We start from the raw sequence: 72,089 nt of genomic DNA, 5'->3' as shown, positions 1-72,089 counted from the left end.
TTCTGATTCTGATAAGTTCACTAGCCTCCACAGTCACCTGATCTCAGACCGATAGAGCGCCTTTGGGATGTGGTGGAACAGCAAATTTACACCACTGTGTGATTTAAAGCATTTACTGTGTAATCCTGTCATGTCAACATGGACCAACATCTCTGAGGATTGTTTCCAGCACCTTGTTGAATCTGTGCCATTAAGACTTAAAGCAGCTCTGAAGGCAAAAAAAAGGGGTCCAACCCAGTAATAGCAGGGTGTACCTAACAAAATGGCAGCTCATAACAACCCCGCAATCATGCTGATGTTGCTCCCACCCCACCCAAACTCTACTGCACAACCCTCCATCCACCACCTTCTTTTAACTCACCTTGTTTTTAGACACTTTAAACAAACAACGCTCTCTGGTTGGTTTTCAACCTTTACAGAGTGATACTAGATGTTTTACCTCTTAATGCTAATGCTAAGTTAAGCATCTCCTGGCTGTAGCTACGAATAAAGAGAGATATTAAGCTTCTCATCATCATATTTCCCAGAATGCTAACTAATCCTAAGAAAGTGACACGGATCCTAACAGGCTTAGGCATGATTAATATGGCAGAGATTCCTAATAGTGCCATTAAAGCACAAGAGTGTTTCTGTTTGTTTTATTTTTAATGGTACACAACATTTAGTCCAATCACACAATATCACTACATGGGCATAGAGCATAATGGATACTGCATACTGCAAGGATTAAAGATTGACAATGTGAGATAGAGGCACACTGCTACACCACAATGAAAGGTGGATGTGCCAAAACTGCATGTGCGTGCGTGTATCTGGTTCCAGCTCAATTTAAGTCGAGGGACTCCCCTAGGTAATCAACAGTTTATAAAAATCTCCTCCTGTCCCCTCTGGACCCTCACCTATACACTAATTCCAATACAGAGATGGATCCCTGTTCTCCCAAAATGAACCTTTCTGGACACAATGGCATGAAGGCACAATAAACACACAACTCCTTCACGCATAGACTCACACACACACACATATCTCTGCGCTCCGACATGCTCGCACTCTGTCAGCAGCGGGCAAGTGTCCAGCTGTGAGGCTCCCTGCAAATTGCCAGTGATTACAGCGGTTTTGCAAAAATTCAGTGGAGGGAAAAGCGGGAGAGGAGGGAAAAGAAAAGGGGCAGACGGGTGAAAAAAAGGAAGGCAATCAATAAATTCTGAGCAGCGCGTCAAAGACTTTGACTTTCTAATCCATTTCTCTTCATCCGTCTGTGGTTTGTGTTTTGATGAGGCAGGGCTCTGTTGTGCATGGGCAGAATCAAAGGTGTTTGTTGATGGATGAAATTTCTGAGCTGTCTTTTCATGTCTTTGGGGCCTGTGAATATTCTAGATGGGAGAGAATATAGGAGAATCCGATCGATAATCATTTAAACCTCAGATTTTATTTCTCACAGAAGAATGGCTTGTCAAGGTTGTGTGCTGCGGTTACACGGGGAAATGTTATGTCGATTAGCATAAAAATGGTGAACGTAATGGTTATACTTTCACTTTTCCTGACAAGAAATTTTGATTGTAACCTGCAGAATGGTGGACAGATGGTGCTTTTCATTAGCTTTGCTAGCTTGTTTACTTCCCCTATACAAGGAGCAGCATCTGGAGCTAAAAAATGGAGCCAATACAGAAGTTGTGAAAACTGCAGTTCCTCTAGCTGCCACTTGAGGCAGGCTCAGGAGGGAGTCGATCCCTGTGGTCAATTTCATGTTAAAATCTCAAACTTTACAGCATTAACACTAAAACTGACCTGTCCTGTAGCAATGAAGTCATTTTAATAAGATGAGATTGTTAGGATGAACTGAACATACTAATAAACAGAATCAATAAAGTTATTTGTTGGACTCTGAGGGCCCATCACGGATTCCCATCGGTGACAGGTATTAGACAGAACCCCCTGGAGTCTAGAGGGTGGTGGTGATGCAGATGAAGGCTTAGCTGGAACTATGAGTAACATGAGCGAGGCGGAGATGGGAAGAGGAGTCTGCATGGGAGAATGACAGGTAAGCAGTCAGAGCTGAAGAACCTGGAATCGAGGCTGATTGGTCGGAAGATTGCGGGCAGACAGATGATTGGACCACACCAGTGATGTCAGCAATGAGCTTGATAGTGTTGGAAAGTTGAAGATATAGACTAGCCACCAAACACCCGGGAGTAGATAGATGTGTGATTACATATGTTGCTTACTGAACTTATGTATAAGCTTCATTTCGGGGATCAATAAAGTATACATCATCATTATTATTATTATTATTATTATCCTAAGTTTTTATCTTTTATCAATTTTTTCCTTATAAGTAAAATTTGACCAAATTAGTATTTTAGATTAAGGTTTTGAGGTTTATTAGCGTTACAAATGACTTTATTTCTTTAAACATCATAAAGTGAAATGATATATTCGACGTTGCTAAAAAACAAACACTATACGTCTGTAATTTGTCATTTAAATACCGTAAAATAAGTTAAAAATTTAAAAAGTTGAAAAAGTTAAAAATGAATTTTAGATGGTGCCATTTAAAAGAGTTACAAGAGTTGGCTCTGCTTTATGTTATTGCAACCTTCACATCAAATTTTTGTAAATAATTGCGTCACCAAGCAACCCGACCTGCCCGGGTTTTTGTTTTACATGAATTTCCATTGGGTCAAAACAATGTCCTGGACGGTTACAGGTGTAAGTGCAGCGGATTTTCTTTTTTTTTTTATGCCAAACACCCCAGAGTTTAATATTTGATGAAGATGGTAAGTTAGTGGCAGGCAGGATGTGGGCCCAAATGGAGATACCCAAGTCCAAATTAATAGGAGGATGGAAGGTGCAAGGAAGTCCAAATACTAGGACTCTTAGGGGAAAACCTAGAAACAAGAGGGATAACATGACAAAAGACAAAAGGAGACACATCGGGTAATGAGGGGAGGACTAACAGGTGGGAAGACAGCTAATCTGGTAAACAAGACAAATGATGTAAAACCCAACACATGTCAGAGAAAAAAAATCCCCAAAATTAAACAAGACACAAGTGATAGGGAACAAAAGGACAAACACTAAGACAAGACTCAGGGAACAGTAAGGGACCTATCAAACTCGTCATCTGAATCTAAACTGGGAACTACAGGCACAGATAACAAGAAACTCACGAGCATGTGGAATAATAACGAGGTAATATCGAAGTTTTTTTGTGCAGACCATGCACCTCTGTGTGATTAGCTTCATAATTTTAAATGCTGGCTTACTCCAGCAACCACTCTCCAACCAGCCAGAGAACAATAGGTGGTCTTCAGGGAGTTGGTAACTAGTCTCTAAGCCCATGTGACTGGGGCCTTAGTTACCAGTGGAGCCTAGCTGTGTCCCATTTTCCAATCTCAAGGCTTTTACACACGGAGCCCATTGCAAAAATATTGAAAAAAAATTCCAGGATTGTGAACTTGTCATGTACCGTATATACACATCGAAAGCATTACGATTTTGCAAATGATTCATCCTCAAAAATGCACTTCGATAAAACGGAGTCGACTTCAAGTGATGATGAGCTGGTCCTGATGTTTCAAAGAAGAAAAGGAAGAAAAAGGATTCATCCATTTCTCAGGAGAAGGTAGCAACAGGGAGAATTTAATGGTTTGATCCAGGAGTTGAAGCTGTAAAACGGCTGCTTTCGTACAGATTTCAGGTGAACTCTTGCTGGTAGAGTTGGGACTGTATCTGAAGAGGCTGAGAAATCATTCCAGAGAGCCAACTGATCACCATCTAGCTGGGTCTCCACTACCTTCATGCCATTGTGTATGCAACAGAGGTGCACGTCTTGAGTTAAAAGCACAATTGTTGCCAAATGCAGTGATCTGATTGGTCAGATGTGTTTATTCTAATCTGAAAAAAGGAAGCTTCATCCTGAAGCTACTTAAGAAGAAGGCTGAGTCCAAAAATATTTTTAATTCACAAAATAATCACACGAATTTTACACCTCTGATGTGTAAAGACCTTTAGTAGTTTACACAGTCGCTAAACAAGTTAAAGATCTTTACGAGAGACCAAACCTGTGCAGCTGCCCGCTCTGACGGCTCCTCGTGAAGAAGGAACCAGGCGAAAATTGGTCATACTGAGCTAATCAGCAACCGGCTCCAGCTGTACAGTTCCTGGGAGTAAAGTCATAATGGTGTTAATCTGCATCGATTAACAAAAAAACCCTCTTTTCACTAAAAAGTCTAAATACAAAAAGAAATACGAGGCTTCATAAAAGTTTTCTGTGGGAAACGACGAGGCTGAGCAGGCAAAGGTGGAAGATGTGGGGATATAAAAGTTTTTAATCAAAGTCAGATCCCATTTTCATTTCAATTTACACCTTTCCGAGGCAAGTGGAGCACAGCGGACGCCTGAAGGAACCTCCTCTCTCCTTATTCCTCTTGTCTCTTGATCTCACATAACTCCACTCCTTCAGTCACTCATAAAAGAGCCTCATAGAAACGCAGAATCAGAGAATACAAAAAACGCTTTGAATATAGGAAGACTCCTACAGCTCACCTCCACATGCTCTCACATCCATTTGGCAACTCACAGCTGGCCTTTTTGCGGCACGTTGCCATTTACGCTAAAGCGGGAGAAAAGACAGTTAAAACAAAACTCAAAGGCCATCAATTTACTTTTTTTCTTTTTCTGCTACAGTAGGTCCTTATTTATGCCACAGTCTGCATTTCTCTTGTATTTATGCCCGCTTTCCCTCCGTCTCTTCGTCCTTGTCACATTCCTTATCTGTCATTTCTAATCTCCCGCTCACTGCCCACACCCACCCCGCTGTGCACACGAATCGCATGATTTAACCAGTTTCTCCTGAGCCGTACTGTCCTCTGCCTCCCCACCTCTCTGTCCTCGCTTTATTTCTGTTTTGCGCCAGAAGCGAAGATAGACTCGGTGGTTAAAAGCTCCAGCTCTGTCAGACCTTTTGCTTCTTTCTTTTCCCTGTATGCGTGTGCTCCCCGGAGCCCAGACCTGAGGCAGGGTGGGGCTGAGCTGTCTGTATCTGGGTATTGATCTCACACAGACACACACACATGAAAAACACATACTATGAGCAATGCTTTGCTGATGGGAGGCTGGCTGACCCGAGATCAGATCAGACACTGATTCAGCCTCCTTCGGAGATGAACACACCTTTGATTTTCTGCGTGTGTCTCTGATTGTGTGTGCGTTTGTTTGCTGTGATGTACGCATGGGTCAGAGGAATCGAGGCGGATAATGATGGCTGCTGGCTTCGTGTCACAAAAAAAAGTGAGCTCAAACACGCAGGGCGCCAGTCGTGGACGAATATCAATCCACCGACTATAGCAGCCTATAGTAACAGCGGACATAGCAGGCAAGTCTAGACGCGCCACATGGTCAATAAATTGCCTCGTGCAGTCTCTGTTTATTGAAAGTGTTTCAAGCGGGTGTAAAGCTTAATAACAGTTTTTCCATTCAAGGTGACATTTGGTAATTTATGATTTGGTTCAATAGCGCTCTCACATCTGCGTGGCGCGCAGCTGGAGCCCAGTTTAACGTGAACACCCGGCCATGCTCTGTCAAAGCAAAAAAGAAAAATACACCTTTCTCTGCAAAGCTCTCTAATTATTGTGTTGTTCCCCATTTAATTTGTACACAAACAGAAATGCGAGAGCGGTCTCATGAAAATTAATCTTCATTTTCTACCCTTGGTCCCCATTTTCTCGGCATTAGCCGTTTAATGATTTCTTTTGTGTAAATTAGCTCTGTGTAACAGCATTCATTGTAGGCGAAAGCCAGTGCAGTTTCTGTGCTGGAATCAAATTACCTACATATTAAGGAGCGGTTCACAGTAAATCGTGTAGTGTGTAATTCACGGCTCTTTTTTTTTTGGTCTGTAATTCGCTCTTAATGGCATCAAGCTGAGAACACGCTGCAGCTGAGGGGACGTGGCACTTCATATGATGTAAGCCGGGCAATGATAAGCCCCAAAAACATTTAACATTGATCATCCGACCTAAAATAAAAGTGTACATGTAAAGACTCGCCGGCTGCCGCCCGCAAGGCAGAGGTCAGAACTCTGCCTGCCGCTATCCTAGGCCCAAGTGTGCGTCAGGTATCTCGCTCGATACTTCTCTTCCCGTCTCCCAGCTGTGAATCTCCAGCACGCTGCAGAATATTCCTTAATCCCCGTTGCCTCTCTGCAGCCCACTTGCCAGGGCCTCCAAGCCTGTTGCTGCTGCCAGTTGAGCTCCGCTCGAGAACGTCCTCCCACCTCTCTGTCGCCGCCGCTGCGGTCTCTGTCCTGCCAGGCCCCCTTATTGGCCTCTGTGACCTCCCAGGTGTGTGCAATTAGTGATCAGGAGGGGGTGGAGTCTCTCCGGGATAAGTTAATATATAGAGATCGACAGACCACGTGACTTTCGCGCATTGCATTGTGGGTACGAGTGGCAGCAAAATCAAAACACTGCATCAAGCACTAGCATTTTCAGGACCGGTAATCATTAATTCTGCGGTTTTAATCCCTACTTGCATTTTATTTGCAAAATGTATGTATATGTACAAATCGACGGAAAACACGGCAGGTCCGTACAAAGACAGACATGACGAAAAGGCAAAAAAAAAAAAAGGTACGAGGAAAAAAAATCAAAGGAGTGAAAGGGTCAGACCCACACGAGCATATAGGGTGGAGTAAGGACGTTAGCGCGCTGCCCAACTTTCATCATGGACATATTTATTATTATATGGTCCTAAGTGTTAGTGCATACACTCACAAAATGTTTAGTAACTTCAGATCCCTGCAACAAGCCCAGGTCCAGTTTACGTTGGTGTATCTATTTTCTGATTTGGACTATTTCATTTTACAGCTGTCGTTAAAATTGTTTCTTTATCTCCAACACAATCTATTTGTCGTTTCAGGTTGTAGTATTACACAACATTTTCAGATCCAATAGAAATAAAATAAGTGTTTCATAATTCATTCAATTTATTGTTTTTATTCATAACTGGCATTGTTTCATTTTATTATAGAATCTTACAAGAAAGAGGCAAAATTGTATTTCATTATGTTTTAGTAGCTGCTTTGGTGAAAAACAAATCAACACTGACAACCCCCCCCCCCCCCAAAAAAAAAAAAAAAACATTGCAAAACAACATACTGGAAAACAGTTATTCATCACTTGATTGCTTCAATACAACACTTGAGCACATATACGCAGGACTTTTCGTGGCTGTTTTGATATCGCTCTCTCTCTTAACTGATCAAATCTCGCTGTGGTAGCAGCTTTGAACTCGGTATGACCCAGGTTGATAGAGGGTGCCCAGTGTGGATCGCATTCCAGCATTTTGTAGGCTGGTTTTCCTACAAAACACAACAAACATTAGCCCGCAAAGCCACAGTGAACAAAGCAGCATAGCGCAACAAATTCAGTTCAAATCAATATAAGATTTATTTGATAAATTACGTTTTAACTACAACAAAAGACTTACCTTTGTGGAAATGCTTGGAGCAGACTAACAGCTGGAGTGTTCTGGAACGTTATATTTGGTATTTGAATAGCTGCAATCCAGGCCATCCGTCGCCTCTTCGTGAGTTCGGAAACATGACTTGAACAATTTTTCTTCCATGAAGGAATCCGATAAAAACCGATCTCTTTACCCATCGGCTTCCCATGGCTGTCATGCGATCGGCTGTGGCAGTTAATAATACAACAGCTTCTTGCCATTCTTTGTGTCTCTGTTTATCTCTGTGCAACTGTTGTCCTGTAATAGCCCGTGCGCGCTAGTACCACTTGCCACTTGTACATACAATCCTTTGCGGTTTTACCCCAGAAATGACGTCACATTTTCAATTGCTATACAATAAAACATGCAGTAAAACCATAAGAATAAAACACTGTACATTATTAAAAGATGAAACTAATAAAACACAGCAACACATGCAAATAAAAACTTGTCCACCCCGAGACATAAACACTCATTGGCCTTTCAGGTACAAAAAGTTTGTGACGTGGCCACTCCCGGCCATTGAAGGCAGAATAGATCCATACTTTCATGGAAGAATATCACAGGAGAAATCAGACCACCAGGTCACGTTTCTCCAATCTTTTATTCTCCAGTGTCGTTGAGCTTGTGCAAAACTGTAGCCTCAGTTTCCTGTTGTTAGCTGACAGAAACAGAACAGAATAGAACAGCCCTTTACTGACATTGTACATTTACAAAGGAATTATGGAAAGCATTGGCACTCAGTGTGGTTTGCTGCTGTTGTAGGTTCTGCTTCAAGGTTCAATGTACATTCAGAGATGCTCTTCTACATATGTTGGTTGTAAGCGCAGACTGCTGCACGTTGGTACTGTAGAAGGTCGTTATCTAAATCCTGCCCAGTTTTATTCTAATGTTTGCCTCTTATGAAGATCAGAATTTATAAAATGGGGTTGTTGGGGTTGCAGGAGGTAGAGCGGGGTCGTCTGCTATCTGGCAGGTTTTTGATCCGTGACTTCTCTGGTCTGTATGCCATAGTACCCTTGGGTAAGATACTGAACCCTGAGTTTGTTTATCGGAGTGTGAATGTTAGATGGAAAGCATTTTGTGACATGTATGCTTAGGTAGAGTAGAAAAGAATAGAAAAAAAAAACACCATATAAAACCAGAACCACTAAAGTGGACGCCATGTTGTAATCAGTGAAGCTTGCAACTAGTGATTGAAGCCATTAGCTAATCAGGAAGTACATAGAAAAAGGGGGCCAAGGAATGTTAAATGTGACTACTTTTCAAATTGGAGGATTTTGTTCCCTGCTGGTCATGGAAAAGAATTCCGGTTTTAGGTACTTCTTCCTCCATTTCATTTTTCCCATCTTGAAGTCACGGCCATGTCTGTAGAGGCATCTTGCAGATGATGTTAGCTAGCGTTAGCTGATAACTTAGCAGCCTCTTGTAAAAATATTATCTCTTCTAACTCCAATAAATGAAAAATAAAACAAACAAACAAAACACTGATGAGCAGAAACTAAAGCCTTTAAATCTAAAGTTCACAGATTGGTGGGTGACATAATGGCTACATCCAGTTGTCCAACGTCCAACTCGTCAGCTAGGTAGCAGAGTCGAACATCGTGCTATTGCTATGCTAATGGTAGGATGAGGAAATGAACGTTACTAGTTGATTCTGGCCACACTGTAAAAGCATCCGTCTGATTTCTGGTGATAGAACATAAAACACAAGTCATAATCTAAACTTTTTGGTGCCATATATTTTTCATATGTGGTTGGGAACCTTGGCTGTGTTTGGGCTGCAATTTTGCAACACTGTGCTAACATTAGCGTCTTATGGAAGACCAGTGAGGATTGTAGCCACAAGTTTTGTTTCCCTGTGAGCACAAAATAATTATCTTGATCTCAACATAAGCCTTGAAAAAATAACATTTGTTTGATTATAAAAAAAAATTATATGTATATATATTTGTGCTAAATATGTACTCTCTAGTTCATCATGTTTACATCATGAAATAAGCTGAGTGTTTGTCCATGATTATAAAGTAATCTCTCTGGGATTTCAAGAAGACAAGCTTTTTATGCCCATGTTGTGAGCATTTCCCCACTCCTTGCAGGATTTCTTTCTTCCATCTGAAGACAGTTTTATCATCTAATTATGTTCTCTTCACCATCTGCGAATGCTAATCTGCACTGGTTGCTTTGGGTCTTCCCTGCTTCTTTTCCTTCCCTTCTTGGCCTGTCTTAACCTCGGACCATGCTCTCCGCCACACATTTTCCCGCTCCACTTGCAAAGCCATCATAAACAACCCTCAACTGCTAATTATGCGCTGACAACAGTGCGCTATAAAGCAGCGGCTGGCTAATGAATTCCAGCAGATTCAGAACGTGTGTGTGAGTTTGGAGGAGAGAGTAGGGTGGTATGAATGGAAATAGCACTCTTGTTTTTGCTTAAGTCTCCAAGAATTTTTTGTATTTTCATTCATTGTGCTGCCCCCCATATGGAGAATGGCAGGAGGACTGAACGATCATTGCACACACTGTGTGCAGGCATTAGTGTCTGCAAATATGAGAATGAGCAAACGGCATGGATACAGCAGTCAATGAAATAGAGATTCTTACCCAGAGAGTCCATTTTAAAAGGTGATCATTTAACATCAATGTCCATTTACCCAGACTACAGAAATGTTTCACACCTGTATAAAACTAGCAGCTCAGGTTGTGAAGCTGTACAGTACAGTGCTGCACTATCAAACCCGCTGATGATGCTATGATGTGATCAAATGTAAATAAAAGTGCTGTGTTGCGATTTGGTGAGACCTGCAGTGATGTATGGTTTGGAAACAGTGGCTCTGACAGAAAGACAGCAGGCAGAGCTGGAGATGCTCAGATTTTCATTGACAGTGACCAAAAAGACATGAGTACATCAGAGGGATGGCTCAGGCAGAGTGGTTTGGAGAATAAGTTAGAGAGACAAGGCTGGGATGGTTTGGACATGTGAAGATGAGAGAAAGAGGACATATTGGACAAAGGATGTTGAAGATGGAGCTGCCAAGGAGGAGGAGGAGAGGAAGATCTCAGAGGAGGTTTGTCAGTGTAGTGAAGGAGGACATGAGGGGAAGGAGAGTTGGTGTGACAGAGAAGGATGGTGGAGATGAAGGTAGATGAGCCACTGTAGCAGACCATAAAGGGGTAGTCAAAAGAAGAAGAAGAAGAGAGAAGTCTGACATAAGCTGGCGTCTCTCTTTAGAGGATGGTACAGAAGAAGAAGAAGAAGAACAGAGGACATAAATATAACACCAACATTAATTTAGGAAATTACAGGCGAGCTTAAAGTCTAAATATTCTCCCTGTTAGTGCTTTTATTAACCTAATTACTTCGAGTGAATGATTGTGGGGGATGCAGTGATCTGTGGTCTAAAAATAGCTCGGGACAGGGCACCACTCTTTCCAGTGCCCTTGATTAGCATCTTAGCGTAGCATGGGAACATGCTCACAGTCGCTAATCAGCTTTAAACACATTTGTCATTAGCTGTGCACATCTGTAGCCCTAAACAGAAGTATTGAACACACAGAAGTGTTTACTGGATGATGACAGTGGAAGAAACCTTAAGATCACCTTCCTCTTATTATTAATCATCCTAAAACTAATAATAATGCTGGTCCACTGCTCCTCCAGAGCAAAACATCCCCAACCTCATCCAGAATCACCCTGAGGGGCGTGAAGGGATGAAAAGTCATTCGATCAGCCCGTATAAGCAGCATTCATGATCTGGGGACAGTGAGTGATTGCACAGAAAATAATGACGATGCACTTAGAGTTATGCCAATTTTCTTTAAGTTAATTTAGTGAGAATAGTAAGAAACTCCTTCACATGCCTCCTCAGCGTTTTTGGCTCCATCTAATCCACTGTGGTGACATCCGTGATGCTTTCCAGCAGACCACCGCTTTGGCCTGATGCGTATTGTATCGTGCAAAAAGAGGGTGGATGGGTATTGTGTGTCTATGCTAATGGCAGGGAGGCCATAAAAATAGCAGCTAAAGTGCAAAGCCTGTCTCATACAATGATTTATTCGCATTAGATTCAACTGCATATGCAGGAGCCATATGGGCGCTCGCTCCGTGTTTACGCCAGGCGCTTTTACACAGCTACTGTATTAATGTGTTTTCCCCAGGCAGCACGGGAGCGCTTTAGGACGGTATTCATCAAAAGTGCACTGGAGCCCCGTTGTGAGTCAAACTGCCCGTTGTTGTGTTTTGGCAGCTGAATGATTTTCACAAAGGGCACTCTTTCCTTTCAATTGTCTGGACGTGTCCACGACAATCGAATTGCTTCCAGGTTGCACATCTTTTTTTTCCCCTCTCCCTGTGAACGAGCTACAGTCCGCTGACATTTCAGCAAATGTCACTGATTAGATGTAGCGATGTTTTGTCAGTGCAACACCAATATTTTTAAAGCGCTGCCTTTTCAAATACCGCTGATTTACATCTTAAAAGCTGAGAACAGTCCTTAAGAAGTGCAACTGTTTAAACCCTGAAGCTTTGCCTTTGCTCTCTTTGTCTCCGTCTCCCTTTTCTACTTTTTTTTTGTCTGTGTGTTTTGGATTTTACTTCGAAACTGTCTCCCTCTTGCGCTGTTACTCTTTTGTCTTCATTAACTGATCCTTCTTTCTTTAATTTGCTCAACTTTTTCCCCCCTCAACTCTCTGACCAACCATTGCCTCCATCTCTCTCCCTCTCGTTCTCTCGCTTTTCTTTCCTCCCTGTCTCTCCAGCTCCTGACATGAGTGAAGAGGCCCGCTGAGATAAAACACAATGTCAGAGCATGCCTCAGCTCTCTTCGCTGAGTGGGAAAATTGACTGGGATTGTCTGTGGCAGTCCCCACTCGCAGCAGTCTGTGGCCCGTGATCCTTAAAGTGCTGCGCTAATTAGTTTTCTCTGTCCCTGCCTTCGTCCTAACACACACACATATATTCCCTCTCTGCACACACACACACACACACACACACACACACACACACACCAAAATAATCTTTTCTTTTGTGCTGCGTTGATTCTTTGCCTATCTATTATGTAACATTGTACGGAAAGCACAGACTTATCTGCTCAGGGGTTTTTGTTGTGTGACGCACGAGCGGCACATGAACGTAGCGGTAGGGGAAGAGGCTAGCACGGCTGAACGGCTAAAGTCAAGATTCGGTGGATACAGTATTCCTTAAATGACTCTTTAGAAGAGGCAAACATTAAATTAGCAGCAAAGCAACAAAAATCTCACAAAAAATATGTTGTGATGTATTTTGACCAGTCGCCTGCAGCTGAGTTAGCTAACCCCAATCTGTTTAGTTTTGCTTTTGCTCCCAGATACCAGAGACAGTCCTACAGGCTGGTTGTGAGGTTAAAAGAATGACTGATTGCTGATTGGTTGTCAAGGGTTGCTGGGTGTTTCGTTGTGAAATTGCTTGCATATGCTACACCAAACACTTACTTGGGATTGCTATGGTTGCTAGCAGATTGTCACGGTTGACCACACACGGACATTGCTACAAATACTTCATCCTGCACATTTCAAAAGGTGCAAAATTTACTTTGAATATTTTTGTTGGATTTTTCACTATTGCTTTTGTGTTTGCAGACAAATTACGGCAATCTACAAGAAACCAAAGCAATTGCAAGGAGGTTTTCAATGCAGCACAGTATGCCTCTTTGCAACCAATTTCACTACCAGCAACTTCAGGAACTATTCACCCAGCTGTCAGGGAATGAGGCCTTAATGGCTCACTGCTGAGTGAAACCTCTGTTGCTGAGTGACAGGTTTAAAGGTTTCTTGTTCCCATCTTCACCTGGTCTCCATCAGTGTTACCAGTTTGGTCAAATGGGTATGTTTTTAATTTAAAGGAACACTGTTAACACTGTTAACACTGCTAACACGGCTTTGTCTGCAAAAAGCATGGTTATAATGAAATTCACAGTTTAAAATATCCAAGAAAGCAAGACAAAAAAAAAACCATCAGCAAAATGAGTCTGGGCTCTGAAGCGGCTCCCTAAATGAATAGCATTGTTAATGTGCTTGCATTGTGAGCTTTTAGTTGGAAGCAGCTTTGTTAGCAAATAGGTGACGCAGAGCTTCACTGAAATCATCAGCTGTTATGGAAACGGAAATGTGCTGTTTCAGGGCCTCCATCAGCTTTTCAGTGACAGCTTCAGCCTCACTTTTGACACTCTGAGCGAGCTGCCACTCACAGGCTGCAAAGAAAACATTGGAGGCAGAAACGCAGTTTGCTGCTGCAGCTGTTGGCACGGTCAGAACTGACTCAGTGGGGTGTAGCGACCTATGAGACACCTGTGGAAACCATCTCAGCTGCCCAACAGTACTCTAAATCCATGCTGGCAGGGATAGATGAAGATTGCAGTTTGCATTGTTTAGCCTGTATCTACCTTTCAGCACTGATGGTGCCTTTCCACATGGAAAAGCTGACAGTTATAGGCACTGCTGCCAACTGAGATGCATGAACTGAGGTTTTAATGGCAATCAGGCTCAAACTCAAAATCCAGCCAATATTTAAACGTCAACTTCTTGAAAAAAAATTTCCAGCAGCCAGGAGCTTAAAAGTGATATTCATTATAAAACTCTTTGGGCCCTTTGACACCAAGCATCAGGTAACCCTCAAGTGTTGGCACTGAAAAGGTGCTTAGATTCTCAAAGGGAAACAGTGGCAAAGCAGATGTTATCAGGACAGAAGTGTTGTTCTCACTGTGTGGCTTCAACTCACCAGAGCAGATCTGATCACTGAGGAGGAGGCAAAGATGCAAAGAGCACCGAATAAGCTTGAGAGACATAATCACACTATTTGCAAACAGCAGTAAACACAAGCAACTAATGAATATTACATCGATAACACACTGTGCCAAAACAGGTACTGTATGCTTGAGAAATTACCGGTATAACATTGATACAAAGCAATCTAGCATAGCCTTGTTAGAGCTGATTCACTTGCATTGAAATTCAAGTGTTTGGGATCGATATAAGAATAATGTCTGGAGCTTATTATGGGGCTATAGTAGTTCTTACATTCCATGCAGGGTACAAACCCTGTTTTCCAAGGAAAGAAGAACTCTCCAGATACACGTAAGGTGATTTTTCCCCCCCAAAGTTTAACTTGAATGTGTTGTTGATTGATCCTACTGTTGAACTTTCGTGGATGAAAGTGCTGAGAGAGAATCCACGAAGATAGCACCAGTTATACCCAGTTGTGAGTCGGGAGGTTATATAATATTTAACTGCTCCCTAAAACCCTCCAGATCAGCGGTCCCCAATCCCTGGGCGACGGACCGGTACCGATCCATGAGTCGTTTGGTACCGGGCCGGGAGAGTTGAGGTTCGGGTGTGAAATTTATTGTTTTTAGGGTTTTTATTGTTAACTTGGTTTCCCTGGGTTGTTTCCCGTTTTTTACTTGTGTGTCTTATTTTGAAAGAAATATTTACACGTTACCATAGCGACCAGAGAGCATTATGGGGCAGAGAGGAGGATGTTACTCTCAATGTTGTTGGAGGACACTGCTAATAAAGTTACACAGTTACACAGTGAAATCGCATTTATTATTATATTTACAAAATACCACAGTTTTTGTCTTGGTCGTATCATTTTATTTTGTTGCATTTATCCGCGACACCTTAAAGGCCGGTCCGTGAAAATATTGTCTGACATTAAACCCATCTGTGGCGTAAAAAAAGTTTGGGACCGCTGCTCCAGATCCATCGTATGTTAGTCAGTGGTATCATTTGCACCTGTTGGAGGTCATTTCAGGTGTTTACTTCAAATCTGACAGCAGTTTAAGTCATTACCTGCCCGATTGGCTTCATTATACAGTCACCTGTCATCACCACAAGTTAGCAGGCATCTCAACACCTTGGGGAATTTATTTAGAGTAATCATCTATTTAATGCTGCACGTGTCATGATTGGCTGCACTTTGTGGGTAGAGGCAGTTTAAGTGATAAACAATCGCCTTCTTTGAAAAGATGGAATTCCCATATTTGATTTTAAAGCATTCTTAACTCCTCACTGTTGGCTAATGGTAAATATTTACATGGTAACTTTATTTTACAATCCTTCAGCCAGGAAGACCACGGAGAGCCGGCATACATTTAGGAATTAAAGACAGGCATTTCATACTTTGTATATCATGCTGAAAGCCACTCCTCAGCGCACCAGTTTGAGAAGTAAAAACATTTAAAAAAAACAAACTTGGTTATTAATAAGAAGCAAATACAGTCCGGAGTGAGGTAACAGAATGGGCCATACTGCAATTAGCCACTGTTAACTTCTGTACACATGCTGCTCTGTCCTTTGAAAGCATTTTCCTCCTGTAATCACATCCAAACCTCTAAAGAGCAGGCTGACACATTTTCCTGACACCCCCTCTTTGCTGCACACACACACATGCACACACACTTGCTGCTTCGCCGAAGCACTCTGCGTGAACAGGCAGATTGCTGCGAGAACTAATGAATTGTGCTGTCAGGGAAGTAACAGATTTATTTACATCTAGAAATGGATATCTCTTCCTCCCAATCCCGGAGAGCTGGGCCGGTAGAGCTTTACGCCATAGGGGTCCTAATGGATCAGGGAAAAGTAATGAGAGAAAAAAATGGAGACGTATCCAGGAAACAGCATGGGGCCCGGATAGCGTGCTGTTACACTGCAACGCTGAAAATTTGAGTGGAAATAAAGTAGCCGGAAGGTGGGGAGAAATAAGTTGAAGGGTATTAGTTGGAAAATCCACTTTAAGAAGTGTCATGCTGCAGACACACAAGTTTAGGCGCACACTCGAGTGTCTCGGAGGAAGGTGGAAAGCACACATGTATCTGATCTATTCTATTTAATGGTACAGAAGAAACCTGCAGACACACACACACACACACACACACACACACACACACACACACACACACACACACACACACACACACACACACACACAGCAGATTATAGAAGACTTCAAAAACAGGGAAAAGAAAGTGAGACAGCAAGGATGCAAACACACTGTTCCACAGAAACGCCACATCTCATGTAACACGCAAGCCAAGACAGAAAACGGGTAAAACTGAAGCACCAGTCGGAGCAGGGATAATCTGTTTCCTGCTCTCTCTCTCTGGAAATCGCAATTCATCTTTTGATCTCCTTCTTAAAATCCCCATCTCACTCCCGTCTTCTGTCTCATGGTGTTTAGCTGTTTGTGTGCAGTGTATGGTGTGTATTTTATGTTATTTATCTGTCTGGTCTTGCTGTTGTAGCAGTGTGGAACCCTGCTGTACCTGTTCAGCTCACTGCCGGATTTGACAGCGTATGCAATTTTCACTTTAAAAAAAAGAAGAAAAAAAAAAGAAGCCTGTTTGTTTTGCTTTTAATCTGCGGAAGGTGCAGCTCGCTGCTAATCAGGGTGCAGTGTAGTCTGGTGTAAAATTAAACCCTTACAACACAGTGAGGAGTGTGTTTGAGAGAGCGGGAAACGATGAGCCTCTGGCAGTGTGCGAGCGTGTTCTTGGATGTTATCAGTCATGTCGGCTGCCGGCCACAGATGAGGTCATTAAGCCCTTTAGCAAGGCAGATTTCTTCCCTCCTGTCCGATGCTGTTATTAAATCTCCTTGGATGCTTGCATGCTGTGGTCAGATGTGCTTGCGCAAGCATGTGACTCTGGGTGTGCTGTTTGTGTGTGAACTGTGTTAAAGTGTGCTCATTCACTCGTGCATGCGTGTTTGTGTCAGCGTGATTGTGTGTCTGGGGAATCCCTCTCTTTGCATTCTGGCTGTATGTGTGTGTGCGTGTGTGATGCAAGGACTTTGTCTAGTTACATTTTGGTGAAGCGGCCCGGGGATTCAGAGCAGCCAATCCTGTCGTGCCGTGGCGCTTTGTGCCTGTGTGTGCGAGCGTGTGTGGGTGTTGCGTTTGTGTAAACCAGCATGGAGTCTTGCATTGTTTGCAAATGCCATAAAACACTTAGTAGGCATCCATAGAGAAAACAAATTAGCATAGATTATTTACTGCTAGCTGTGGAGTTTGCATTCATAATTTGTTGTATTTGCAGCAATTTATTGGATTTGTCTGAAAAGCTGTGTGAGGGATCATTCTGAGTGCCGCTCTGTGTGCGTCTGTGCGTGCTGTAATGTCACTATTGTTACGTTCCCCCGAGGGGTCTAGGCGGTGAGGGGGAAGTAACAAAAGGTGTCCAGGTCAGAAAAAGGAGTCAAGGAGGCAAAAGGGTTAAATTAAAGAGTTTTATTGAAGTAGCTCAACTAAGAGAGACGGACAAGTAAATATAACAGCGATCATTTCACTTTCAACATTTGATTTGTATACTTGATGAAATTGTGCATTCATGCAGAGGTGAAATGACATCGCAAAAAAACGGTGTGCTATTAAAAGTTGTTATTCTGTTTGCTGTTTGTTGAACGGGTCAAATTTCCAGAGAGAAAATTCCACAGCGGAAAATCCAAAATACTAAGATGTGCCAGTGGGGTTTGCCCACGATACAGGATAGCTAACGTTTGCAATTCCAGCTGAAAAAAATGAGTAGAAGAAGGTGTTACATGTTATTTTTAGTTAAAAACAAATACTGTAGCAACATGAATAAGGTAGAAATTCAATAATACAAAAAATTTGGCTATAGAGGTTTTTTTTATGTGACGTCATGTGCACGTTTCTTGAGAGTTGTGCGTTTTGTTGGACGTGATACAACCACCGGTTACGATAGAAATAGTGCATGTGTTGGCGAGTGGTTGCTGGTGTTAAATGTTGCTAGGTGAAATAAACGTGTTTATTTTTTTCCATAAAGCTAGCTTTTGAACATGGGAGTCTCTGGCTCAACTTTGAGAAACAGCCTAAAGTGACCATTTAGGTCACTGTTTTACGCACTTGTGTGTTTTAGTGCCAATTGAGTTGGTCTTCCAGCCAAGATGGGAAGTCTGAATTTCCATCTTCCCGTTTTAAATGGAACACACTGATGCACACTTGTGGTAGTTTCTATGAGTTCAGTTGATTTTATTGGCTTAAAAAGAGAGCTTTCTTTTTCTTTTTGCTTGTCAGAAACTAACTTTTGAATAAAGTGTACTGGTTACTCAGCTCAAAGAATTAGCTTTAGCATGCTATTGTTAATATTAGCTTTTAGCGCTTCCGTTGGAATAATTTGCTACTGTGAGAACTCCTCGTGTTATTAAGCATTTAGTGCTTCCAGTGTTGTTTTGAATAAAGTGTACTGGTTACTCAGCTCAAAGAACTAGCTTTAGCATGCTACTGTTAATATTAGCTTTTAGCGCTTCCGTTGGAATTATTTGCTACTGTGAGAACTCCTCGTGTTATTAAGCATTTAGTGTTGTGAAGATGGATTCATTTCACTTGTATCAGGCGAAACAAAAAAGTAAAAGGTGAATCGTTGAGACAATCAGCAGCCTATTCACACCCTCCCAGTCCTGACAAGCGGTCCAATCAGGAACAATAAGGGAAAACTTCAGTGTAGGTGTACCAGCTGTGCAGAGGCTTTAAATAAGAGGCATTATGTAAGCCAAGAACTATTTAGAGTTGGGCTGGATTTTCTTTTCTAGCTACAGCATGAACTTGTTATTTATTGTGCCGCAGTTTTTCCACTCCAAAGAGCTGTAAACAATACTTTAATAAGGCTTCATACAATGTCACAAACAGTGTCTCATTACAGCTTGCTGTTGGGAGAAGGAAACCAAAAAAAATGCTGGCGAGATTGAACAAACTTGGGTGGAAAGTATCACCACGAAATAAAGTGTTTTCCCCCCCCTTTGGATTTGTTTGACGAAAATCATTTTAAAGCGAGCATCTTTTCATCCTCATTAAATGGATATATCTAAATTAAATGCTGCTTGTTGTTATTACAAGATTTTGCAAGTTTAAGCAGCTGCTAATGCTGCATACTTCATTTTTAAAGAGCATGTATAAAGCTGGCATGTGTGTCCATTACAGTTCCAGCAATCGTTTGTACTTCGTTTCGAGGTACAGCTGCTGACTCTTTGTCCGTGTATAAGAAAGCTGCGCTTACGTTTGATGGCATTGTGAAGACACTTAGGCATGACTAACTTGCAGTAGGGGATGGGAGAATTAAAGATGAATTACCTCCTCAATAAGCACTAAGTGCTGTATCTACCAGAGCTGTCAGGATTAAATGAATGAATTCCAATGACTAGGCAGCAACGTAGGCAAGGGAGGGAAGGAAATGAAAGGAGGGGGGAGAAAAATGGAAGACCTGCTGATAAGAGAATAAGAATGAGATGAGGGGAGAGTGTCTAGAAAGTGACAGCAAACAGCATAAAATTCATCCTAAAAGCAAATGCTCTTTCGCTACATGTAAATATATCACCTCGTCTCCTTTCTCTGCGCTCTCATGTTCCTAGCTTTCATCTTTTTGCACCTTTCACGCTCCGGCCCTCCTCCCTTCCCTCGGCTCATTGCTTCCATCAGCGCGTCGCTTTGCTCTCATTTGCTCTCTACAACTTGTTTAGGAGAGTAGCAGTGCGTGTGTGAGTGTGTATTTGCTAAAATAATGTACGGTGGGGATATGACATTTCGCTGGGTTCCATTCTCCCTGATTTTTTCAGGCTCTCTTAGTCCAAATGCTCCATTTATTTGAGCGAGGCGCAAGAATAGCCAGACATCAAAGAGTCTATAATAACTAGGGGTATAAAAGAAAGGCAGAAAGAGAGGGAACATGGAGACGAGGAAAGAGATTTGTGTGTTCAAGTTGACAGGAAGGAAGGAAGAATGGGATTTTTAGGATGCAACCCAGAAATCATAATGAATTCCAATCCACAATTTTACAAGATGACTGCAAAAGATATATATGTATGTGAACGAACGGGCGCAGTTTGTAGAGATGGATTTGTTTGACTGCATCATGTGTCGCATCCTGTAACTGGAAAAATATTTAGTGAAGATTAACATTTCATTGCAGTGTGGCAGTGTCCTGACAGAGGCACACGAGGAAAAAACACCAACTCCAAATGAGACTGTAATCCTTTGACACGCAGAGCCGGGGAGAGAGAAATGCATTAATGCTCGGAGAAGAGGAAAAGAAGGGGCGACAAAACTGTGGCTGGTGCCGGCGCGGCTCATTAACTGTGTGGCCTGTGTGTGTGTTTGTGCATTGGCGAGATTTCTCCTGGACCACACACCGTAATTGGATTTACCGTAACGCGTGGAACCACATGTGTGCTTATGTTTAAAGCAAAATATGTGCACACATTCAAATGCATGCGCGGTGGATGTTTTCTCACGTACAAATAAAGCATCTGAAATGCCTGACTAATGAGGTGTTTGTATTTCAGATGTGTGTGCGTGTGGAATCGGACTGGTCATTGTAGAAATTCATTGCATTTTAGCTCTTTGTTGCTCTCCTACTTAGACTTGCTTTACATGCAAAGCGTTCCTCAGGCTTGCTCACTGTTTGGCATTAATCTGCCCCGTTGTTGTCAGCTGTTTACCAGCAGATGCTGACAATGGTGCGGGTTCAGCACCAAGGCCAGCTACTACCAGAAGGAGGTGAAAGACAGAGCGGGGGGGGGATGCAATAGGCAACAGCTCAATAGTATTTCAACATCAGAGTGAGTCAAAATCAAAAAGCAAAGACGTTAACGTGTCACTCACAATGAAAAGTGAGTGCCGGGATTCTCTGATGGCGTTTTCACACAAAACGGGCTTAGTATGTGTGTGATTCACAAAATGCTGAAGGACTGCAGATCAAAAGAAGTATTGAGGACTGTGGATTAGAGATGTGCAGGACTTGACGGTGAAATATTGCTGGACTTGTAAGATGACACCATAAATACTATTTGGTTAAACTAAATGCTAACATTACATTGATCTACAAGACCATTTAAAACTCTTTGCGCTAACATTTCATGAAGCCATCTGCCGTTGGCTGACATGTGGATGTTTAGTACAGGGACTTACAGGACTCAGTGCAGGACTGTGAAAACTTAAGTAAACACCATGATGTTGTTGAACCACCTTTAGCAGCAATATCTTAAAGTAATTGTTTTCTATATTACTTTGTCAGTATCTCATTATGGTGGAGGAATTTTCCCCCACTCTTCTTTATAACGCTGCTTCAGTTCATTGAGGTTCGCAGATATCCATTTGTACACATCTCTCTTAAGGCTCCACTTCAATCAGGTTGAGGTCCAGGCCCTGACTGAAACCTTGCAACACCTTTATTTGAGAGATTTCCTGCTGTGCTTGAGATCATGGTCCTGTTGCATGACATCATTTTGGGCCAAGCTTAACTCTGGAATATTTCCATACAAAGAGGAGTTCATGGGAAGTGACTACAAGGTTCCGAAGTCCTGTGGCTGCAAAAGAAGCCCAAGTCATCACCCCTCCACCACCGTGCTTCAGTTGGTATGAAGTTTTTGTTTTTCTCCAAACGTGGTGCTGTGCATCATGGCCAAACATCTAATTTTAGTCTCATCTTTCCAAAGGTCCTTTTGTTTTTTCTTCTGAATACACTATCATGAACTTTTACCATTTAACGTGCTAACTGCAGCCTGTAGAGTCTGAGATGTAGCTCTTGGGTTTTTGCAGTTTTTCTCAGGATAGCACGGTCGGATTTTGGGGTGAATTTGCTGGAACATTCCAGTCCTGAGTAGATCAGACCATTTACACACACCTAAATGCTCTAGATTAGCAAACTGCCAAAACCTCCCTTTTTCACATGACTGTAGGTAAGCTGGATGGATGGGTAAGGCTGTATAAAGTGTAATCTACAGGACAAAACTGATGCTATAGAGCTACATTTGTAGCACAGACTCGGGCGTCTTAGGCTGGGTTCATAGCATATGACATTTGAGTTGGATAAGACACACACAGAGTGAGGTTAGCTGCTTATATGAAGACTACAGCGTCGCCCCGGCCTGCACATTAATCATTTACGATTTGAGTTATATCATCAAGAAGGAAGTGACAGGATCGAATCCTTGTCTGTGTAATGAATGTACACAAACACTGTTCCTGACTGGCAGATCAGATCCTCTGAATCACACCAAGAGGGCTTGTTTACTGATCTCCAGGCTCTTATTGGCCAGTGTCACAAACATTTTGTGAATGTTGCTGCATCATAGAAAGTCTTGAAGTGCCTCAAATATTATATCAGTTGCCATCAACAGTGATACACCGATGATCAAGCACACTAGCTTACCTTCTGTGTTAAAGACTCTCTGCTCTTGAAGAGTTTTTCCGTGAAAGACTCAGTGACACAGTACGGAGTAGGAATTCTGGGATTTGATAATTGCCTCTAATGACCCACACCTGTGTACCTCGGCACAGCTGCTCCTAATCAGCAGTTGTCTTAACAGAGTGCAGAAAAAGGAGAAGGACGGACAAAGGTGAGCATCTGCTCAACCTCGCAAACTTATTCCTCTGCAGGATTATCCCTGGAGGACATATGAAGACCGCCAAGGTGACTACACTGGCAGCACAACTCCAGTTTTGGTTTCTGTACTCTCTTGCTCTGGTGCACTCAACTTCCAAGGCCTTTGTTTGCATGCTGACAGTAAAGCCCCAAAGGGTTACCGTTTATCCCCATACATGCTTTATCCTCCAGGGTTTGCCTACTCTGCCATGAGATACAAAATATTGATTGCAATCCCCAGTTTTGAATAGAGAAAAAACACAGATTAATGACCCTCCCTCCTGCAGTTTGTCTCCAGACCATAACAAAAGTCAGCCAATGTTAATAGAACTGAAAATTCAAAACTCCGACTCACAGTTCACACGTGAGGGATAAACTTTTTTGCAAACACTCCAGAAATTGCCCATGAATCTTACAATCTCGATTGTGGCATTTGATCTCAGTCTCAGTAAGCACTTTTTCCCGTAGCATTGCCGATCCATCACGTTGTCATGGATAAAGGCCTCATTGTGCAGATTCAGTGATAACAGGGAGCAGGTTTGATAATATCGAATGATATTTTCTGCACATATCTGACACCGTGTCCCGATTCTGTACTGCAGTACAAAGTGTATCTAAACTTCCTGGAATAGGCTCATGACTACACATAGCTGGAAGTCTTGATTACCACTATTTTTTTCCATTTAGAGTCATTTCTTTTCATTTTCTGCTTTATGTGAACACCTGGAAGAAATCACTTTCCTCTAAAACCAAACAAATCATTGGATTAAATTAACAGTGTGTGCCTAACAAGATAAATGGAGACAATGATGCATGCTGCCTCTTTTTATAGCTAAACTGAATCACACACGGCTCGTTTTGAAATATATATTCAAACTTTAATGTGACTCAAAGAGCAACTTTTGCTCATTGAACCAGACCAGAATATAGAGTGCAGACTCCAAGGTTTTGGACAGTGATAGATTTTCTATTGATTGGCTTTGTCCTAGAGAACAATTGAATATAAGATTCAACACCGACAGTGGTTAAAGTGCTGAATTTCAGCTTTCTACATGTTCTTGCAGTAATTTAGGAGAATATTGTTCAGGTCCAGTGTAGGAATATCTATGGACGAGTCTAACTATAGACCCACGGCATGGCAATGAAGTTTGGACTGCTCTGAAAAGATATATATGGAACTTTTAAAAGAGCATTCGCCCCTTTTAAAATATTTTAACATAAGTACAAGCACACTTAAGCAAGTAGAACAGCCAGAGATCCAGACAGTGAGTCAAAGGCGGATCTACAGAGGGGCAAAGGGAGGCAACTGCCCCTACTGCTGCAGAGCCTTGCATCCCCAACTTTTATGTCCTTAAAATACTTGTAAAAACGAATCGTCTAAACCTACCAACCTAAAAACTGTCTTTGTTTTCTTAGAAGAGATAATGATACAATAAATAGTTATATTATATTATACATATAGGGGATACCACCCTGCCTAGACCTTTTGCCCTTCCTTTGCCCCCCCATGTAACGTTCAAAAGGTTATATACGGGTTATATTTCTGTATAAAAGAAAGGTCTTGACACACCAAAGTCACTTTGGAGATGATAGATGAGCGGTCACAACCTGGTAGCCATCTTTAGAGCCAACAGGCAACAAGATCCTAATATTATGGCCATGCCGCAGTCTCCAACTGCTGTTTTCCCTGGTGAGACTGTAGTATAGTCAAATAATAATTGTAGTAAAATTTATTATAGAGACAAATTTAATCTTTCCTCCGAGGTAAAGGTTGCACAAGTGTTACCCTGACCAGCGAGAAGCAGTTATGAGCTGCTTGCATATATTGTTCTTCATCAGCTGCACCGCTTGCAGTTTTATTAAAGATTTTGACTGGCGCAGCCAAAAACACGTCATTTCCAATTCTGTTTAGCTGTCAGACTTTTCGGGACCGTTGAAGAGGCTCTTGTCAAGATTATTTCCAATCATGGCGAGGCATTTATTATCGGTGACCCCTTATCTGTCCCTCCCTGTCAGATAATGACAGTGCTAGAGAAAACAACGGGTTGACCTTCATCTAAACCCTCCACTGGGGAGACTCTGACAGCCGTTATGTACGCATATGCGGCTCTTCACGGTTGTACCGCTTGTGATGGACGTTGGTTGTAATGCGAGGGAAATCACAGTGTTTAAAGCAAACGTGGTGTTTTCCTTTCGGCTTTGTTACCTTTCTTTTATTCCCCGTCTCTTGTCAGCACCTGTTTTTTTTTTTTTTTTTTTTGGGGGGGGGGGGGGATGTTTTTCTGGTGACAGTTCTCAGAGTCACGCTTTAGATTAACTGCATTTATTCATTAACAAACCCAATATTTTAAGCTGCCCGGATTCCCATTATTTTTCTCCAGGAGACTGAACTCTGTCATGCATTAATTTAATTCCCTCATGTATGAAATAATATCCTGCCTAAGTCAGCCAAGCCATTAAGGCTAGTTTTGCTGCAGCCTGATAAGTGGACGTATGAGGAACAATGATTAAACGATCTCAGCAGCCTTCCTCCCACTCTCTCATTAGGGGCTTCCCCTCGTCCTTTCCAGCACAATCACGCCAAGGACCTTTTTCACTACAGCCTTAGATTGGGATTTTCTATTGATTGTCTTGAAGAATGAAAGGACACAGCTGTCTAAGAGCAGCTCGTCATTTAAGAATCAGCAGTATTGACGGCTACAAGGTTTGTAAGAGTGTCCTGATATTTAAAACCCGCTTTTATTCCCAGGCTTCCCTTTCAAATGAAAAGCTGAGGTTATATTTCTGCAACAAAACAAAATCAACAATGCTTTGAAATATTGACTATCACTGTGGCAGCCCCTTTTACTCATTCATACACACATATATAAATGAGAAGTGTGACCTTCAGAGAGATAAACGAACAAACACCTGCAGCTCTGATTCTTATTACAGACTGTGCAATGACTTAAAAAGTAGACAGAGCTGTTACTGCTAAGACTGCCAGTGTTTTGGAGTGTTACTTTGTACCTTTTGTGATCCTGAGTAGACCACACATCTCGCAGATTCCCCTGATGAAAGAGAATAAAGTGCTACAGAAGTTTCTGAGACGCTGGGACTGCTTTCTGAATGACTAAATACTCTGTGTGCAGCTTTTAGTGACTGAAACTCCAGTTATTTGTTTAAAGCATAAACACTGTGTGTGCATTGCTCCATGACTAATACGATTACAGCCTCACTGCTGTTTTCCATTTCTATCTTTTCTTTGTATTTTGCAATGAATTGACAGTGAGGAGACATGAGGAGAGATGGGGAGTTGGGCTGATTAGAAGATGCACCAAAGATTTGAACCATGAACCTCTGCAGATATGTGCCTTGACTCCGATGCTACAAGGATGTTATGCATAGTATAGACAGTATACCTTTTTAAACTTTACAAAAAGGTATGTTTTATGGTTTTATTAGATGTTGCTCATGTGTCACCTTTACAAAAGATGTTTGTAGTGCCAAGTCAGAAAAACAAAACCAATGTGCCTTAAATCTGCATTCTATCCCACGGCCACCAGATGGCGATAGCTGTGGTTGCGAAAAGACTTCCAGTTCTATTGATGTCTATGAAGAAGCAGCTTTCTTGACTTTTGTAAACACTTTCCAGAAGAGTTCCTGGGTTCAGTCATTTCTTTCATGTTCTGTTTCATAAAAGATTAGACCTATGTTTTTTTATCTTGTCATTCTTTTATTTTCTTTTGCCAATGGTAATGGCAGCAGTGCTCATCACAAAGCTTCCAAAGGGACTTCAGAAATCAGCACGTGACATCTCAGTAGCTACATCCATCTTTTACACTATCTATGCTTTACTAAATGGGGCAAATTCGCATGTCAGGGCAATCCCCAATGACCAGCTGATAGGTGTGGTTAGTTTTACAGGTGATTTACAAAAGTTGCCATGTTTTCTAAACACAGGTGCAGTCAGGTGATTTCAATATCAAGCGAAAAACCTCAGCGTTGAATATCAGAGCAAATCAGTTTGTGCATTTGAGTTACTCATGACAAAAGAACTCCCAGAGATACATATGAGAAAGAATCAGTTGTAAGAATCTCTGAATTCCCACCTTGTATGTGCAATCTTGTTACTGCATTCGCTTTGAGAATACCGGCAGTATTTCTTTAAGGTTATCAATGGTGCTATCACTTTCATTTAGTTGTTCAGACTTGATTAGATATAGGCATTCAGAGCGTTGAGACAGGGTTAGGAAAATACTGGGTTTGGAGTTGGGAGGGATCCACCTCACTGTTGCCTTTCGATTATATGATAGGCTGGGTTTTTGTTTGCTCATTTATGTATCTGCTCGCTTCTTCCAGAAGCAAGCAAACGAGAATGATATCAGCATTTTAACTTCTTTCTTGATCTGTTTAAGCTCATTTAACCAATAAATGCTCAGTGAAAATTTGGTTTGTGTCTACATCATTTTCTAATCCTCCTCACTTCAGTGGAACATGAGAAAAAGTGAAAATGTGAAGGTGAATTCATAAGGAGGAAACGAGAGCTTCAGTGCTCAGAGACCTTGAGTGCACAGCCACTAGGCTGCTTAATAATGGCATTTTTCACCAATTCCCTTGAACATGTCTGTGTTGCAATGTCTTCTTACCCTCACTAAACACATACCGGTCTCTCACTGATGGAATATGGTTTTCCAGAAAGCGCTACATGTCCTGAAGCCCCTCTGCCTCCCTGCAGATCAGTTATTAACCTTTACCACAATTAAAACGATCAATCTTAGACGACCAGAGGCAACGCAAACCCCAGGATGGGACACCATGTGAGCAGGCACTTTGGAAACCCCATTGATCCCCCCGCCTCCCCTTCTCTCTCTTGTTTTTTTAAGGGCCGTTTATTCCACCGACTCTGAGAATGATTTACATTATCTCCTCAATTAGCAAATGAGAATGAAATCTGCTGCATTTTCTTCCTCACCCATCTTGTCCCAGCCTTCCTCCCATGGGTTATCGTCCCTGTAGGGCTAGGCCGGTGTTTGCCCCTCCTCGCTTTGGGTTTTATTCATTTTGTTTTTAATTACTTTCGATTAGATTCTTGCCTATTATTGTTGTTTATATTCTGAGGATCAGCACCGTGGATTTTCCCTCGCTGAGATGCTCGTACATCACTGTCAAACCGGCAGCCATTTTATCTCTGGCTTCTGAGTGGAAAATAAATAATGAGTTGAGGCCTTTCCTGTCCGAGTGGGAGAAATTCACCCATCAATAACGCTTCTTCCATCGTCAGGTAATGAACTTCCTGTAGAGAGTAAATTTTTCACAGAATTTAAAACAAAAATAGCTGCAATCTTTTCAGATATCATGTTGAGCTTTAAAATACTTGTAAAAATGGCATTTATATAATTTTACAGGACTTTTTTGGGGTTGTTGAGGTAAAATTCAACCTTTTAAATCTCTCGCAGCAATCGACAAACCTTCACCTCATCAGTTTTGTTTTCTTTCTCGTTCTCTTTCAGCAGAATACAAATACACAGACCCAGAGGTGTGAGAACCGAGGCTGGACCGACTCACAAACTGAGCTACTAATAATTACTCTGATGTGACATTTGCTATTTTAGCTTTAAGCTTGGCCCTCGACCTGCAAAAGTCATACCCTTGTCTCGGCTAATTTAGTCTGAGGGCGGGTACCTGGATGCAAGTCATTTACCTTTTTCTTTTTTAGTGCTCATGTTACGATGGCCCTCTCATGCATGACTGCATATCGCCATCAAAGTGATTTGAGTGGACGGCTGAAAGAGTGTAAGAGGGAGAGAGAGCAGGTGCGAGGAAGCGGTGGGAGGACATGAGAGATATCAGCGTGAGGTTTGTGACACAGAGCATTACCTCGACCGGCATCAATCTCTGAACATTTCTTTCTTGGAAAAAAAATCTAAGTTCAAGACCCTTTTTCTTAAAGATCAGGTCTGTCTTTAAAAGACAATCTTCTCAAAACGTGAACCAAATGGTAGAAAAATCCATTTATCACTGCTTCCTCAGTCTGATAATCAATACAACTTTCATACTTGTCATTGCTCATTCTGCTGTCGCGCTCTTATATGTTGTCAAATGATGGCCAAGTGGTTCACAAAGATTGTGACGACCTCCTTTAGGAACACTGAACTAATTGTATGTCTTCATCAGACTCTCGCATTGTTATGGAGGAATTTCTGCCCGCTCTTCTATGGGGCCCATTGAGGTTTGTGGCCATTTTTTATGCACAGCTCTCTACCTGCAACACTTTTTGCTTGGGAGGATTGTCTTGTTGCATGACCCAGTTTCAGCCAAGCTTTAGCTATCAGACAGAAGGCCTCACTTCTGACTCTTGAATACTTTGATATACAGAGGAGTTCATGGTCAAGCAATGACTGCAAGGTGTCCATGGCCTGTGGCTGCAAAACAGTCATCACCCATCTACCACTGTGCTTCACAGCTGATCTGATGTGTTTGTGCTGATGTGCTGTTTGTATTCCTTCAAAAGCAGCGCTGCACATGACAATCAAACATCCCCACTTTGGTCTCATCTGTCCAAATGACATGAGCAACATTTCAGACTCTAAACCTCAGTGTGTTAAAAGTTACAGAACAATTATAAACAGACTGAAGTGTATGAGCATGGCATTGTTTTGTAAACTTGCATCTTTACAAACCAAAAGACTAATGGAAAAATAAGTTTTACTTGAGCGTTGCCTTCAACTTCAGGTGAAGTTGCTAGAAGATCCACTCCTGGGTAGATCATACCATTGTGTTAACACACACCCGAATGTTCCAGATCAGCAAAGTGACAAAACTTCTGCTTTTATAGAGGTGCTCACACTTGTTAACGATCAGTTATTCAAGTGCATTTGATTAGCAGCACCTGGCTGCTACTTACCTTTGTAAGTCCAATGGAAGCAGTAAGAGTCCTGTGAAAAACACTTATTTTCAGATGACTCTACATACACGTAAATCCACATTGTTGTTATCAAGATTATTTCCCTCGATGTATCATTATCAATTTATGAATCAAATACCAACTTCATGCTCAAATGCAACTAACCTGTGAACTTTTACCCTTGAATAATTCAACAGTTACAGGCATGTCTTTGTCAAATGTGACTCCCATGGCTCTCCGCTTGGCCTGATTGGTTGAGGAATGTCAGGAATAATGCATCTATGGTGAGCTTAGACATTTCCGAGTTGTCAAAAAGGATAACTGGACCTGCTCACTAATGAGCTGCTGGGCCCAGCCAGCAATATCTTTCCCCTCCGCTGGCTGATTGGATGTCTTCACTCGTCTGCAGCCTGGGCTCTTATTATGTTCAGGTATTTATAATAATAGCCCGGCAACCACAAAGAGATGTCAAGCTTGGGCCCTAGAGAACATTGGATAGCTTATTAGCGCTATGAGCATCAGCCAGGCAGAATTCAACAAGAAATCGAAGGCAGCAACGTCGGATGAGAATTACAAAGCACGTGACTGTCTGTCAACCACGTCTTCTCTTTGCATGAGCCGAGTTCGGCTTCATCGCTTGCTGTTAGATCTGCCAGCCGAGAATTGACTTTTAAGCATTCATGCAGGTAAGTATTGGCTTTTGTGTTTAGGTTTGAAAGAGGGTCAGAACTGATTATGCTAATGTTATATTCCATTGCAGATCTGTATTGTGACTGTCTTTCCCTTTGAAAAAACCTGCAAGAGCTCAGTGTCTTGGAAACAACACTATTGATCTGCCGGTTACATTTTCATTTGCTTTAAGCATTTGTTGTGTTGTATGATTTCAGTTTCCAGCGCTTATTCAGAGCGAAAAACACAAGGACTGAAGCAATCATGGCATAAAATTACAAGGAAATGGCAGCATGGTTCTGGGGCTGGAAACACCACTTTCTTGATTGATTTGCCATTTTGGTTCAGATGGAGGTATCTATGGGTTGATTGCTTTGAAATATTGTGCAGACATTTTTGGTTCCCAGAGGATGAATCATTGTGAATTTGCATTAGACAAAGGTTCATCTGTAGCTGAACAAGTCACTAGAAAGGAGAAATGGACACATTTGTGCTTTCATATGACTGGCTTCTATGTTTTGTTTTTTTTACTTGTTTATTCAAATAATACAAATATGCAAAAATGAATGTGCACTAATGTGATTCTGATAAAGGCAAAATAACCTTGTATACATCATCTGGTCTCTCTTTTGTCTTCTCTTTCCCATCACCAGGGGTTTCTTCTGCTTGCTCATAAGAGGCCATCAGATTGTTAGGTTTACTCTGTGTTATTGCAGGGTCTATACCTTATAATAAAAAGAGCCTTGAGACTGTTGTTATGGTTTGGCACCATAATGGTCTCTAAATTTATGGCTCAGAGAAATCCAGCATGCTACAATGCTGCCGCTGTTCAACAAGCTTTTAATAATGGAAATACAGACACTCCTAAAGGACAAACAGAACCAAAAAGAGACGGGAGCCTTGGCTAAAGCAAACAAAAGAGGAAGAAGACCGTGAACCAACCACCCAATGGGCTGGATTCAGGCTTCTCCACTATTCTCTTTCTTCTCCTAGTCCTGGAAAATCAGACCAATAGAAACTAAAATCAAAAATAGCAGTGCTATGAAAACAACACTGATAAAAACATTAAAGCAATATGAGTTTAATTTGTATCATATTTTCCAGATGTGGCATTGTTTTGCAATTTATTGCTTTAAATTTATCGTGCAATTTAAAAACTGCAGTTTTTCAGGGGGTGGGAAATGACACCAATGATGTTGAGGTCGCAAAACACTCACAAAAACTCATGTATCAAATATGATAGGGTTACAGGTATCTTGTGTGCTGAAATATAACATTATGGAGGGTTAAAGCAAGCCTCAAAATGTGACGAAGTGAGGCCTTGAATGTACCGTGGAATACTATAAGTAAAAAGACAGCTTCATTAATAAAATATGTGTACTTTAATGTCTGTTGAAGGCCTGTAAACATTAAGAAACACAACTAGGGAAGGAGAGGGTAAGTGACGGAAGGAGAGGTAAGTGACGGAAGTGATGTTGTAGGTGACGTCAGACGCCGGAGATTTTGGCGGAGAAAAAGCAAATGGTAGCATAGAGTTTAACAAAGGTTTTCCAAGCTTCAGTATTTCCAAATATTTTCCAAATATACTAATCAATTGTCATATAACTAACAACATCTGTTTTATCATCTCTAACACCCTGGAGGACAACGGGGAGAGTTTAGACGCTCTCCAAGATTACATCGACCGCTGTTTTCAAGATTTAGTAATGCATAAGGCCCAGAGTGCATCTTCCCCGGCCAAAATCGAGACGCCGTCATCGAAGAGAAGTCGCCAGGCAGACTCCCCCGGTACAACATCGCCTGCCGGCAAAGACATCGCAGAAATCCTGGAGTCCATCGACAAGCGATTGTCCAGTTTCGATGCGAGGCTGTCCCTGGTGGAGATCTTACACCGGGAATTTAAATCTCTGAGAGAATCCCTGGAATTCAGCCAGCGGCAGGTGGAAACGCTTGCCGCTGAAAATGCCACGCTACGGGAGTCGGTTAAATCTCTCACCGATAACGTGACCCAGCTAAACATTGAAAATAAAAAAATAAAAGAGTCCGTTATCGATTTACAAGCCCGTAGCATGAGAGATAATCTTGTGTTTTCTGGTATTCCAGAAACTGCCGGAGAGGACGCAGAGGCAACGGTGAAAAGCTTCATTAAAATCCACCTGAAGCTGCCGGAGGACACCGTAAAGAACATCGACTTCGATAGAGTACATCGCTTGGGGGGCGTGAGGTCGCGGACCGGGAGACCACGGCCTATTGTGGCCAAATTCAGCCAATTCAAACAAAAGGAACAGGTGAAGAGTCGCGGCAGAGAGCTGAAAGGAACGGACTTCAGCGTGAACGACCAGTTCCCCAAAGAGATCCTGGAACGACGCAAGGTCCTGTTCCCAGTTCGACGTAGCTTTATCCAGAAAGGCTCCCGTGCTGTCATCGCTGTGGACCGGCTCTACGTGGACGGACAGCTGTACCGCGACCCCGGCACCACACCGTGGTTATACTGACTGCACTCCAGATAAGAACCCGCTACACTCTTTTCTTATTCATTCACACTTTCTCCTTTAAAATGTGTTTAACCTAGTAATATCAATATGATGTCATAGCAGATATAACACCGTCACCCTCCGTCATTGCTTTAATTGGAATGTTTCCGTTTCGTTTCCTTTTTTTTGTTGTCGCTCACAGTTCATGTGGTTTCTTTCTTTCTCTTGTCTTTCACTGCTGTGATCACCTACTTCCCCACTCACCTACAAACAACACCCTCTATTTCTCCATATTTTCACAACACGATCACGCAAACACATCAGCTCAACGGCAGCACATTCACAACAGCCTCACAGCACGCACAGACTTGCAGGACACATAAGCAAGCCACGCTTGTTCATATTAGTGAATATTCACACACATAGTCAGACTTATGGAGTCTCTCACCACACTTCTTTTTCTCTTTCTATTTACAAACAAGGGATGTTTCCATATTCTCTCCACCTGTCTAAACGAAACACCCAGCATACATCATTAAACATACACGCACAATTAAGGGCATGCTGAGGTTTGTCACATGGAATGTAAATGGAGCTGGCACCAGAGGAAAGAGGTTAAAAATATTTAACCAGCTTAAAAAACTACAGGCAGATGTTGTTTTATTACAAGAAACTCACAAACCTGTCACAGGTTTAAACGAACTTAAAACACCTGAGTTTCCTAACGCGTTTGCAGCCGGTTATAATTCTAGACAACGGGGAGTAGCAATTTTAATACATAAAAATGTTAATTTTACAGTACTCGATACAGTTATAGATCCAGAGGGTAGATTTCTAATTATTAAACTATCAATATTGAACAAAAAACTATGTATTGTTAGTATATATGGTCCAAATGTTGATGAACCCTCATTCTTCCACGGTTTTTTTAGTGCACTCTCTGAACACCTTGATTGCACACTCATTCTTGGCGGTGACCTCAACCTTGGACTAAATGAAGAAATGGATAGGCTCAACACAACAGGAACTCAGCGTAATTGGCAGTCCACAAATATAATCAAACAGTATATGAACGACTTTGGTCTTTGCGATGCATGGCGCTCTCTTCACCCCACCAGTAAGGAATATACTTTTTTCTCGCATGTTCATCACTCTTACTCTCGTCTGGATTATTTTTTGGTCAGCAGCTCACTGCTGTGTGACATTTCAGACACTGAGATTCATCCTATAGCTGTCAGCGATCATGCTCCTGTATCTTTAACACTAATGCACAAGAATAATACTACGCCAAGTAAAAACTGGAGATTTAATATATCACTACTTAAAGATGAAGACTTTATTAAATACTTTAAAAAGGAATGGACTTCATATTTAGACTTTAATGACACTCCCGGAATATCTGCTTCTGTTCTATGGGAAGCAGGGAAAGCTGTGATGAGAGGTAAAATAATTTCTTTCTCATCACACAAAAAGAAAGAAGAAAACAAAAATATTCAGGAATTAGAAAAAAACATCAAATCACTAGAAGAAGCCTACGCGTGCGACCAAGATCAGGAAACATTGAACAAAATATGCAAAACAAAACTAGAATTAAATGAAATTATTAATAAAAAAACACAATTCCTTATACAAAGACTTCGCTTGCAGAATTTTGAACACAGTAACAAATCAGGTCGATTTCTAGCTAACCAGCTAAAAATAAATAAAGAAAAAACAACTATATGTGCTGCTAAAGATTTATCGGGGAACACAACATATGATCCTGGAAGAATAAACAACATTTTTAGGGATTTCTATGAAACTTTATACTCACCACAAATAAACCCATCTAAAAATGAAATTGATCTGTTTCTTGACAACGTAACTCTTCCAAAATTACTAGACAGTCAAGCAATGGAATTGGATTCGCCACTGACGCCAAGTGAACTCCAGGAAGCCCTGATAAGTATGCCCAATAATAAGGCTCCAGGTCCAGACGGCTTCCCTGCAGAATTCTACAAAGAATTCTGGACAATTTTGGCACCAGTATTCCACAGCATGTTGCAGGAAATCGAGGAAAATGGCAGACTACCACCAAATATGAATTCTGCCAACATTAGTCTCCTGCTAAAACCAGGCAAAGACCCTTTATTTCCCTCAAGCTATCGTCCAATTTCTCTTTTAAATGTAGACCTTAAAATAATCTGCAAAGCTCTCTCAAAGAGATTAGAGAAAATGACCCCCCTCTTAATTCATCCTGACCAAACTGGTTTCATAAAGGGTCGGCACTCCTCAACAAACACTCGTAGATTACTTAATTTAATAGACTACTCATACGATAAAAACATCGAAGCCATAATATTATCTCTAGATGCAGAAAAAGCATTTGACAGAGTTAATTGGAAATTTTTATTCGCAACTTTACACAAATTTGGTTTTGGAAACTCTTTCATAAACTGGATAAGAATATTATACAATTCCCCAACGGCTCGTATCAGAACAAATGACCAGACATCCTCCAGCTTCTATCTCCTGAGGGGCACCAGACAGGGATGCCCACTCTCCCCCTCACTTTTTGCAATTTTTATCGAACCTCTAGCAGCAGCATTTAGACAGGCTACAACAATTAAGGGCATAAAATGTAAGAACATAGAACATAAAATCAGTCTCTATGCGGATGATGTGTTGCTTTTTCTGCAAAACACACAAACCAACCTCTCTGAGGTAATTACTTTAATAAACTGGTTTTCAAGAGTTTCAGATTATTCAATTAACTGGCCAAAATCTACAGTTCTCCCCATTAACTGCTCCTTCCATAATTCTTCCTCTGCCCCACTGCAATCCGGAAATATTAAATATTTAGGTATTAATGTCTCTCCTAAGCTTTCAGACTTAACTAAACTAAACCACATCCCACTTCTAAAGAAAGTAGAAGGCGATCTGACTAGATGGAAATCTTTACCCATATCACTCATGGGAAGGGTCGCCACTATAAAAATGATGATCTTGCCAAAAATAAATTACTTATTTTTGATGATCCCTAACAAACCATCACAAGATTGGTTCAGATCTCTGGATTCATATATTTCCAAATTCCTTTGGAAAGATAAACCCCCGCGTATTAGCTTAAAAACGCTACAAAGAACCAAGGATAGAGGAGGATTAGATCTGCCTAATTTTCACCAATACTTCTTAGCCAACAGGCTTCAATTCATCTCAGAATGGTTAAAACATACCTTCTTAGTTGAGCCCTGGCTAGATGTTGAACAGGCACTATGCAAGGATCTAGAGATTTCAGACCTACCATTTATTAGCTCAAACATCAAAAGACATGAATGCTTTAAAAGTATCAACATCAGCTTTTCTCTAACAGCATGGTGGGAGTTTCTAAAAATAACGGAGTCTTCATTAATCCCATGCAAACGTACACCTATCTGGAATAACCCTGACATATTACAAAACAATAATATGATTAATTTCCCAGAATGGAGTTGTAAAGGAATTAAATACTTAGAACATATATTAGAGGGAACAGAATTTATTCCATTTGACAGACTAGTTGAACAATATGGGATCAACAAGACAAGGTTTTTAGAATATCAACAAATTAAATCCATAGTAAAAAAGAAATTTAACCTCAGTCAAGTTGAATTACAAACACCACTAAGTGCGGCACATTTTCTTACTCTTAAATCCCCCAAATTATTATCTAAAATATACAGAACACTTTCTAAATTAGATGAATCAATATCCCTTCCTACTGCAAAGTGGGAAGCAGATTTATCAGTCAACCTAGACCAAAACTTCTGGTCTCAGATTTGCTTAAAAACTTTTAAATTAATTAAAAATCCCAGTCTGCAATTAATACAATACAAAATACTTCATAGAGTGCACTATACAGGTCATCGGATGTTTAAGATGGGCTTTACATCTTCCAACAACTGCTCACACTGTCAAGGCAATACACCAGACAATTACATCCACGCTCTTTGGTTCTGTCCACCAGTGCAAAAGTTTTGGCGCGAGATATGTGAAGACTTATCAAAATGTCTGAAATGTAACATTCCAACTTCCCCCTTAGTGTGTTTGTTGGGCAGCTTAGATAATGTCACTTCAGAAAAGAATATAGCCCATATGATCTTCACTGCCCTATGCATAGCCAAGAAAACAGTCCTCATGAACTGGAAAAATAAAAATAATCTTAATTCTAACCAATATAGAAATTATCTATTAGATTACATTAGTCTTGACACAGCCTCTGCCACCACATCAGATCAATTGCTCTGGGCCCCTTTTATCAGCTCCATCACCTAGTGGGGGTGGGGGGTCATAGTTTGGTCCCGCCTTCACTGTTGTGATTGGTGAGGGGGTAGGGACAGGCTTAGGGCGTCGGGGGGTTCCCCGGAGGCATCTTCCTTGGGGGGCTCAACCCGGGGTAGCGGTCACGTCCGGTTGAGGGCTCTGTTGGCTCTCAGGTGACTGTTTCCTCGCGGCTGCGTGCAGCGGGGCTAGGGGAGGGTCTGTGCTGACGGACGTGGGTTACTGACCTGGCAACCTGGCTGCCCCTGGGTGGGTCCGGGATGGGCGTGAGGTTCTGGGGGTGCTCCGTCTCTGGGCGGGGGCCCGGGCCGGGCCTCGGGGGCTCGGGTCCTGGTTGGTGTGTTGCCGGGGTTGTGGGCGGGTGGGTGCATGGGGGCCCGGCCCTGGAGCAGGGTGCCGCCGGTGCATCGAGCCGCCTGGGGGGCTCTTCAACTGGTGGGGGGGATGGTCACATCTGGCAGGAGCTTTCTTCTCTCAGGAACTCTCTGCAGGAGGGGGAGATACAGGAGAGGTGGAGGAAGATCTCAGCCTGGGCGTTTACCGTCTTATGTAGTCTGGAAGATGTGTGGTTGGTGGGGTGGGTGCAGTTTTCTCTGTGGTGGGGTTGGGTGGACTGTCCAGGGCTCTGTGGAGCCGGGGGGCGCTACTGCACTGGGCCCCGGTCTGATGGGCCTGGGCCCCCCTTCCCTGGCGGGTCGCGGAGGGTGGGGGTGCCTACTGGGGTCAGCGGGGGAGCTGGCCCCAGGGAGGGGTTACCTGCCCCTCCCTTCCTTCCCTCCCCATCTCCAGCTGCCTCCCTCTTCCCGCTCCTCCACAACCACCCACACATGCAGGGCCTTGGAGTGGGGGTATGTCACCAGGGTGCAGAGGAGGCTACCCCCCCCCCTGTCCCCTTCTGGCTGCCTCTGCCTCAATTTTATCCCACAACTTAGACATTCACATTATTCACACTCTCATTACACATACATATAGGATCTTGGGGGTGGGCACAATCACGGAGTCCAAATCACCATCAGGGTGTATACCTCACCCCTGACGTCGTTGCCCACCTCTCAATTTTAAATACACTTAGTCATTGAGGGCTAGCAGGAGGGACCATGCGCTTACCTGCTGCTCCTTGGCAGGTAGCTCCATGCCCTCCTGGGTTTTAATTGCACCTTAGAACACATATGCATCAACACTACAATGAGCGGGTGGAGGGAGGTTTGGAGTCTTCTCCCACCCCCATTCTCTGCGGCCTGCTGGAGCGGGGGGGCTAGTAGGAGGAGTTGGCCGTCCGACTGCGGTCTGGGGTGTGGGGCCTCCCTGCTGCTGCGGAGTCGGGGTGGTCTGCCTCTCCCCACCGCAGGGAAAAGGGTAACACCACCTGGGTCTGGGTGCAATTCCCCCCTCCAGGGGCAAGGGTACCTAGACCCGGTTTGTAGAGTACGCTTGGGGAGTGTGATTGTGTGTACAGCGTCTCTTTATGTCTGTCTCCACGTTGGTTGAGTGTGGAGTGAGTGCATATGAGAGCATGAGGGTGGGAATGGATGTTTGTGTCTGTGTGTGCCTGTATGTCTGTGTCTATATGTCAGGTTGGGTATCAGACGCCACCTCTCTGGGGACACCTCAGGCCCTCCAAGGTTTGGAGGCCTATCTCCACCCACCACCACTTCCCCTGCCGGTGGCGGACTCCCTCAGGTGTCGGTGTGTTGGTGGTTCTTTGTGTCTGGGGGTGGGCGTCCGGGTACACACCGGCTCACTCCTTGGCGGCCGCTTGTCGGGGCCTGGGGCCTGGGGCTCGCTCGGGCCCCTTTGGAGGTGGGGTGCCCCCGGCCTCTCGGCCTAGGGCTCGGTCACTCAGGCGCAGCTGGGGGCCGGCGGAGCTCACGGGCGCGTCACTGCAACCCCCCCTGGCTTCTGCTCCGCGGCTGCTGAGTGAGCCCTCATCTGGGACTCTCCTCAGCTCTTACTGGAACAGTGGCGCGGCTGCCCCTCTGTTGGTCTTCCATGGTCTCTTGTGTTCTGGGGGCCTCTGGATGTCTGGAGTTTTGATCTCCTCCATACCCGCTTCACACCCTGGAGGATGGGGCTGTGGCCCCCCCACACTCCCTAGCAGATCATTACATGGAGAAACCTTTGGAATGCAAGCATGCTGATCCACACAGGTATGCACACATGGGTATTCACAGACGCGGACTAAAGCTTTCTTGGCTGCTGCCTCAAAGCACACTGTGCGCTGTCTATCTTGCGTGCTGCACAATATCGTTTATTACTTAGTAAATACTGATATCTATGACTAGCTAGTTTATTGTGATGGTGCTTTGTTTTCTCTATTATTATGTTGCTCTTTGTTGTTTGCTGTCTCCTCTGTTTGTTTGTTTGTTTGTTTGTTTGTTTTTTCTCCATACAGGTGACCCAGGAGTTTTTTTTTTTTTTTGTCTCTCTTCCCCCCCCTTCTCACCGTCTCTTCTCCCCTTGGGTTTTCTTTCTTTCTCTCCCCCTCTCTCTCTCATTCATTCCCCCTGTCCTATTTATTAAAAAAAAAAAAAAAAAAAAAAAAAAAAAAAAATGACAAAGGATGAACTGAAGCTCTGCCATCACGTAATGTCGCATACTGCTGTTTCTGATGTCATTTAAAAAAAAAAAAAATAATGTCTGTTGAAAACAACAACACCAGAGATGCATCACTTCAGAATTAGTATAGTGAAGCACTCCAGCCAATCTCAATGCCCAAGACCCGCACGGACAGAGATTGACAATCTTATAATGTTCTCAAGGTACAGTGACTACGTTTTTAAAGATTATTAAATAGAAAAAAAGGAATGTTGTACTTAAAAAGATCCACTGATGGTGTGTAATTATATCTTCCAACAAACTGATGTGTTCTCGTAAACTTAGAATTAATCCATTAAAATACAGTGGGGCAAAAAAGTATTTAGTCAGCCACCGATTGTGCAAGTTCCCCCACTTAAAATGATGACAGAGGTCAGTAATTTGCACCAGAGGTACACTTCAACTGTGAGAGACAGAATGTGAAAAAAAAATCCATGAATCCACATGGTAGGATTTGTAAAGAATTTATTTGTAAATTAGGGTGGAAAATAAGTATTTGGTCACCTCAAACAAGGAAAATCTCTGGCTCTCACAGACCTGTAACGTCTTCTGTAAGAAGCTTTTCTGTCCCCACTCGTTACCTGTATGAATGGCACCTGTTTGAACTCATCATCTGTATAAAAGACACCTGTCCACAGCCTCAAACAGTCAGACTCCAAACTCCGCCATGGCCAAGACCAAAGAGCTTTCGAAGGACACCAGGAAAAGTATTGTAGACCTGCACCAGACTGGGAAGAGTGAATCTACAATAGGCAAGCAGCTTGGTGTGAAAAAATCAACTGTGGGAGCAATCATCAGAAAATGGAAGACATACAAGACCACTGATAATCTCCCTCCATCTGGGGCTCCACGCAAGATCTCATCCCGTGGGGTCAAAATGATCATGAGAACGGTGAGCAAAGATCCCAGAACCACACGGGGGGACCTGGTGAATGACCTGCAGAGAGCTGGGACCAAAGTAACAAAGGTCACCATCAGTAACACACTACAACGGCAGGGAATCAAATCCCGCAGTGCCAGACGTGTTCCGTTGCTGAAGCCAGTGAATGTCCAGGCCCGTCTGAAGTTTGCCAGAGAGCACATGGATGATACAGCAGAGGATTGGGAGAATGTCATGTGGTCAGATGAAACCAAAGTAGAACTTTTTGGTATAAACTCAACTCGTCGTGTTTGGAGGAAGAAGAATACTGAGTTGCATCCCAAGAACACCATACCTACTGTGAAGCATGGGGGTGGAAACATCATGCTATGGGGCTGTTTTTCTGCCAAGGGGACAGGACGACTGATCCGTGTTAAGGACAGAATGAATGGGGCCATGTATCGTGAGATTTTGAGCCAAAACCTCCTTCCATCAGTGAGAACTTTGAAGATGAAACGAGGCTGGGTCTTCCAACATGACAATGATCCAAAACACACCGCCCGGGCAACAAAGGAGTGGCTCCGTAAGAAGCATTTGAAAGTCCTGGAGTGGCCTAGCCAGTCTCCAGACCTCAACCCCATATAAAATCTGTGGCGGGAGTTGAAAGTCCGTGTTGCTCGGCGACAGCCCCAAAACATCACTGCTCTCGAGAAGATCTGCATGGAGGAATGGGCCAAAATACCAGCTACTGTGTGTGCAAACCTGGTAAAGACCTATAGTAAACGTTTGACCTCTGTTATTGCCAACAAAGGTTATGTTACAAAGTATTGAGTTGTACTTTTGTTATTGACCAAATACTTATTTTCCACCCTGATTTACGAATAAATTCCTTACAAATCCTACCATGTGGATTCATGGATTTTTTTTTTTCACATTCTGTCTCTCACAGTTGAAGTGTACCTCTGGTGCAAATTACTGACCTCTGTCATCATTTTAAGTGGGGGAACTTGCACAATCGGTGGCTGACTAAATACTTTTTTGCCCCACTGTACATAGGAGTGGGCACAGTTTGTGGAAGTCCCACCATTTCAATACAGTGGCCAAAATGGACGTTGGCCTTCTTCGATGGGGTTTTATAGATGTGGTTACAGACCCACCACATACATATAAAATCTTTACTTTCAATTTAAAAATCACAAATAACTCTTTAAACCGATTTATGGCTATTTTCATCATCTTTTTCTCATTATGTCTTTCCTCCTCTGCACCAGTGCTATACAAAAACATGCATAAACATGTCTATTATTCCTGATATGGTTGTAACTACTTATTGTCAGCAGATTAGACATGCGACCCTCCTATCTCTGGACAATGATCTGGCTAAACAACATCAATTGCTGTTTATCAGTCAACATCATACCAGCTAATGTCAGGCTGAAGTAGGGTTGCCAACTCCCTGAAAAATAAATAAGGGACACCTCGTGGCCAGGGCCGGGCGACCCAGTTGTCTTCACCCTTCCCAGTGTGGTGAATTTTGTAGCTCTTTTTTTGTGTGTGAAATTATTTTTTTAACCATTTGACTTGAAGTTGATTTAAGTAGATGCATATTCTATTCTTTGTGATATGAACACATGTGAAACAAATGATCATTTAGCCATTTATTTTTTAGCTCAAAATGACAACATTAACACAATAAAACAGGTCTCTTTCTTAAACAGAAGCCTGTCATGCTTAACTTTTGAGAATATAAGTAAATCTTTCTTTAAAAGAACTCTGTCCTGCTTAACTTAAAATAATAGAAAACAATAGAAAGAAAAATATTCTTGTAACAGTGCACATTTAGTGCATTTAATACAATTGGCTTCAGTTGAGGTATTATTTCAGCTTTTCTAATGCTAATCAGCTGCTCCCGTTTGAAAACCCGCTTGTTCCCATGATTACGCATCATAACTCATCATCATTATTCATCTATGTATTACTTTTATGTATTAGTCATCTATTTGTTGTAATCATCTATCCTTGCAGTTGTTTATTACACAAAATAAATTATATTATCACACTTCTGGCCACATAGCGCTGATATTCACTGCACATGCCCATATTAACGTTTTCCAGCCAGGTGTTTTCCTTTTCCCATTCTTCCCTTTCTCTGAGGGGAACAAACATTGCTGCTCTAATGCTGGGCTCACACTGTGCGGTTTTTGGCCCATTTTGAGCCGATTTTTGAGTGATCGGACCGATTTTGGCCTTCATCGTGCGTCGTGTAGTATACGTGGGGTAACGAGAAGTGATTAACACCTCACGACCAGCTCCCGATCATCAATCGCTCGTGAGGGTGTCACCACAGGCGCTCACACTGCTCACGCGCAAACACGTAAACGTCGGTGAAAAAGACGTTGCAGCACAGCTGTGCAGCGTGTGATCTGGACACAAGCGATGGAGGCACAACTTGTAGAACTTTGGAAAGCTCATCCGAGCCTTTTCGATGTGGCATCACAAAATTATCACGACCACAACAACCGTGAAAATAGTTGGATTTACACTGCTGCTCAATCACAGCTGCCCGATCATGTTTTTCATTAGCAATTTAGCAAAGTTGATGGTGGTGGTGTGTCTGTGTGAGTGAAAGACTGAGAGAGCGAGCGACAGATTTTCTGTTATAACCTTCATGTTATGGAGGCACAGTGTGAGCACTCAGGTCGCATCAGAGCATCGGGCGGTATAGTGTGAGAGTACATCGTGACATACGAACTTCTAACCCCTGCGAGTCAATCGTGCAGTTTGAGCAGGAGCTGAATAACGTGACTGAAAAAAAATCGCACAGTGTCTGCCCAGCTTTAGGTGTACTGTCGTCCGAGACTTGCACCGCAGAGTCGGCGTTTGTTCCCCTGTTGGCCATGCTTGTTGTTGTGGTCATCTGTTGTCTTCCGGTATTTTCTCCGCAAGCGACCTTTCCTCGACCAATGAGATGAGCGGTAATCTGAATTGTCATAAGTGTGCTGTCAGCTCATTGGTCACAAAGCAGGAGAGGGGCTGGGAATTATGTTTTCAAACAAAGTGTTAATTCCATAAACATTTATAGACTACTTTTGATTCTCACTGTATTACGGGACAAAGTGCGTCCCTTATTAGCTCAATACGGGACGTGTACTTTTGTTTCGAAATACGGGACGATTCCGTATTTTAAGGGACGGTTGGCAACCCTAGGCTGAAGTATCCTAAAAATCTCACTTTTCCTCTGACAAATAGTTTGAATGTATCCTCATATCATACAAGAGCTTATTCACTAAGTGTCCAACATTGTTAGACTCAGACTTTCCTTTCAGATAAACTGTCACTAATGCTGGCTAACAGCAGCTAACCGCGGCTAACGGCTGCTAACAGTGGCTAACAGCTGCTAACAGCGGCTAACAGCAACAAAAACAGAGCGCTTACCAACAGGAACGTTCAGGATATCCTCAAGAACTCACCTCAGTATGACTGATAATGAACAGAAGTGAGCTCCACTGACTCATCGACTCATCACAAAGTTTTACAGCCTCCTCCAAAGCAAATACATGGTGGGCACATGCAGTATTGGCAGCTGAGGTAAACAGCAGACTGACAGCCTACACTCACTACAAATGAAGAGCGGTCACCGTAGCTCCGATTATGCATTTGAATTAGGAGAGGTAAGAAAACAGAACTCATTTGACTGCAGTCTGCACTCTACTGACATCTAATGGTGAGATTTCACTCACTGTACCTTTTAAACAAACTCAGGCATTTTAATATCTAAAAACAATTGCAATCACCAATAAACAAGTCCTTGTAAAACATAATAAAAATAGCATAATACACATATCTTTACAAAAACAAATCTCATCTCACAGTATTAGATGTTATCAGCTCAACCATTTCTTCCCTAGGACCAGTTACCAGGCAACCAGTGGATATGTTGTGTCCCAAATAGATCTTACACACTAATTCTAAGGAGGTTTTCAGTAGTTAGTGTGGTCACACTGGAAACAAAAGACAAGAAAGTGTACTCCCAACGGCGTGTAATGACTACAACATTGTGTGTGTGTGTGTGTGTCCTTTCGCGCTGTTAAATGGATAATATTCTTCATTAATGCATAGCACAAGAGAACAGAGGAGCTGCTCTCAGCCAGAAAACAAATCATACTAATTGTTGATGTCGGTGGAAACAGTTCCAGGAAAACCAAAATAAATAAATGAACAAAAAAAATAAAATAAAAGCATTTTTGATCAAACATTTTGTTGTCTTTGCTTGCATTAATTGGCGCTTTGCAAAGTTCCAGTATTGCATTATTCATCAGCACAGAGTAATACGAAGATGAGTTTATATTACCGCATGGAATAACTATGAAGTATTGAATTGTGGAATAATAGAAGGAGCTTAATCATTTTTATTCCTTTTAAGCGTGCACGCACAGAGTAGTGTAAGCATATTTCTCCACCTCACTGGGTCTCCGCCACCGCTGTCATCGTTCATGTCTGCTGTGCTCCAAGCTGCTGCTGAGTAGATATGTGTTGGTGACTCATGGATGCTGTCACGCATTGTCCTTTTTGTCCCCTCCTCTCTCCCCCAACATGTCTGGCAGGAATGAGCAGGACTATTCAACTCTGTAGATGTCACCAAGCGAATGACACACACACACACGGAAATCCAGCAGGGTGGTAGACTCCTCGGTCCTGATAGTGGCATATATTTATATAAATCACCTATATTTAATTTCATTTTTCTATATACTCAGATTTCAGCTTGTATTTGCTGAGCATAATGGAAAAACGAGAACTGGAATATGGGAAATTGCCAGGGCAATGAATTCCTAATATGAATGATGATTAAAAACGCATTGAGCTCAGTCCAATCACCAGTCTGCTGCTTTCTAATAACATGATATTATAAGACTATCATGAAGTTCTCATCTGCTTTGTTCACAGTTATTATCTCCGTTGAGAGTGCGAGAAGTAGCATCATGTTTGTGGCGGGAATATCCTAATTGTGTTTCAACAAGATTGATTTGATCTGCCCTTTAGTTCGTGACACAACATTTAAATGGAGCATTTAATCTCCCGTCTTTGTGCCCTCTCATTTGAGCATTTCGGCGCGCACACACACAGAGGTGCACACATGGTTGTGCTCACGTATGCACAAACCAGCCACACCAAGCTAAGAGAGAGGCAGCTGGAACTTGTTAATTGCGGGCGCTAAATTCAAACGCTGTCGTTATCTTGGTTGGCAGAGGCATAAATATTAATATATCATAAAGAGCCACAAAAAGCTCGCCCAGCCTCATTTGGATCCATATATATGCAGCTGTTAGTGTCTACTGGCAAGAAAGAGACCATCGGTTATTGAAGAAAGGGGTAGGGGGAGTTAGAGAAGGCTGTCATAGAAGGAGCCTTGGCAAAGATGGCAGGAAATGACTTGCTCTCGAAACGGAGCCACTGAAGGGAAGCGAGCAGTGAAGGAGGAGGATGCTGGGAAATGGGAGCTAACAGTGTCATCCAGGGGCTCAAAAAACACAAAATCTAAATCGTGATTCAAACTGAAGTGGAGGCCTGCTGAAAAGAGAACGTGCAAAAACATCTGCTTTGCAAAAGTTTCCACTTGATCGATGCACGTGCACTTCTGCCTTGCTTTACCTCCTCTGTAGAGATTCATATGGCTTCACACTTAAACACACAGACACACACTTGACCCGTCCTTGGCACTCAGCTGTCCCGGGCGCACCAGACGGCAGAAGTGCTGTTGCACTGCACTGCTGTGCTTGCTGTTCCTCTATCTGCCCGGCCTGGTGCCCGCCTGCGACTGCTGAGCAGAGCGGAGATGGCAGGTGTTGAAAGAGTTCCACCTGAAGGCATTTTATCACTCCCGAACGCTGCCGCTCCCCAGCTGCTCGCCACGCTGCTTAATCAACGCAGACGCCACAAAGTTAAGAGAAAGATAGGCGCTTTGGGTAAAAACAATAGCTCTCGTCTGGATGCGTGCGAGAGGAAAAAGGGGAGGAGGGGTGCAAGGGAGTAAGGGGGGGTATTTGATGAAGGACAACACTGGTCCCGTCTCCAAATAAACACAAACATAATTAGCCATCAGCAGGCTCATTAGTCGTACCGGACAATACAAACATGTTGGGAAAACCAGCACAAAACCAGGTGACTGGGGCAAAGCATGAACGGTTAGATTCGCTCCTAGAAAACGCTCAGGTTTTGAAAACACAACTGTAAGGTAACAGTGACTAATTAGCCTAGCTGCAGTCACTTTATGAGCTAATTGGTGGCGGGTGAGTGGGAGGACTGGATTACTTTCGCTGGCGTATGTCAGAGCGAAGCCCATTTCTTTGACATGTGAATAGGCTGTGGGAAATGGAGACAAATTATTCCAGCATTATTGATTGACTGACCAAATGAGATGGAAAAGCAGACAGAATGAAAAAGTGAGTGGGAGTTTGTAAAAAATAGGCAAGAGTGGAGGAGGTGGTACAGAGGAACGGGTGGAAGGTCAGAGAGTGTATCTAAAGGGCTATAAAAGTTCAGTTTTTAACTTAAAGTATTTGAACCATAAAGAAAAAGTTGGACTTGGTTTCATAATTCTAAAAACAAAACTGTGATTTGCTTGACTTAAATGAATAATAAAAACATGAAAACAACAAACTGTGATGACTGGAGTTAATTTATATGACGTTTGATTAAAAATACTTCATTGGCTTCCATAATTCAGATTAAATCAGAACATCAATAAATATTCATTTGTATCAGGGCAAATTAAGTTTTACAGTACTGCGCAAAAGTCTTCAGTAACCCTGCATCTCTTTTTAATATTTTTCCTTAGGATAAAGGGAACCAAGAGCAGCAATTTGTTGAAACGTGCAACCATGCAACAAGGTAAAAGCTCAGTTTGTACAGTTCTAACCAGCTTAAAAGTCAATATTTGGTATGACCAACTTTATTCTTTTTTTTTTTAAATCTTTTTTTGTCGCCTGTCCCGTTTGCTTCTTTTGCCATCAGAATAATTGTCTAAAGGCCAACAAAGATGCCCAATGGATTTACTTTACCAAATGGACCATCCTGGCCTTGCCGTATTGGTCCATTTGATTGACTTTTGTTTTTATTGTTTATTTCATTTTATTTTCACTTGCTAAACACGGGATAGACATGACGGGGGCAAAGAAAGAGAGGTAGGGAAAGAAAAACAGTGGGGAAGAGGAACAGTGCTAAGGGGCACAAAACAAAAACAAAAACAAACAAACAAAAAATACATACATATATGTGTGTGTGTGTGTGTATGTATATATATATATATATATATATATATATATATATATATATATATCTCAATCACCTGGATCACCTATTGAGAAAGAAAAAAGAGAAAACAAGCAAAAAAAGAGAGCAATATAATAAACAGCATCATCGCAATAATCTATGTGTATATAAACAGTAAATACTAAATATTGGATATTATTGTGCAGCACGTAGAAGCACCAGAAGTGAGCCGGTGCGTACCTGAGCGCCCAGCCCCGGACACCAAGAACCACCAATGCACCGATGTCTGAGGGCGTCTGCCACTGGCAGGGGAGTGGTGGGGGAGATAGGCCTCCATACCTTGGAGGGCCTGAGATGTCCCCAGAGAGGTGGCGTCTGATACCCGACCTGACATATAGACACAGACATACAGGCACACACAGATGCTCACATATGCAATTACTCAACACTCACCCATCGTGGAGACAGACATAAGTAGACACTTTACACACACAATCACACTCCCCAAGCGTACTCTAAGCCCCGGGTCTAGGTACCCTTGCCCCTGGAGGGGGAAACTGCACCGGGCAAGCAGACTGCCCCGACTCCGCAGCAGCAGGGAGGCCCCACACTCCTGACCCCAATCGGATGGCCAACTCCTCCTCCCAGCCCCTCCGCCCCAATGGGTAACAGAGAACAGGGGTGTGTGAAGACTCCAAACCTCCCTCCGCCCGCTCATATGTAGTGTTGATGCATGTGTGTTCTAAGGTGCATTTAAAACCCAGGTAATGCTGCTAGCCAGAATTATCATCCGATTCTAGCTAGCATCATTTCTTAATATGGTGCTAATTCTGGCTAGCTAAAAACAATGTTTAAAAGGAAATGAGCCATCTCGTGATGGCTTTGACTAAAACTCTGAACAAAACAGAATGGAACCAATCAGATAGACAAAGCTGAAAAATGAAGCCATCTCAGAAATGCTTTACATTTATTCACTTTAATGATGAGCTAGGAGCAAAAAAGACTTTTTTGAGGTCACAGAGAAAGATTTCCCCACAGATGTCTTTATAGCAAAACACTTTCAAAATGAGTTTATGAGCTCAATTGCTAATTTCAGGTCATGCTAAATACAACAAGAAGCTAATATCTGTTGGTTTTGTTCCTACAAGCCAGTCTTTAAGCTCCTTGATTCTGTTGGGTGATGCCAAACTTTCATGTTTCACACCACCATCCCAGAAACAAACTTAACAAGCTTAGCATCTAGGTGATGATGAAGGTAGACCATGTAACTGCTTTTACGTAGATATTCCCTGCTTGATCCAAAGACAACACCGAGACAAGGTAGAGGTGGATGAGTGGGCCAACAAACCTTCTCGCTTCGACATCTGCAAGTCTCTACTCTGGTGTTACTTCATCATCTATTGGCCGACTACATCTGGTTCAAAATGCTGCGGCAAGGCTTCTGACTGGCAAGCGGGAGCGAGAGCACATATCCCCTATACTTGCCTCGCTACACTGGCTGCCAGTAAGTTTTCGAATTGATTTTAAGGTCTTGACGCTTGTTTTTAAAACACTGCGTGGACTAGCTCCTATATATCTTTCTGATCTTTTAAATTGGTATACCCTGGCAAGATCTTTGAGGTCTGCAGACCAAATGCTTCTAGTTGTCCCTAGGTCTAGATTAAAACACAGAGGAGAAACTGTGCAATAAACTGCCTTTACATATCAGGACCTCTCCAACACTGGATACTTTTAAAACTCGTTTAAAGACCCATTTTTACTCTTTGGCTTTTAATTCTCTATGAGTCTGTCATTATTTTATTCTTATTATTTTCTTATCTTTTATTTTACTTTCCTCTTAAATAATATCTGATTATTTTATTTAATGTGTTTTGCGCATTACTCTAATTGATTTCTTTGGCACACGGAGCCGTCTTGCTCTTCACAGCAAGACTTCTTTATCTTTTTCCCCTGCTTCTCTTTTCTCTTCACCGTGGTGATTTATTTGTCCCTGGGTTAGAGGCGTCACTGCCTTCAGAGTCGTATACACTCACAATCAGTCACAGTGAGGTCTAAGGCTCCCAGCTGTCTGCTGGGTTTTCTCTTAAGAAAGACCTTGTGAGGTTGTGCGACTGTATGTGTATATGTGTAAACAACAAAAGCAGATAGTTTGAATATAAGATACAGATAATGCGCGTGAACATTAACGCACACACGCTGGAGCCTCAGTGTGACTTGCTGAAGCTGTTTTTCTCTCCTTCCCTGTGCGGGCAGCTTGTTATGACTAATGCGTTTATTGCATCGCTTCGCTGCCAGGGTACCTACATCACACAATCCAAATGCATGCTGGGACACGGACCCAAGTTGCATGCGTGACAGCTAATTCCAAATGCTGGCACAACACGCATAAATTTAACATAAAAAAAAAAAACATTTTGCAAAGCGTCCACATGGCACTTGTCTGTTAATTAGGTTTCTGTGTGTGTGCGTGCATGTGTGTGTGTTTTAACCCATTTCCCCAGCCATCAACTCAAAAGGAATGAGCAATGAAAGAGGTGGCGAGGGATTCTCTAACTGACAGGCTGTCTAATTCGCTCTGTCTTCATGTATAAGCACACCGCCGTCATCAGCGACGCACGCAGTGAATATGCAAAAACTAATTGCTCTAGACAGAATAATGCTGGAATTCTGCTATAATAGCTTTAGAAAGCCTAATGAGTGTGGCCCTGTCATTGCTGGGCTCCTCTTTCTTTGTTCCCCTTTTCTTATTCTCAGAGTAGCATTCAGGGAAAATGACACACACACACACACAGACGCACACATACACACAAATCCGTGCGCGTAGATAAATGGGATCCAATAATCTGGGTGCCGCCGAAGCACAGGGTCCATTCTGTCGAGAGGTGTTTTGAAGCGCAAGAGACAGAGAAAATAGCTAATTTAAATTGCCAGTTGTGATTGGGTGCTATTGTGTGGGCTAGGTTGGCTAATGGGTGGCAGTGAAAAGGAAAGGCAGGAGGAAGGAAAAGAGTACGGGAGCAAAGCGGAGAGAGGCGGGGGAAAAACAGAAAAGCCTTGATGTGCAGAGCTTATTAGGGCAGTGCTGCTGAATTGGACTTGATCACTGGGGATTCTTTGGCAAATCCAATACATTAGAAGACGCCGGTGCTGAAATACTGCAATTGTGTTTTTTGCCCACAAATACACACTCATACATTTTAAATCACAGAGGATCTTCTCATGAGGATATTCTGTGCATACAGTTCTCTTACACATTAAACAGATATAATCGCTTCATGTTTGCTCAGTTAGAAGATTGCACGGCTTTCCCCTGAACTTATCACGTGTGCGGTACTTAGAGGAAATGCTGTCGAGGGATCCAACTGGGCTCTAAATTAGTCCTGCAGAGCTCCATTCTCCAGCTCAGCTTGCTGAACAGAGACAGTGTATATGTACAACTTTCATATGTCACACCAACTGTCATCACATGAAATTGTCTTTCCTCTTTCTGGTTTGTTCTGGGACAACCTCTATTTTTCAGACCTTGCTTGAATTAACAGTAATGTTTTATGATGTGCTGTTAAAAAGAAACCTTTTACTATTAATTTTCAGTCCAGTTCTCGTAGCTTTTATTTTGAGGATTTTCTTTTTCTTAAACCACCTAACACTGACCTATGAATCATACAGGCATAAAAAAGCTATACTTAAGGGACGACAACAGGGTTAGCTTAGCAAAGAACCAATTTTACAAAGAAGGTTATTAGCAGTCTGATGCAAAACCATATTATTTGCTCTCATCTATTTAATTGAATCTACAAAATATGCCAATGATAACACAGTTTGACAGGCAGGAACCATTCATCACCCCATGATGAATGGTTTGAGGATACATTTCAGCCAGTGGTATTGGGGATCCTGTCAAAAATAAGAATTATGAACACAGAAAAGAGATGTGAAAATTTCATCAGTTTTTCCAACTCATAAACACAATTATTCCAACTATCATATTTAAGCTGATTTTAGTCCTAAAGGGTAGGAAAATAGTGAAATTTTTAAAGATTGAAAAAACACCTTTAACAAAAATACCAACTGTCAAAGCTGCTGTCATCTCTGAGACATGCACAAGTTTTCCTTTGGTACCAATCTGATCCACTGTTCACTGGTGCTGTGGGACACTGCAAGATTTTATTAGCAATCTGATAACAACTAAGTACAGGGACAGTATTGCTGATACCAATACAGATTCTGTTATTTTCTACTGATTAATGCAGCTTATGTAGGAGAGAGCAGTGTGTCATGAGTTATGAGATAAATCACCATCAATTTGCCAAAAAATCAAAACACATTTTAATGATTACTAAGTCAAAGGGATTTTTACTTTCCACGATAATAATCTACACAACAAAGCAGACTTTTCAGCTTTTTATAGATTTTGAAACTCTTTTTTTAAAAAGATTTAACACAATTTAGTGGGCTACATACCGAAGTTAGAGGTTAGAAACAAAGTATCGAGCCTATCACGGTAGTATCGACTCAAGCTGGGTAGATTGATTGATAGTTGGATCAATCTACCCAGCTCTGCTGTTCACTGCAAAGCTAAATGGCAGAAAGTTCTTGTTTGGACAAAGTGACAAAGCACAGAAAACCAAGGGGAGAAGGCTTTTAATGGCATACATCAAAAGGCTTCAAACCAAAAGGCTGTAATTTGTGTACCATGTGGACCATTAGGTTTAAGAGAAGAACATCTTGAGACAAAGTGCACCAGCTCACCAAATTAATCTGATAAGATACCCTATATAACAGAAGTACCGGGCCACCTACAAATGATATTGACAAGAGCTTCTTGGACAGGGAAACCCATGAGATGAAGTGCCACCTCAACAGGACAAGACTCTGCAGTCCAGCTGCATCTAAAGGACAAAAGTCACTCTTTGGAGGATGCCAATGTTCACATTTTGGACAGAGAGGACAGATGGTTTGAAAGAGGCCATCTATGTCCACTGTGAACACCCATCTTTGAACAGAGGCGGTGGTTTACGACACCAACTGTCTGCCATCTGTAATCCAGTTTTGAGATCCCTTCCCAGACACCTTAACGCCCACTTACATCTTGGGCCAGTTGACCTCAGTAAATCACATGATGGGGTGGGGCTAGGTTTCACAGTGGGTTCACCTGAAAAACCTTGGCTGATTGTGACCCACACCAATAGGGGAATCAATAGGGGGTCCATAACCCTGATTGGGGACACTCACATAGGGCTTAAAATCTGGGACTCTCCACCAGTCGCTCTTACAACTGAAGAAGCTTCTCGGATGAGGGTTGCTAACATGTAGAATATCTAGCAAGGAAGAAATTTCACAAACTGACTTGTTGCAGTGGTGGCATCCTGTTACAGCACCAAGCCCAAATTCAATGGGCTCTTTACAGCCCAATCTTTCCCAAATGTTTCTAAAAACCAGTCTGCATACCTAGGTGCTTGATTTTAAACACCTGTGGCCATGGAAGTGATTGGAACACCTGAATGTAATGATTTAGATGGGCGATTGAATACTTATTGCCATCTACTGTACCTGTGGGAATGGGACTAAGAAAGACCTGAATTCAAAGATTAAGAGGTGTGCCCGAAACCTTTGTCCATATAGAGAGTTTATGTCTGGAACCTCTACTTCAGCAATCGAATTAAAGCAAAAACAGCCTTCACAAATATCACAAAGTAGACACGTGCTAGCTGATGGAGAGGTTTTCACACCCTTTAGCGGCAGCACTTTGATGACTGTAATGAATCAATCAGCAGTTCGCTGCCGGTGAGGCTTCAAAGACAAATATAAACAGCTGCTGCAAAAATGATGGCCACCGGGAAGGCAACGTGTTGGCGAGCAGGACAAGAGGAGAAGATCTCCTGTTCTTTCTTATTCTCTCCCATTTGCTTGTACTCCCTTTTATGTGTCCAACACAGCATCCTTTAATCATTTTGATTTCGAACACTGGCCCCTAATGGCTCCCAGAGGTTTGTTACATCAGCGATCTTGACAAACTTCTCCTCACTGGGATGGTGACTGATACAGTTTTAATAGGAAATCCGTAGCCCATATCTCACATGTGGCGATGGAAAAATGATGAAAAGCTGCATCAGGGGAAACAATTAAGAGGATGAGAGAAACAAGCGTCTAATAGACAGAACAGGATGTGCGATGAGTAAGCTTAGCTAGTGGTTTTACGAGGTTTAGGCTCAATTGCTCTGAGGTGTGATTATAGGACTTTAAGCTGGAAGCTGTCTCATCTATTGTTCAACTCTCTGTCACTAGTCCACGTTTAGTAACTAATAAAGCAATTGTTTGATAAATCCCATCAAATCCTAACCAGAAAGTGTCTCCACATCTGAGAAAATCACAGCGGCTGCTGTCACACCTCCCTTGGAGTTGCTTACCGTCAGCGGAGCAGCTAAATGACACTTTTAGCTCACATCAATTAAAGTAAAGCTTTAAAAAATTTGAGCTCAAACTGATATCGACACCGCTTTATCACGGAAATAGTTTCTCTTCGCTTGGTAATCCAGCTGTGAAATATAATAAATCACCTAATAACTGCCGAAATGGTTATTACGGAGCATACAAACTCTAACAAAAGGATTCCTTGATTGAAAACACACACGAGTTACAAGAAAAATCAAGCGCTTTGTATGAGGTGCCTCTAAAAGTCATCCGGCACACTGCAGGGTGCCGCCTTTGACACGTGCCAGTCTGACTTGTTTACACTTGTTAATTGCTTAAAAGCTCTTCCTCGCGACGCAGTGCAGCCATGATGGCATCAGCACACTGTGATTACATGGTCCTTGTTTGTGCTGCTGGAGAAAACACACAGTTCAGAGAGGGAACAAGGCAGTGCGAGGTAGCTAATTATGTCTGTTTGTGAATTCAAACCCCCCCCGTAGTGATCCAAAGGCATGCATGGAACAGACATACACGTACTGTTGGGACATCCATACTTTTATGTTAGGGCAAAAAAACAGGTGGAAAATGGCTCTGATGAGCGATAATGTTGTTTTCTATATGTTTTACCGCAATTATATTATTAATTCATAGTATTTTCCTGGATAATGAAAGGAATTATTTAGAGTATTGATCTGATTAAAAAATCTAATGAACACAACAATATATTTTGGGATGAATCCATCACCTTGTGCTGGCCTGGCTTTTTAATATGCCTGTTTGCTCACATTCTCTGGGGGAAATACTTCTACTGTGAGCCTTGAGGCCCGACTGTCATCACAAATAGAGTCTGAAAAGGCCCCGTGGGCTTAGCTAAGTGTAATTTTCCCCAGATGATGCTCACACAGTGAAAAATGTCATTCACAATCCATTGGGGTAAGGTAATAATGTTTCATTGTTTCATTTTTTTTTTTGATAATGGTATAAATGTAGCAGTGCTTGTTTTTCCTCTTTGTCTCTTCAGCCTGCTGCACTCTTCCAGCATCATCAAAATGGTGTTAAATAGGCATTTACTGCACGAAGCTGGATAATCGTGTGGGGATGCTACAATGAAGGTCAATTCAGACAGTTATGTTCTCACTGTTATTGAATGTCTGACAAGCTCAGTTTCAATTCGACTAATTCTGAAATGAATTGCTGCCCAGCAGTTTTCTTAATTACTTCTTGGAGGGTTTTCCAGCCAACTTAATGTTCTGCAATCATGCAACACGCAGCACATTGTCGTGGCTAATAGCACAATGCCTCATTGACTGTTTGTTAATCTGCTCATATGAGAATACACTGGCCAAGCAATTTGTTGAATAAAGTCAGAGATTAAGCTCCGCAAATGTATGTGAGGTTCTGACTGGGCTTTTGCATCCTCTGTGGTTATTATTGTCTTGTATTCATGCTAGTGGCTAAAAGTGAAATTAACTAAACAATGTGAGACAAAATGTTGTGTTGATGCGTTTTTTCATTACTTATTTACAGCTGGTACAGCTGAGCTTTTGTCAGTTTAACATTTCTTAATAAAATAAACTCACCTTTAGAGTATTATATAAATATATATGCACTGGACACTTCATTAGGTACACATGCTAGTGCTAGGATGGAGTGCATTTTTGCCTTTTGTGTCGCAGATTCAACAAGGTGCTGGAAACATTCATTGCACAGCTGCTGCAGATTTGTCAGCTGCACATCCTCCCGTTCCTCTACATCCCAAAGGAGCACTTTCGGATTAAGATCTGGTGACTGTGGAGGTCATTTGAGTAAAGTGAACTCATTGTCATGTTCAAGACGTTTGATTTGAGCTTTGTGACATGAAGTGTGAGCCGGCTGGAAGTAGCTATCAGAAGATTAAAGGATGCACATGGTCAGTAACAATACTCAGGTAGGATGTGGTTTTTATGAGTTGGTACTAAGAGGTCCAATGTTACAGGTCAATCTACATTTTTACTCTAACCTATGGGTGGTGACTGAAGGAATGACTATACAGGCCGGCTAAGCTCTCATGGGGTGAGAATGTCAGTCATTTGGACGGGGCTCAGAGTAGAGCCCCTATTCCTCCATATCAAAAGGAGCCAGCTGAGTTGATTAGGACATCTGACTAGGACTGAGGATGCCTACTGAGCAATGTTCCCTCTAATTTTTCATGTGTCTGAGCGAACACACAAACTCCCTGAGCGATCCCTTGTACCACTGTGAGCAACAGCAGACGTGTGCACTGTGGTCACGCCAGCATCGAATCCATCCAAGTTACATGGTTTATTAAAATAATCAAATTACAGCATTTACATTTATGTTAGACTACTTTTAATTAACTGCTTTAGCCCACTTACAATGAGAATTTAAAAAAAAATCTTGTGTAGTATGTTAACACTATTGGAAGTAAAAATAACTTAAAGTCCAATTTTGAAAACACAACTCTGTGGTCTGGGAGAGAGTCCTGTAACTCTCTGTCTGCAAAATACAGCATGTAATGACCAATGTTGGGCAATTAATTATATCAGAATCAGAATACTTTATTGATCCCTGGGGGAAATTATTTTTTGTTACAGTGCTCCATTTTAAACCAACATTAAGACAAGACAGACAATACGCTAACTAAGAATAGTACAATATATACATATATATACATAAATACATACATAAGTCACTTATAAATAAATATTTGGAAAAGAAACATGTGTAGTTGTAGCAGCAAACAGTGTGTTAAGTGGATGCGTTGTACAGGGAGATGGCCACAGGCAGGAATGATTTCCTGTGTCGTTCAGTGGTGCTTTTCGGTAATCTCAGTCTCTCACTGAACGAGCTCCTGTGACTGACCAACATGTCATGGAGTGGGTGGGAGGTGTTATCCAACATTGTCTTTATCTTGGACAGCATCCGCCTCTCCGACACCACCTTGAGGGAGTCCAGCTCCATCCCCACAACATTGCTGGCCTTACGGATCAGTTTATTAAGTCTGTTGGCATCTGCGACCCTCAGCCTGCTCCCCCAGCATGCAACAGCATAGAGGATCGCACTGGCCACCACAGACTCATAGAAAATCCTCAGCATTTTCTGGCAGATGTTGAAGGACCTCAGTCGCCTCAAAAAATAGAGACGACTCTGGCCCTTCCTGTAAAGTGCTGTGGTGTTTTTAGCCCAGTCCAGTTTATTGTCAATGTGTACTCCAAGGTATTTATAGTCCTCCACAATGTCAACACTGACCCCCTGGATTGAAACAGGGGTCAAGTGTTTCCTGGTCTTCCTGAAGTCCACGATCAGTTCCTTGGTCTTTGCCACGTTGAGCTGCAGATGATTCTGCTCACACCACGTGACAAAGGAGTCGACCACAGCCCGGTACTCTGTCTCATCATCCCTGCTGATGCATCCAACCACCGCAGAGTCATCAGAAAACTTCTGAAGATGGCAGGTCTCTGTGCAGTGGCTGAAGTCTGTGGTGTAGAGGGTGAAGAGGAAGGGGGAGAGGACAGTCCCCTGTGGTGCCCCTGTGTTGCTGATCACCTTGTCAGACACACACTGTGGGAGACGTACATATTGTGGTCTTCCTGTCAGGTAATCAACAATCCAGGACACCAGAGAAGCATCCACCTGCATCGCTGCTAACTTATCACCCAGGAGGGTCGGCCTGATGGTGTTGAAAGCACTGGAAAAGTCAAAAAACATGACCCTCACAGTGCTCGCCGGCTGGTCCAGATGGGTGTAGACACGATTGAGCAGGAAGATGATGGCGTCCTCTGTTCCGAGACGAGGCTGATAAGCGAACTGAAGGGGATCCAGATGTGGTCTTACTATGGGTCGCAGCTGGTCCAGGATGAGCCTTTCCAGGGTCTTCATGATGTGGGAGGTCAGTGCCACGGGCCTGTAATCCTGGGGGCCACTGGGACGAGGCGTCTTTGGTACAGGGACGAGGCATGATGTCTTCCACATCACCGGGACCCTCTGCAGACTCAGACTCAGCATAAACAGTTTATGAAAGACTCCACACAGCTGGGGGACACAGGCCTTGAGGACAAGGGGACTCACTCCGTCTGGTCCAGCAGACTTGCCTGAGTGAAGTCTCCTCATTTGCATCTCAACCTGGTATTGAGTGAAGGTGATGGGTGGGGGAGGGGTGTCAGGAATCTCACAGGAGGCAACATGTGAAGAGAGAGGCTGGCACAGTGGTGTGGCTCTGGATTCCAGGCTGACTGCAGGTGAGGTTGTGGGGGTGGGAGCAGACACTGTGGTGTCGAATCTATTGAAAAACAGATTCAACTCGTCGGCTCTATTCTCACCTCCCTCAGCTCCCCTGCTGTTGGTTGGCCTGAATCCAGTGATGGTCTTCATGCCCCTCCACACCTCTCTCATGCTGTTCTGCTGGAGTTTCCACTCCAGCTTCCTCCTGTAATTGTCCTTAGCCTCTCTGATCTTGTCCTTTAGTAACACCTGGACCTTCCTAGTTACTTCTTCAAAAAAGTAACTGAGTTTTGCAAACAACAAAGTTTTTTTTGCAGCTGTTTAACCTAAAAATGCAGCCAAGGCATTTTTTTTTAAAGATTTTAAGATTTCAAACTATTTACAGAACAATCAGCTGTTCTGCATCAAATTTGATGCCACACAAATTATTTGTGTCACTCCACTGGAATATTTCTAACATTTTGAGTTATTTTCCAGTGTTAGAAAATCAGCACTGCTCAGTGTTAGCCATTGTTAATCTTCAAAACTGACTAGGTTACTTTTAAACATATAACACTGTCAAAAGTGTTAATTTAACACTCAACAGTGTTGTATTTAACACTCAGAGGTGTGGACCCATATAGACACTCTCTAGTGTTAATTTAACACTGGAGATTTTGCTGTGCATCATTGGCTGGACTATGGGATAAAGTGGCATCGTTCTAATCCCATACGGGAGCAGCCAGTCACTGACTAACACTGCAAAACAGAATTGTTAAAGTTTTAATTTTAATTTCAATTCAGGTTAGATTTTTTTGTGTGTGTGTGCGCAACGCAGATTTTCTGTGTGCAGAGACCATGCCAGCAGTGCGCAATTGTGCACGCGCGCAGCTTAGAGGGAACATTGCCCCTGAGTGAGGAGTTCTGGGCATGTCCTACTGAGGGGAGGCCCAGGAGTGAACCCAGGACTGAACTGAACCTTAATGAGCTGGAGGAGGTGGGCGAGGAGAGGGAGACCGGGGCTTCTCTGCTTATATGTATTGTATATCAATTATAGGTGTACAGACTGCACTGTAAGTGTAAAGCAAACCCACTTTCGCAGCATTTAAACATCATTTATTTTATGGGGACAGGCTCTGTATGGAAGGACATAAAGTCTGTGCCTCATCATCAAAATTATTGTAGCGCCTTAGGGTGTCATTAAAAATCCTAAATGATGTGCTAATCTGAGGGGCGCCGCCTGTGTAGCTGAGGATTGTCCACATTGAGATGCAAAGCTGGAATGGAAAGCGCCTGTTTGGCTCTCTGGTTGATGCTGGAAGTTTCCTGTTTGACACAGGATTAATAACAACAATATGGAGATTTATTAGCTCGCGTAAGCTCACGGTCTCCCTTGCTCTCCCTGTGTCTCTCGTCCTCCCTTTTTAGTCGTTTTAACATTCGACTAATTCTTGTGCAGTGTTCAGACTGAAGATAGGAAGAATGCTGTGGAGTGCACGGTGTAACCTTTTTGAAGTCATTATTTGCCTCAAGGTCCTTTGATGTTGTGGTGTCGAGCAAAAGCGGCCTCTTTTTGACCCGCACAGACAAAACAACAGAAACCTGTCAAACTTGTGAAACAAGCGTCTCTCTGGCAGTGAATGAAATCTCATTGAGATGCATCCTTGTGGACTAATGAAACAATACTTTGAGAGGCAGTGGTGGCTTCCTCAAAGCTTTTAAGAGCTTGGCCACCATCTTTTCTGTTTTGTCTGTGCAGAACTTAATCGAATTTTGCTAAGAAAACAATAGATGAAAGCATGTCTGAGGCATTTCCTATCTGTGTGTGCATAGCTGGGCTTCTCTTTTCTTCATCTGTGTGCATGTGTGTGCATGTGTGTGTGTGTGCGTGTGTGTATCCGTATCAATCTATCCAATCTCCTAGCCGACCAGCCTCTTGAGAAGTGCTGTGGTAGCTCAATTAATAAAGCAGCCAGCAAATTACCGTGTTTTCCTCTTTCCTTCTGGCTTCCATTATTTTCTTCTGCTTTCATTCACACTGTTTTGCACAACAGCTAACAAGTGTAGTTAAATTAAATAAAATCACTGTTCTTTTCACACTGAGACACACACACATCTTCGCAGATATGAGCAGACACAAAGGCACAGAGCATACAGAGTACCGAATCACCTTTTGGCCTCAGCCATCCACACCACTGTACTCTGTGTCTGCTCAGACTCAATGGCCTGTGAAGGTGAAAGCCCGAGGAGCCAATTAGAGCACACAAAACACCCAAGCCTCCTTTTCTTTCTTCTCCATATATCGAGCTTCCGCACTCAGCAGCTCCCGAGTCCCGAAAGACATTCAGAACCTCTTAAATGTTACATTTTGTTGAATTTTTGAAATTTGTTACCATTACTTTTTTTTCCCATCTGACCAACTGTCTTTTGTTCTTGGGCTGCTTATTGGCCACAGCTAGCTCGACAACCTTTTGACCCAAGAACAGAGTGGCGTCACTAGTGGCTAATCGATTCTAGCACAATTTTCTGGTGCGATTAGACTCACGAGTCCCTGGGAGGGCTCTGATGGAAGTATAGACCCTGATCTTCTGTACAAAGCTCATTTCGTAGAGCAAGTGACCCAAATGTCATGAAGCTAATGCAGAAGCCTTTTTTAAAGTGTCCACACAGGAAGCTGTTTGCTTGTTGCACATTACTTTGCAACTGATGGTTAGCCCCTAGCAGACATTTTAGGTTTCAGGTGCTTAGGTAACCTCAAGTAGTCAAGTAAGGATTATATTTCCTGTCTCCATGAGTCCGCTAGAGCCGACTACAGTTTGCTAGGATCCCCATCATATGAATTTTGTCGTCAGACAGTAAGCAAGAGGGTCCATGTGGATGTCTGCACGCCTGCCTGTTTTTGTGACCTCACGGACTTATCCACAGAGAATTTACATTAAAATGCACCAACTACACTTGCTCCCCAGACGGTGGACTGCAAGTAGACTTGAAGTCCACCATCACTTATATTGCTCACCGTGAAGTTGAAAAAAGTTTATTTCTGGTCCGGCCCACTTGACTGCTAGTGTTTTCTTCCCCCTGTCATCGCTTGAAGTTGCTGAATGTCATTGGCTGTCTATGGTTTCTGGTCACCACATCACTTCCTGCTGAGATAAAGCCTTAAGGCTGTTGAAGACATTTCTATACCTTTACTGCTTGAACCTGCTTGGGATGTTGTCATTCGGCTGAATAGCTCTCTCGCAGATGCCACCAGTAGGTGCCCTTCTATATCTACTCATGCTTAAAGAGTGAATTGTTTTGTTTTCTCAGTGGTTATGTAAAAACTCACAGGAAGTCTTCATCCCAGTCGCCAAGCAAAGTTTTACAATTACTTCATTTTTTTTTTTTAACCTAAACCCTAACAAGTAGTTTTGGTGCTAAGACTGAAGCCATGTGGCTACACACCAACATTAACGCTTGTTTTCTCACTCCTTTAGTTTGTGTTTTGTCTCTCTTCTATTTCTCACCAACCCATAACTAGTTTAATAGATTGCTGCTTCTCCTTGAGCCCGGTTCTGCTGGGGGTTTCTTCCTCTATAAAGAGTTTTCTTCTTTCCCACTTTTGTCATAGGGTTGATCATAGGCGATTATCATATTAATGGTCTTCTCCCTCATGTCATGTAGCTCGACAATCTGGCAACATCAAGGACATGATCACTATCGACATCAACCATTCGATGGATTGATAACATGGTGTTCATTGTCCCCTCAATCGATTGAGATTCTAGTTCTGGTAACAGGATACACCTTGTGTTATACTACAGCACACCAGTGCTGAAATTATAAAATGCATATTCCTGACATTATAAAGCATGTCAGCAATATGCAAACAATGATATTGACATTTTGAGAAATACTGAGAGGGGGGGCGGGTCAGTATCACTGTTATGCCTAAAGTCACACATGTGTACAGACCAAATGGCGACCATCTGGTAATCTGGTCAAACAGTTTATTTTCCAACTGGCTGCGAGTGGTTGTTGGAAGTTTCATGCAGTTGTTCTGAAACTGAGTTACAAAAGCTTAGAGACCTGTCACTGACCACCCGGCAACCACAGGTTTTATTCTGCAGCAGGTTCGTGAGTGATTTACGGATGCTCTTTGATCATTAGCAGGTGTTTTCCAGTTGTTTGCTGTTTTACTTGTAGTGTGCATGGACGAAAAAGACATTTCTGCAAACTACTCACCAATTTAAGCAGTAAAACTAAGTACAGCATAAATCAGAGATTCGGACAATTTGCTTTGAAAGTAAAAATGTCAAATTTTTTCAAGTTTCACTTAAACTCAGAGAAAAACGTTTGAGTGTTTGCATATCAGTCAGAGTCTTCCAAGCAACAATGGAACCATGCAATCTGTTAGCAACCAAAGCAATTGCAGGGAGGCACCCATTACACCCGGAAAAAGTCTACAACCTCCAGAAACCACTACCAAGCAGTTGGAGAATGCACATCTTTCCCTTGCTGGAGGGTAGCTAACCAGTCTCTAGTCCCTTTTGATTGAGCCCTAAGTTGATTAGTTTAACATAAAGGAAGGGAAAGTGTTAGCTTGGCTGTGTACAGCTCCTCTCAGGATCTGATATTAACCTTGTTTGTTAAAATAAAAATAAAAAACCTAGATATCTACAAGATATCTTGTTCACATAAGTGATTTACCTACTTTCTCCCCTTGATATAGATGATAAAGGGATGTCAACTATATCATCTATATCAAGGGGGTAAAGTAAAACTTTAAGAGAAAGAGGACTAAAGTTTCCTTTAAACTGCTGGTTGTTATGACGACCTGAAACACTGTCTTTGTAAATGCTTCATTTGCATTCAAATTATTACCTGTAGGAATCTTTTTATTTACTGTCGGGTACAAGAATATATTTCATCTAATAAGAAGCAGCAGCTCTTTGCAGCTTTGTAAATTCTTCAGTTTTGACCTGTTTTGTCTCAGCAGTCCTGAGGGTAGCAGAATACACAAACAAGGGAATTAAATATTCACTTAGGCCAACATGTAAATAATTCCCTTTTGTCCTTGGATTATTCTGTTTGTCTCTATAATGAGTGCACGGTTTGCACCTACTCAAAATGTAACTGCAGAAATCTGACAGCCCTGCGTCCTTCATAGTCCCAGTGAACATAACAGACGCATGAAAACAAGCCAAAAGGTCATGCTAGTGCAAGAATTTTGAGTGATGCTCAACACAGCTATGAATTTCTCATTTATTTATTTTGCCAAGTGAAAATTTCTCCCTTTTTTTTAGTAAAACAACCTTGCCCTGCATTTTCAGTGATTATCCTTTAGGTTGGTGTTTACTCTCCTCTCACTTCACTTTGCAGTTTAAGCATATAAACCACTACTCTGGACACATTTTAATGTAGGGGAGTTAAAATTAATTGCACTACAAGCTAATTTTTACATTTTTCCATAGTCTTCTTGCTCCAACTCTTTGATCATCAAGTGCTATTTAGGCTTTTTTGTTTGGATTCTTCTTGTATCCTTGTAATGTTCGCCAAAAAAACAAAAATGTAATGGAAACAGAGGTTTGAAGCTGGTGGTAGCAAGAGCGGAAACACAATTTGACAGGGGTGTGATGGTGATGAGGGGTCCGTTTTCTTCCGGTCATTGCACTCCTCGCTCTGGGTCGGCCTATCTCTTACGTGCACAGTCTAATGCCGGATCACATGAGCCAACAGGCGGCTGCAAGCTGTGCGTCTGTGCATGTGGGTCTGAAGTTCAGCTGTAGAGCGCACGATTTTTCAGCTGACTTGATTCAGCTCATGGCTGCTCTCATAGTCGGATAAAACAAACGCTGGCCCCTCTCTCACCCTGGCAATCAGCACAGGCGTAAATGAGGGAACCACCCGGGATCCTCATGAGATATCAGGTCAATCAAGCTCGGTGTAGGCGAGCCGTGCGTGAGCCTCTGGGCTAAACGCTGCAGTAGGGAGCTCAATAATCAGCAGTTGGCCTTAGGGGCAGCTTACTAAATGAAAGAGGATATTGGGGAGATTGTTTAGCACTATCATTGTTCATCATCATTCCTTGGTTGGCCATAACAATACATTGCTTGGTTATTGTAGCCTCCCTGAAGAAGAGAATCAGCTGCCATTGATGAAGATGTATGAGCTGATTGTAGAGGCAGGAGTGTTCAGGAGGTTCAGTAGGTAATGGAAGTAAATGAGAAGGAGAGGAATAAGGAGCAAAGAGGTCAGTGAGTGGATACTAGAGATGGCACGATACCACTTTTTTATGTCCGATACCGATACTGATATCATAAATTTGGATATCTGCCGATACCGATATGAATCCGATATAGTGTTTTTTAATCAACAAAACTGTTTTTTAAATATCTTGCTGCATTTTGTATAAGTTCATACTCAAGTTTAAAACAACAACTACACTAAAGCTATTCTGTTATACCTGTATGCAAAAAAAAATATTTCATAGTTCAGCAATACTGATCAATCTAATAAACTTAAACCTACACCATCCTCCCTATTCTGGTATTTTAAAGAGTACTTAGCGTAAATATTAAGCAACCTAACTAATAGGGTTCCAACTCCCAGCAACAACAAAAATAAATAAATAAAAAATAGGGAACCACCCCTCACACTCCACCTCATGATGCTTAATCGACGTAATCAACCTTAATTTGATGCAGTGTGAAAAAAAATGCACAGAAATCAATTATTTTTCAAGAAATATTAAATAGATTCAACATCTTTCTTCAACAAAATTGCAGACTGCACAGATGGTACCTTCCCAAAGGAAAAAGTACTATAGCTTACTAGGGTATATATATTAGACTTAATAGTTACTATATACAGTAATTGACTTCTATTCATTTTACATCAAATTAAAACTTTGGGTGTCAGATAATTATTTATTAAAAGCTAGACATTTTAAATGAGAATAAGAAAGAAAAGTATGTCTTTGTGCCCCTTTTCCCTGTTCATGCCCTATCAGCCCCCCTGGCTAAACTTTGCTAGATCCGCCCCTGCACAGTTACCAGCGTCAGCTACGTAGAAAAAGATCCTGGAGTAGAAAGTAATAATAAATACATTCTAACAACAGCTGATCAAGCTTAAACGTGCTGCTGTTGTTCAGCCGCTGGTTTCCTCTTTCTGGTGCAAAGTGGGCCAAAAACAAACTAGAGACACGGACTCGCGACAGAAAAGCCGATCAGCTGATCATTTAAGCAGTTTCATGATTGAAGTAGCAGCCGGAGAGCGAGAGGCAGTCGCTTGTTAAGCTTAACGCAGGAATGCTTTACAAACATTCAGAGATGGACTTACACACTTGCTTTACTTCTCTCGGGATAACTTTGTCGGAGATGAAATGCCGGGTTGCTAGCGAAGCTCCAAATGCTATCCAGACCACCGACAGGTCCTGCATGCCACAGCCGCTCTATCACGTGATGCATACTGCTCCGACGTGCTAACGTTCTGAGGCGAGTTACGGCGTGTTGCAAGTTTTGTGAGGTGCTTTCGTGATATTTAATGGATCGGATTACATTTTTTATTTTTCTCCGATATCCGATCCAGTAATTTAGGTCAGTATCGGACCGATACCGATACGTAATATCGGATCGGTCCATCTCTAGTGGATACATGGATATTTCAGATTCTTTTCCTCCACTGCTGTGCAAAAGTCTTTGGCTACACCTTTTTTTTTAGCTTCTGTTGGAAAAAAGGGAAACTGCTGCAGTGTTTTACTGAAACATGCAAACATTAAAACAGCATTTGTACAATTAAGTATTTGGTTTGACCACCTTTAGTCTTCAGCACAGGCTGAACTCTCTGAGACAGCGGTCTTGTCATTTCTTTAAGTAGTCTTTTTGTTATGATCCCACACTGTTTCAATAATGCTGAGTCTGGACTCTGGGAAGGCCAATCCATGATGCAGAAAATTATTGTCATGCTGAAAAAATGAAGCTGTTGTCAGTCAGATGGTTTTGCACGGTGAATCAAAAACTGATGGTGCTTTTTTGTGTTCATAATTCCATCAGTTTTAAAAAGATCCTCAACACCGCTGCAGCTTTAAACCATGACAGAGTCTCTGCCGTGTTTACTGATGGGTGTTTCCCTTTTCCTTCCTTAAGAATGACTTCTTGGCAGCCACCTTTACACGGGGACCATTTCTGATGGGGTTTCAATGAACAGTACCAGTAACAGTAGATCAACTTAAGGGCCAGATGCATCTCTCAGGTCCTCTGTCAGGTCTTTGCTGGATTGTCTGCTGTTTCTTTCGTAAGGACATGGATTTCAGATATGTCTCATCCACTGTAGTTTTTTTGGGTCTGCCACTTTTTCTTTAGTCCTCTTCTCAGATCTTCCGAGGACACTGCACATCGTGCTGAGGTATTCCAAGCTTTCAGCTAATAGCTCTTTGGGAATCACCTTGTTGATGCAAACTTTCTGTCAAAATGTGTTATTTGGGGGATTTTTTTTGCAGATTTAACTAAAGAAACTGGAACGACTGATGTGTTTTGTAACAGGCTGCAGTAAAAAAAAGTGCCTGGAGATACAATTTAAAATGAAAGTTGTCTAATATGTGTAGACACAATGAATTAGGTTTCTTTTTTTAATGAGTGATTCATAGGTCAGGGTTAATTGGAAAGCGTGATCTGAAGTAAACAGAAAAATAAAGAAAAACGTTCAGAGGAGCCAGTGTCCAAAGAAAAACCATGAAAGACTTTGAGAAATCCTTCAGAACGATTGCTCAAGACCATTTTTGTATTGTTAGTGTGGCCAGTGTGAGGTTTTGTTTTTGGTGAGGCAGCAGAATAACTGCGATACACGCACAGAGTACAAACAGACTGATGAAGTAGCGGAAGAAAATGGGCCGGTTCTGCCTGGACACCCTTGAGGCAGCAGAATAGAGGATGAGGATTAAGCTGAACTCTATCTTTAACAGCACCGCCCACTCTCTCTTTAGCGAGCTAATGCAGCTACAAAGCACCACAGCCACTGCCTCGTTCCTCAAAAGATGCAGTCTTGTGGCATTACACTACACACAGGCTTTAGTTTCATCAGTGCCAGTTCAGCAAGCTGTCACAGTCAAGAGGTAAAAAAATCAGAATAAGAGCGGACAAAGATTTTCTAATATGAACTGCTCTGTTAAACAGCAACGGGTGAGCAGAGAAAGATATGACAGACAGAGCGAGATGGTAGGTAATAAAGGTCACAATCCGGATCCAGACTCATTGTTATTCAAGTACATGATGGGAATGAAATGCACCACAGTTAACAAAACGGCAGTTATTCCTTAAAGCAGTCCCATTTTTCCACAGCAGCTGGTCCCAGCTGGCACTGCTGCAGAGATAACTTTAGTTTATCTTTAATTTAGGCATTTTTAAGATGTGTCATTGTTACACTGCATTTTGAAAATGGTTAATAAGTCTGCTTAAAACAACTCCGCTACTGAAGATGTGGAAAGATCACAGGGAATATTACACAAATAACTATCGGTTTTTACTTTGATGTGACAGCATTTGTCTGCTTTTAGCACTTTGTTTTGGTTTTAGTGTGCTGATACACATCTACCAATCATCAGTCTCATCAGCAGGCACCCATTCTCAGGAAAAAAAAATATTTCTGATAACAGTATAAAGATATGAATATCTTTTCCTGGTGGATCACAAATACATCTCCAAATAAACTCCAGGGGTTTGACAAGTTGCCAAGTGGCTGCAGGCAGTCACTAGGTGAAACTGCTTGATGCACCAAAAACCTGGTGATTGCTTTGGTCACTAGCAGAATGCATGAAAATCTTGTCACTCACCAAGTACTCAGTGAGCAAAAAGGAAACTTGAGAAAACAAACGGGAAACAGAGGCCATTCACCTTCAAATTAAAAGTTTATGCCTTACCAATGCAGTCGACACCTTTCCATAGGGTAAAGCTTTTAATTTGAAGGTATTTGCTGACAGGTCAGCATCTTCCATGCAAACTACAGGCAACTGTGGCAATCTGTAACAACTAATACAATCACAAAGACTTCACTGCGACAGCCAACAACCTCAGCAACCATTTGCCAACCAGTTGGGGAATACTCATATTGCCCTGATGGTTGCCAGGAAGTCTAGGCCTGTGTGATTGTGAGGCTTGAGTCCACTCTCAGTGGTTCGAGCATCTTTGGAAACATTATAAAATCCTGAGTTTAAACTTCACAGGAGACTGTGTGATCATTTAACCCTGTAACGCCTGCTGTGTTGTATTTGATACATGAGTGTTGTCATATTTTATATCAGGCTTCAGACTCATTACTAGAATTTTGGATTACTTAATCTGTGTTATTTTAAGTGTATTATAGCTTTTAGAGTTTGCAGCTTGTGCGGCTCCTCCTCCATCTCTTTTCCTTCAGGAGGATTCAGAGTCGTCATTGCTGTAGGGATACAGCTTGGCTAGTTTCTCCTCCCTTCAGCGTTAGTGCTAAGCTAGATTAAGCATGACTCGAACTCTTCATCGGCTTTTCCTAATCTCGCTCGTGGAGAGAAACTTTTTCCGGAGCTACTCTTTAATAATGTGATGTGAACTTGTGGAGCGTTGCGGCTGGCATCACGACGCACATGTGTTCACAGCGAATCACGCGGAACCTTTAGGATGACACATCTGTTTGTAACGATGTGAGGCCGAAAGGAGAGTGACATCGTGACAGAGTGGCAGAAAAGCTCCTCGCAGTCGGTGATGTCACCATGTCCCCAAGTGATGTCACGTGCGAGGGCGCACGGTCATCCTTTGCTGCTCTTGAAATAGCCCGCCGTCTTCCTTATCTCTTCTTACCCCCACTCCTCATCTCTCACCCCTCCTTCCTTACTCACCGTCTCCTGTCATTCCCTCCTCCACGGGTTTGTCCCCTTCGCCTTCTCTCCGCCACATTTTCTCCACTCACTGGACAATACAGCGGCAGCTTATCTCCGCATCCCTCTTTCTCCTCCCTGCCTCACTCTCTCTCCCTCTTTCCCAAGTCTTGTAGCAGGCGATGGGGAGGTGGGCGGAGGGGAAATGGAACGTGGGAGGATGGAGGGGGGATTCGACGCCCAAGCTCTTTGCTAGATTAATTTGCAGGGGCACTGGGCTGCACTGCGCTGCTTACTGTACGCAGTGAAAGTCACTCAGGGATTAACGGCAGGAAGGAAAGCAGCGGCCCCCACCCACTTGCTGCCTCGGCAGAAAAAGTAACCCCCACCCCCAAAACCTACCCTCCATCTCTCTTTCCTCTCACACTCAAAACCACTTTCTGTATCTCTCATACCTTTCTCTCCCAGCCGTCTTTCTTTCCTTCCTTCTCTCTCTCCATCCCATCAACCCCCTCGCTAGTTAATTACTGTAATGGGCTGGCTGCCCTTGGGGGGGTGGCTGCAGGGCAGGGGGTGGGGGAGTGGCACCGGAGGAGATGCTGTGTGGTTCAGCTCCGTCATGCTTCTCGCCTCCAGCAAACACAGCCCACACTGTAAAAAGACACACAGATATGCTAGAAACACACACACACGCAGCCCATTCATAAAGTTACATACTATATGTAGAAACGTGGCTCACATATATGAGACACATTGCTCCTGTAGCATATATACAATTTATATAATCTGGCACACACACACACACACACACAATCACAGCAAGTACAGCAGAGGAGCAACTAGTGTTGGTGGCTTCAGTTAAATGTCACTAGACATCTTTGAGGCACTCGCTGACATGAATAATAAGGAGAGGCAGTTAGAGTCGATGGCAGGATTGAGATGAGTTCTCAGATAGACGCATCAATACAACCATGATTGTGGGCTTCTTGTGTAGGAACTTATTGGCCCAGTTTAGGGATCAGTCAGCTGAAACACTTTGGAAGAAGCTGACAGCTGTTTGAGAAACAGTGCAACAGCACACACACACATATACAGAAGCACTCGTTAGCCATCTATTTGTCTCTCATATCCACTAAATGCCTCTCAAATACTCCAGATCACGCTGAAATACTGTATACACACATGCTTTCACACATGCGCGATTACAAATGCAGCGCGCGTGTCCCGTTCAGTGCACACAAGCAAACATCCGGCACTGTAGGCACGCTCTCACAGGATCGTTACCACTGCCAATTACAGATGAGGGAGCATATGTCTGCGCTTACAGGAGACACTAAACAGACATGACTTTTCTCAATCAAGCCGGTTAACTTGATCATCCGTCTGGCTGACTTCTGGAAGAAATCCTTTTAACCCTTTATGTCTAGACTATTTCAGGCTTCAAAGCTGTAAGATTCAATCCAGAGATACAGTATTTCTCATTCACCTGCCAGCAGCTGCGCATTACTAAAAGACATGAGGGAAATGTTAGCAGACTCCCCCTTTTTTTTTGGAGCCGGTCCATTAACAGCTAAGAGAGACTTGGACAGGAGGAGAGTATATAACTGAGAGATTCTGGGGGTTATTGAGTACAACGAGCTATAATGGGGACACTTCTAAAGGGTGTTGGGTCCATTTTCTAGGGGAAAATCTGGGCTCTTAACTTGTTCACAACTATTAGCGATTAGAGAGACAGTGTGTGCTATTTCAAACTTCATGGATGTGTCCTGTTTTTCTTTGCTAGAAATATAAAGCAGTGATGTCAGTGTGTTGTCATTAAATACTGTCTTTCTGTCAGATATAGAGCTGTGTACAAATAGAAGTAAGACATGCAAATAGGTTTTATGGTGCAACTGCAGCAGCTCCTGACCTGATGTATTCGGGCAGAGACTCCGGCCCTTTCGTTTTCCAGTGGGCCACTCTGGATGAAAGACTCAAGGATCTCAGGGTATGTTCTGGTGCGAGCTCAGAGATGTAACTGGGAGCATTAAAAGTAGTCAGCAAAATCTAAAAATCTATTCTAAAAGCTACTGCGAGCCACGTAAAGTTGCCAAAACAGGAGTGGCAGTGCTCCAGTTAAAAGACTCGCAGCGGCAGTAGATTTCTTTGGCTATAGTATGTGAAAAGGCTGTTGTACTAATCTATGTGTTTATCTTTTTCTCTCTGTTTATTTCCATGTCTTCTCCTTATACAATCATTTGTGCTCACACCTTCGGCCAATTATCCGAACATGCACATCTCTGAGCTGTGGGCGGAAAGCTAAACAAGCACAGGGAAAGCAGCAGACCGTAAGGTGGCAGTGCTAGCCATAACACAACAATGCTAACCTGGCTTTTTTGTGAACACTTTTAAAAATGAAATATTAGAAGAAGCTCATTAATTGCACTTTTTTTTTCATTAACTTTTTTTTTTTACTCATTTATGTGGAGTTGAAGCCAAAATGTGTTTATGGGTAATCATCCTGTGTGGCAGAGGAACACAGTGTGGGCTAACGGTGGCAGATCAAAGGGATGTTTTTGAGTAAAAATAAATCTATTTAATTATCCCAAATCCCAAAGTGCTGCTGTGCTGAGGAAACAGTCTTAACATCAAACTATTTCTGCTGTATTGTTGTGGAGTCAGTATTGTTGAATCAGATTATTTT

The sequence above is a fragment of the Maylandia zebra genome, linkage group LG3, assembly GCF_041146795.1.
Source record: "Maylandia zebra isolate NMK-2024a linkage group LG3, Mzebra_GT3a, whole genome shotgun sequence".
NCBI classification, from domain to species: domain Eukaryota; kingdom Metazoa; phylum Chordata; class Actinopteri; order Cichliformes; family Cichlidae; genus Maylandia; species Maylandia zebra.
The sequence above is the reverse complement of the archived record's forward strand: the minus strand, read 5'-3'. Positions refer to the sequence as shown.